Source organism: Schistocerca nitens, chromosome 8 (assembly GCF_023898315.1).
Source record: "Schistocerca nitens isolate TAMUIC-IGC-003100 chromosome 8, iqSchNite1.1, whole genome shotgun sequence".
NCBI lineage: Eukaryota > Metazoa > Arthropoda > Insecta > Orthoptera > Acrididae > Schistocerca > Schistocerca nitens.
In genome coordinates this window covers 580628391-580700479 of record NC_064621.1, presented here as the reverse complement: position 1 = coordinate 580700479, position 72089 = coordinate 580628391, and positions in this window count along the sequence as shown.

The window sequence follows — 72089 nt, the reverse complement described above, 5'->3', positions numbered from 1 at the left end:
CGCCATACTGGCGTATCACCCGGCGTGATGGAATGCGGTGCCATTGGTTACACGTCTTGGTCACCTCTTGTTCGCATTGACGGCACTTTGAACAGTGGACGTTACATTTCAGATGTGTTACGACCCGTTGCTCTACCCTTCATTCGGTCCCTGCGAAACCCTACATTTCAGCAGGATAGTGCACGACCGCATATTGCAGGTCCTGTACGGGCCTTTCTGGATACAGAAAATGTTCGAATGCTGCCCTGGCCAGCACATTCTCCAGATCTCTCACCAATTGAAAAGTCTGGTCAACGGTGGCCGAGCAACTGGCTCGTCACAATACGCCATTCACTACTCTTGATGAACTGTGGTATCATGGTGAAGCTGCATGATCAGCTGTACCTGTACACGCCATCCAAGCTCTGTTTGACTGAATGCCCAGGCGTATCAAGGCCGTTATTACGGCCAGAGGTGGTTGTTCTGGGTACTGATTTCTCAGGATCTATGCACCCAAATTGCGTGAAATTGTAATCACATGTCAGTTCTAGTATAATATATTTGTCCAATGAATACCCGTTGATCATCTTCGTTTCTTCTTGGTGTAACAATTTTAATGGCCAGTAGTGTATGTAGTATGACTGATACTCTCTTCCAGTCACTGAGGACAGCTCTCTGCTCAAGTATTTGTGTCGAATCGTGGTGACTGTCTGACGAGATAAGCTTGCTTACGAACTGATAGGAACGCCATTAAACCGTTCTGTGTTCTTGGTGGGCTTTAGCTGCTCGTCATTATGACGAATATCAACCATTTCAATGGTAAGGGCGCTGAATGACGGCAACAGTCCTTAGTTTTCCTTTGCAAAGGAGCCCTTGAAAAAAGAATATAGCATTTCACACTTAATTTTACTGCTGTCTATTTCGACCCTTGTCTTCTCAAAAACTGCCTGAAGCCACTATTTATACACATTTCTCCCACGAAATTTTATGGTTCAAATGGCTCTAAGCACTATGGGACTTAATTTCTGAGGTCATCAGTCCCCTAGACTTGGAACTACTTAAACCTAACTAACCTAAGGACATCACACACATCCATGCCCGAGGCAGGATTCGAACCTACGACCGTAGCAGCAGCGCGGTTCCAGGCTGAAGCGCCTAGAACCGCTCGGCCACAACGGTCGGCCGACATTTTAAAGTACAGTAAGTGCCTTCGTTACATTTTTACATTCTGTGTAGACATATAAATAGCCATCCCACCCTAATAACCTCACCAGACCAAAAATTAGTCATCCCCCAGAGAAATCATCACAAGCTTCATTTAGAGCTATATTACTGTATCGCTGGATTTCATAATTGCCTGTATTCGTTTACGATGTGTGTCCACAAAGTTGTACAAGTACGTCACATCCAGGTTAGCGCAATCGCTGAGGATATGTGCACGTAATTCCACCAGATTGCGGAGATGCTGGTCTCGGCCTTTCACCCGCTATTCCAAAATGTCCCACAGATTTTCTATGGGGTTCAAGTCAGGAAACTTTTCATGCCAGTCGAAATGTAATAGAATGTTGAGGTGTTCAGAAAATCAGTCACATCTTCTTCCAGCACGATGAACTTTGCCGTTGCCTTCTTTATGCGCACGTGTGAGCAATAGCCTCTTGCGGGGTGACTGATTCCAAATGTTCATTGCATGCCAACTCCAGCCGCAGTATCCTATCACTAACAGTGTAGGATGATGGACCTTCACTCACTGCCTGCAGAAATTCCTGTCGGGTTTGGAAACGGTTTTGATTCACAAACCGTGATACGTGACTCTGATCCCTCCCAGTCAGGGTCTTTTCCGACCACAATTCTGACGTCGTCTTTCGTGGTCACATGACTTACGTCACAACTTGTAGACACTCTGAACAGTCCGCCGTGAAACAATATCGAATCAAACAACTTCACACACCATATGGTCATGGGCACGACTAAAAACGATTGCACTTTTTTGTCATTTATCCATGTTTATGTACAATGTCCGTTTGAAACATAAATGTCTCACTGACTGCTGTTGTCTTACGTTCACGTAGAGGCTGTGCATGCATGACAGAGCGTTTGGCTCGATCGCTGTGCCATTTGTAAATGCTCAACAATTCAACTATGTGTGTGCACTGGGGTGCCTAATTATTTTTCCCGTGAGTTTTAGTCCATTCAGTCGTTTAATTGAATGAAAATCTGACTATATGGACTAGATTATGAATAATAAAATGGAACAGTGTTCTTACCATGATCGTATCATGTAAATATCAGTACACAATTCCCTGAATTTCACTATAGTTAGCTCAATTTACATTCTTTAACAAGACGGTGTCAGTAACCCATACAAATCGATCAATTCCGAAGTATTCACATCTCTTAATTAGAACAATGCAGCTATAACACAACGCAGATTAGTCTACGGCATGGAAGCTGAAATGAAAACGGTACATTCACTCACATATTCGACTTATTCATCAACATACGGTTAATACGGCAGACGTATAATTAGCGTGAGCAGCTCTTTCAATAAACACTAATGAAGTGGCCAATGACGTGAAGTACATTGTGACAAACAAAGGCTAACTCTTCTAAAGCTGCGTGAGTGTACATTAGTTTGACATTTGATATTTATATACACTGTTCTGTGCATTGCGATAATGCAAGCATTAACAAACGTTATTGTGTAAGACGCCAGTTGCTGAAGAATTGCAAAAATACCTGTTTAAGACGTCAGACGCTCAAGAACAGCTCCACCAACAGAGTTAACAAGACAGTGAATAGGCAAAACAAATTTCATACGTGACAGAAATAAAGTCCATCTGAATTCATTGTGTAGTTTTAAAATGATTAGATGAGTTAAGCGGGTAATCATAGGCTTAACAGAGCCAGACTAGTGGCAAGAAAACCATCATATCACATTCGCAATCAGCTGAGATGCTTCTAATATCTCGTCCGCATAAAAAGTGAACGTATGCAGTCATTCCACACTGCTCTGCAAAACTTAAGAAAGAGATAGATAAAGTAACCTAACGAATTAACTTGAAACGAATGAAGGTATGGGAGCATGTTGTCAGAGATCTTCCAGCATTCACAGAAAGCCGGACGTCACAGGCAAGAAGTCAGAGAGGCTACAGCGCCAAATGGGGCTGGTACCGCATCACGAAGCGGTTGAAGGAACGGGAAAAGACAGCGTATGAGTGTGCGAGCGTGTGTGAGTCAGCGAGCGCATTTGATTCATTGTGATGATTTTTTTCATTACAATATGGCCTGGAAACAAAATTTGACTGACTTCACAATGGAAAGAATCACAAGGAAGGTGGAAGAAGGACGAAGTGTGACGAGTAAGGTATTAGTCACAGCACTGTTTCACGTGCATAGGAAGGGATCCGAACTACAGGAATTACTGCCCGAAGGACAGGTGGTCGGTCACAGTCAATTACAGCAGCAGATGACCGGTACATTGTGTGAACGCGCAAGAGCGACTCTTGTCAAACAGCAGGTATAACTGCAACGACATTTAACAGGACTGCAAGGCACGCAATCTCGCTGTCGACGGTGGCACGGTGGCTGCGTGGGTGTAGTTTCTTTGCTCGACGAGCAGAACGTTGTGTTCCTTGGACACCCGCACATCAGCGGCACGGTTTGCGATGGTGCACAGAGCACAGGGAGTGGATCTTTGTGATGGCGCCAAGAGCACAACCAACCAGAAGTGGGGTCGCGTGCTCTTCTCGGATGAGAGTAGATTCAGTATGAGTCTGTGACCAAAATGGTACTGAAACAGAGGATGACAGACTAAAGGCCGAAACACTAAAGGTCTTTTTGCAAAGCTGTTTCACAGAGGAAGACTGCACTGTAATTCCTTCTCTAGATTGTCGCACAGATGACAAAATGGTAGATATCGAAATAGATGACAGAGGGATAGAGAAACAATTAAAATCACTCAAGGACGCTGAACCTTATGGGATACCAGTTCGATTTTACACAGAGTACGCGAAGGAACTAGCCACCCATCTTGCAGCGGTGTACGGTAGGTCTTGGAAGAAAGTAGCGTTCCAAAGGATTGGAAAAGGGCACAGGTCATGCCCGTTTTCAAGAAGGGACGTCGAACACATGTGCAGTACTACAGACCTTTCTAACGTCGATCAGTTGTAGAATTTTGGAACACGTATTATGATCGAGTATAATGACTTTTCTGGAGACTAGAAATGTACTCTGTAGGAATCAGCATGGGTTTCGAAAAAGACGATCGTGTGAAACTCAGCTTGCGCAATTAGTCCACGAGACTCAGAGGGCCATAGACACGGGTTCCCTGGTAGATGCCGTGTTTCTTGACTTCCGCAAGGCGTTCGATACAGTTCCCCACAGTCGTTTAATGAACAAAGTAAGAGCATATGGACTATCAGACCAATTGTGTGATTGGATTGAAGAGTTCCTAGATAACAGAACGCAGCATGTCATTCTCAATGGAGAGTAGTCTTCCGAAATAAGAGTGATTTCAGGTGTGCGGCAGGGGAATGTCGTAGGACCGTTGCTATTCACAGTATACATAAATGACCTTGTGGATAACGTCGGAAGTTAACTGAGGCTTTTTGCGGATGATGCTGTGGTATATCGAAAAGTTGTAACAATGGAAAATTGTACTGAAATGCCGGAGGATCTGCAACGAATTGACGCATGGTGCAGGAAATGGCAATAGAATCTCAATGTAGACAAGTGTAATGTGCTGCGAATGCATAGAAAGAAAGATCCTTTATCATTTAGCTACAATATAGCAGATCAGCAACTGGAAGCAGTTAATTCCGTGAAATATCTGGGAGTACGCATTAGGAGTGATTTAAAATGGAATGATCATATAAAGTTGATCGTAGGTAAAGCGGATGCCAGACTGAGATTCATTGGAAGAATCCTAAGGAAATGCAATCCGAAAACAAAGGAAATAGGTTACAGTACACTTGTTCGCCCACGACTTGAATATTGCTCATCAGTGTGGGATCCGTACCAGATAGGGTTGATAGAAGAGATAGAGAAGATCCAACGGAGGGCAGCTCGCTTCGTTACAGAATCATTTAGTAATCGCGAAAGCGTTACGGAGATGATAGATAAACTCCAGTGGAAGACTCGCAGGAGAGACGCTCAGTAGCTCGGTACGGGCTTTTGTTGAAGTTTCGAGAACATACCTTCACCGAGGAGTCAAGCGGTATATTGCTCCCTCCTACATATATCTCGCGAAGAGACCACGAGGATAAAATCAGAGAGATTCGAGCCCACACAGAGGCATACCGACAATCCTTCTTTCCACGAACAATACGAGACTGGAATAGAAGGGAGAACCGATAGAGGTATCCAAAGTTCCCTCCGCCACACATCGTCAGGTGGCTTGCGGAGTATGGATATAGATGCAGATATAGATGTAGATTACGGTCGTACCTCTCACGGCGAGGGACGGAAACACGGAATTCAGTCAGGAACATTATCGAACAGGGATCGCTTTGGTGGTCCAGGGGATGTGTGGAGGCATAGTGTTGCATGGGCGTAGTGACTTACAGATCGTTGAACTCGATACGTTCATCGGTTAACGTTATTGTAACACTGGACTCTTTCCCTGTTATGCCTTTCCAGCAGTAAATTCAACCTTTCTTCGTTTTTATGGGTAACAGCGCGCAACCACGCCGAACAGCGCAGGTGGTGCAGCTCTCTGAGCGAAAGGATTTTCGGCAAATTCCATCAAGAAAACGCGGGATACGTTGTGAGGACGTACTGTTGCACATCCACATGCGCCAACGATCATTCAGCAATTATCAACCGTGCTGGTGGAGGAATGGAACGCACCGCCACGAGAACTCCCTGTCAGCCTTGTGGGCAGCACTGGAACACATTACAGCGCATGTACTGTCTTCTGTAATGATCACGCAGCCTATTGAGAACTATGTACCGCCTTTTCCAATGTACAGGGGGCCACCATAAATCACAATTACTTTACTGTAATTACTGTCGTTGAAGAAAATTGTCATTCCTCTTCTTTTCATTGAGTAATTTTTTTTTTCACTCATCTTCTGCACTATACCGTAGCGCTTCTTCTTACACTACTGGCCATTAAAATTGCTACACCAAGAAGAAATGCAGATGATACACGGGTATTCATTGGACAAATATATTATACTACAACTTACATATGATTACAATTTCACGCAATTTGGGTGCATAGATCCTGAGAAATCAGTACCCAGAACAACCTCTGGCTGTAATAACGGCCTTGATACACCTGGGAATTCAGTCAAACAGAGCTTGGATGGTATATACAGGTACAGCTGCCCATGCAGCTTCAACATGATACCACAGTTCATCAAGAGTAGTGACTGACGTATTGTGACGAGCCAGTTGCTCGGCCACCATTGACCAGACGTTTTCAATTGGTGAGAGATCTGGAGAATGTGCTGGCCAGGGCAGCAGTCGAACATTTTCTGTATCCAGAAATGCCCGTACAGGACTTGCAACATGCGGTCATGCATTATCCTGCTGAAATGTAGGGTTTCGCAGGGATCGAAGGAAGGGTAGAGCCGGGGGTCGTAACACATCTGAAATGTAACGTCCACTGTTCAAAGTGCTGTCAATGGGAACAACAGGTGACCGAGACGCGTAAACAATGGCACCCCATACCATCGCGCCGGGTGATACGCCAGTATGGCGATGACAAATACACGCTTCCAGTGAGCGTTCACCTCAATGTCTCCAAACACGGATGCGACAATCATGATGCTGTAAACAGAACCTGGATTCATCCGAAAAAATGACGTTTTGCCATTCGTGCACCAGGGTTCGTCGTTGAGAACACCATCGCAGGCGCTCCTGTCTGTGATGCAGCGTCAAGGGTAATCGTATCCATGGTCTCCGAGCTGATAGTCCATGCTGCTGCAAACGTGTGAAAATGTTCGTGCAGATGGTTGTTGTCTTGCAAACGTCTCCATGTGTTGACTCAGGGATCGAGACGTGGCTGCACGATCCGTTACAGCCATGGGGATAAGATGCCTGTCATATCGACTGCTAGAGATACGAGGCCGTTGGTATCCAGCACGGCGTCCCGTATTACCCTCCTGAACCCGCCGATTCCATATTCTGCTAACAGTCATTGGATCTCGACCAACGCGAGCAGGAGTGTCGCGATACGATAAACCGCGATTGCGATAGGCTACAATCTGACCTTTATCAAAGTCGGAAACGTGATGGTACACATTCCTCCTCCTTACACGAGGCATCACAACAACCCTTCACCAGGCAACGCCGGTCAACTGCTGTTTGTGTTTGCGAAATTGGTTGTAAACTTTCCTCATGTCAGTATCTTGTAGGTGTCGCCACCGGCGCCAGCCTTGTGTGAATGCTCTGAAAAGCTAATCATTTGCATATCACTGCATCTTTCCTGTCGGTTAAATTTCGCGTCTGTAGCACGTCATCTTCGTGGTGTAGCAATTTTAATGGCAGTAGTGTATATATGGTAGAAGCGTTATAGATTTATATTACTAGGCAGTGTTGTGGTAGTCTTGAGCTCTGCACACCAATGTAGTTGGTGCAGGTGAAATTCTACCAGGTCACTTCAGTTTCAAAAATCCAGCAAGTGCGACCACTACACAAATCGCATCTTCAGATTTACGATCCTGGTCTCCGCTCACACCTGTTCTTCTTGACAGTTACTGTTGGCCTATCAAGCCAGTGGTGATCTTCTGACGTACATAGGTCGTAAACTTTGTTTCCGTCTGCTAACATCCCCTGTCTTGGCCTCTGACGCAAATCTTGCAGTACACTGCCTGGACGTAGGGCTGTGGTCTCGGGGCGCAGTGTGCTTGCAGGCTGCCGACGTCTGCCGTCTTGCAGTGAGGCTAAAAGTTTCCATAGGTCTTTACGTGATTAAATATTGTTTATTACAGACTGACGAAGTTTCAAGAAGGGGTCTGTCTGGACTGCATAATATTACAGTAATTCAATAAGAGACTCCAGCATAACAAGAATAATTCCTTTCTTTACAAAACTACGAATTTTTCAATCTCTCTTGTGATTTTGTTGATGCTAATAGTAACAGAAAATCATGACTAACTTACTAAATTTTAATTGTTAAGGCGCATGTACAGAAAATTGACAGTAGTTTGCAAAACTATTCCCGAAATCTATTACCGGCCACGTTGTACGCTTTTTTCGCTTGTCAAAGTTAACTCATTTAGTATGCATTATTGTAGATTATCCCCCTAAAGACAATTCCTATTGAGAGAAGTAAATAGTCACTTTTCAGTACGTTATCTCCCTGGGATTGGGTGGAAACTGGAAACTTTAATAAGGATACGCCCAGAGAAAGCGCAATGTCAGATATTTAACTACACACACCAAAAAAAGTTTTGCTTCAACCCAGTCCCCAGAACTCCTGAAGACACTTTGACTGTGGGTATTGTATCACAGACACAGTCCCGTTGACTCTTCAGCGATGTGACTAATCCCGCCCAAAACTATAAACAGCCATGCATGAGCAGCTCCTATTAGAAGGAACCCCTGAAGATAGACTTTGACTGTGGATATTGTAACACAGACAGCCACTCTGAGGGTCCAGAGATGTCATTAAACCTGCCCAAAGATGTAAACAGCCGACCAGTTCCAGTCATTCTACCAGGAAGGTGGTACACGGCTCATGATGTCTATAGTTCAACCATGACTAGATGGTCAATACCGCGGTTCGATCGCGTCCGCATTGTTACTTTGTGACAGGAAGTGCTCTCAACAAGGGAAGTGTCCAGGCGTCTCGGAGTGAACCAAAGCGATGTTGTTCTGACGTGGAGGAGATACAGAGAGACAGGAACTTTCGATGACATGCCTCGCTCAGGCCGCCCGATGGCTACTACTGCAGAGGGTAACCGCTACCTACGGATTATGGCTCGGAGGTACCCTGACAGCAACGTCACCATGTTCAGTAATGCTTTTCGTGCAGGCATACGACGTCGTGTTACGACTCAAACTGTTCGCAATAGGCTGCATAATGCGCAACTTTACTCCCGATGTTCTTTGCGTAGTCCATCTTAGCAAACACGCCACCATCGAGCACGGTACGGATGGGCCCAACAACATGCCGAATGGATCACTCAGGATTGGCATCACTTTCTGTTCACCGATGAGTGTCGCATATTTCTTCAACCACACAATAGTCGGAGACGGGTTTGGAGGCGACCCAGTCGGGCTGAAAGCCCTGCACATACTGTCCAGCGAGTGCAGCAATGTGGAGGTTCCCTGCTGTTTTGGGGTGGCATTAGGTGGGGCCGACGTACGCCGCTGGTGGTCATGGGAGGCGCCGTAACGGCTGTACGATACCTCAATCCCATACTCCGACCGATAGCGGAACCATATGGGCAGCATATTGGCGAGGCATTCGTCTTCGTGGACGACAAATCGCCCCCCTCCCCCACCCCCCCATCTTGTAAATGACTGCCTTCAGAATAACGACATCGCTCGACTAGAGTGGCCAGCATGTTCTCCAGAAATGAATCCTATCGAACATGGCTGGGATAGATTGAAAAGGGCTGTTTATGGACGGCGTTACCCACCAACCACTCTGAGGGACATACGCCGAATCGCCATTGAGGAGTGGGGCAATGTGGACCGACAGTGCCTTGATGAACTTGTGTATAGTATGCCACGACGAATACAGGCATGCATCAATGCAAGAGGACGTACTACTGGGTGTTAGGGGTACCGGTGTGTACGTTAATCTGGACTACCACCTCTGAAGGTCTCGCTTATCTGGTGGTACAATGTGCAAACTGTGATTTTCGTGAGCAATAAAAAGGGCGGAAATGATGTTTTTGTTGAATTCTATTCCAATTTTCTGTACAGGTTCCGGAACTCTCGGAACCGAGGTGATGCAAAACTTTTTGATGTGTGTATATAAAAAATTATGTACTTAAAGAGTACTTGCATAGTTGATTCGTTATTCTTGTCATCAGTAGCAGCATGTTTGTACAAGAGATGCCAACTTAGTTTGGTTTCAGAAGCGTCTATGTGGTTCGATACAAAATAACACTAGTTTGTACTATGGTGCGTGCTTACCTTTATTCTTGGGGAAGGGGGGGGGGACAGAGATGGTTCTACAACATATAAAAGATCTCTTCATTATAACACAAACGAGACGAAGGATTTAACTATATTATAATCCATATCCATAGGAATGTCATGAGTATTTATTGATCTCTCTGAATATTAACGTATCCCTTGATACAGAACAAGATACTAGTCTCTTCTCAAAGAGTACAATTGACGATAAACATTTATGCAGTCTTGTATCTAATACAATTGTCGTACTGCTGGCTCGGCAGAGAGGCGAAGCTGTGTTCAAAATGGTTCAAATGGCTCTGAGCACTATGGGACTTAACTGCTGAGGTCATCAGTCCCCTAAAACTTAGAACTACTTAAACCTAACTAACCTAAGGACATCACACACATCCACACCCGAGGCAGGATTCGGACCTGCGACCGCAACAGCAGCAGCGCGGTTCCGGACTGTAGTGCCTAGAACCGCTCGGCCACCCGACCGGCGAAGCTGTGTCTTCGGCGACGACACCCGACTGGGCTGAGCGGCACTCCGGTCTGCTGTAAGGAAGCGTGCAGAGTCGGTGGCGTGTGGAAACACCTCTGGGCGTGTCCATGTCTCTGGCTCTCATTCGTCATTGCTTCTGGCAGCGCCTGTGTTTACCTGTGGTTCCGACACGAGGTACCAAACTTTCCACGGTATCTCGTCCTTTGGAAGACACAACAAAGACATTTCATTTTAATAATCACACATTAGGGAGACTGTTGCAAGCTGATGAAATTGGGGACTAAGCATATTTAACAAATACATTTTTGAAGATGCTTTGTTTTTCTTTCCATGTACTAATAAATAGCCTTTTACAGTCTCAATTGTTTTGTTGTAAAAACTATATTTACCCAGTACTGGGGCAAGATAACCGAGTAAGGCGTAAGATGACAATACAGTTAGAAGCTGAATACTTTTTTATTCTTAGTGAGTATAAAACAGTATATCAAATAATTAAAAATTTCTGTGAGTTTCTTATTGAATAGTATTTAATGAAAGGATTATTGTGTTGAAAATTAATATAACTCTAGATCATCGTTTCATTAAAAAACACACAGATCTTTCCCTCCTTCAAGGGTTCAGCAGCTCTCAAGTCACCATTAGCAATATTTTCAATAGTCTTCCAGTCTTCTGGTAGAGGGCCAACGTAGATTTCCTTACAAGCAGGACACTGAACTATATTTTCTTCGGAAGTTTTCTTTGTTGTTTCCAGAGTTCTCTTTCCACATTATGTACTATTATAGATGAGGTTTTGAAACGCTTGCACATTGCGCAGTGTTACTCTCCGTTTTTTTTCCACATTTCCTTTAGGCAATTGTTTAAATTCGAAAACACTCCGCCACCATTTTGGCATGATGGTAGCAACAGGTTTCGAAGGTCTTCATTCTTAATTTTGCTCATCGGGAGACTAATTAGGAGTCTCCGTGGGTTAACCCTTACGCGCTGCAGCCTGAACCGGCGTATTTTCAGTTTCGCCATGCCCCATAGCAAGATCACGATTTGTGGTTTTCGCCGCAGCAAAATGATGTTTATTGAACACAAGGCGATGGTGAGGTTTCATTTCACATTCTTTGAACTTACGAACAGCGTTACCGACGATACGGTAGTTGCTTTGAAATAAACGGTGTTCAGTAGACGATGCGGTGGTCAACTTTCCCCTGCGGCTGTGTTAAAAATCTTTGATCTTGTACTAGAATTAACAGAGAATGACATGAATAAATAGTGGCTCTGAAACATACATTGTGTAAGGCAGTGTGGAATAATCAAATACCTTACCACTTCCACAAGAGCTTATGTTTGTTGAAAACCACTACATGGCAAGGAATGTGCTCTACAACTATCTAATAAACTCCAAACGGGTGGCGGAGCCTTCATCTTGATAGTTTTTAGTGTCTCCTCCTACCAGGCGTTGGCAGAATCCATGTGGTAATACTACCAAGAAGAACAGACTTAAATTGTGTGGTTCGTCACTTTCCCTGCTCGTTAACTTGCTCTGACCAATGTAGTTTCGAATTTATCCATTTATGGTACATCTCTTGCTGTTGTTTTACACTACAACGAACGCGTAAATAAAGCAAAACTGAAAATAAAGCAATCTAAGCTTGCTACGTAGCCTATCAATATACAGAACACACTTTATTTCGAAATGATAGAACAGGAGTATCAAGATTGCTTTCCACTGTTTTTGAAACAGTATTGGTTTGCCTGAAATATTCGATGTAATAGATTCATATGGGAACCAAATCCGAACGTAGTTTCCTTCGACCCCCATCTTGTACTTGTGCAAGAAACGAAATACGAGTATCTTTGTCCAGCTCGCTGAGATAGCTGCACCTCGACTTCTAGGAGAGGCAGAGATGACTGTTACAACTTCTTCTTAGGCTGCCAGTGTATGCTTCAATAAACAACGCCAAGGTAAAAGGTTTGACCAATTTCATTATGTGAAGCAAATAACTGATGTGTACCGAGAACAATTCTCTACGCCGATCAGCAGTTATCGACTTTTTCGACAAATATCGGCCCGTGCTTAGAACTTCAGCACCGCAGGATGTAAGGATATGACCAACTTATAATAGCAAATAAATAGACGAAATTCGTGAAAACAAGGACACGAAACCAATATTTCTTGTAACATCGTTACATTAAGATGCAAATTTACTTGCTTTATGAATCATGTACAGCAATAATAATGCGCCACGATAGTTATAGAACAGCGCATCGTACAAAGCGCTCTCCATAGTTTCTGTTAACATCTGCGTAACAGCAAGTTTGTGTATTGAAACTTCCTCGCAGATTAAAACTGTGCCGGACCGGGAATGGAAATTCAGACGTTTTTCCGTCGCGGGCAAGTGCTCTACCATCTGATCTATCCAAGCACGACCCACAGTCCGTCCTCACAGCTTTACTTCCGCCAGTACCTCAACTCCTACATTCCACACTTCAAATAAGTCCTTCCGCGGAGACAAGGCGTAAATACGGCTTGGAGGATTGTTTCTAGAATTAATTTTCATTCTTCAACGGAGTGTGCACTGAATTGAAACTTCCTGGCACATTATAACTGTGTTTCGGACCCCGACTCGGACGTGGAACCTACCTTTGGAAGGTAGGAAATGAATTACGGGCAGAAGTAAAGCTGTGAGGCCGGGTCGTGAGACGTACTTGGATAACTCAGTAGGAAGAGCGCTTGGAAAGTAGAGGTCCCAATTGCGAGTTCCGGTCGGGTCCACAGTTTTAATCTGCCAGTAAGTTTCAAATTAGCGCATACTCTGCTGCAGGCCGAAAATTAGTCCTGGAGGTTTATGTACTGCGTTCTACCTTTGACCTGATTCTTCAAAAGCTTCCGAATATCAATTGTAGTTAATAAGAAGCCCCAGCCGCATTTAATTACAGTGGTAAGTATACGTTTTCTAGAGCAGCATTTACTATTCTCTTTAAACTGAACCACAGACCTCCGAGTCTACACTGTCTTTATTGAACTATTCTAACTTCCGACAGAAATGTGGCAAACGCTTCTTCATCCCGTTTTACAAAATATCAAGATCTCCGTTTATTTTTGCAGCCCTTTGTTGTTACTGTAGCGTCATCAGATCTCTAAAGCCAACTTCAAAGGAAATTGTTTAACTTTTGACACTTCTGACATTTTAATTTTTCCCATTTTATTTTCGGGTGGTTACAGTCTTCTACTACTATGATTTCAGAGACATATGTGTCCTCGAAAATACTTTCGTCAGCCTAAAAGTGAAAGGAGAGAAGGAAGATTAGGGTTTAACGTCCTGTCGACTTTGGCACCGGAAACGGAATATCAGCTCGGACAATGCAATGACGGGGAAGGAAAGCGGCTGCGTCTATTTCAAAGAAACACTTCCGTATTCTCCTTGATGGATGTAGGGGAAACCACAGAAACCTAAGTTTGGATGACTGGAAGAGGATTTACATTACGTTCTTCCAGAATGCGAGTCGACTTATTCAACCGTCGCCATCTCGATCGGTGTCGAAACATCTAGTGGAAGGATATACAGAACAACATGTATAAGGATACTCATTTTCTTCTTGGCCAAACTGTATGGCCCGTCTACGATATTATGCTTATACTGAAGTTTTTGCTGATAAGGGGCATTGATTACCATATTTGTGTCGTTATGAAACGTACTGTGACGAAAGCCGTGAAACTTTTGACATTAATGTTGTTGGACGTGGTGATGCTTAACGTGATATCATCTGTCTCAGAGGTCAGAAATTCATGTTGCACATAGTAATAACAATTAGCTGAGCCGCAAGGCTACACAATGACTGCACTTGTACGCAGAGAAGCGTCTAGGTGGCAAGAAAATCATTCCCTCTGATTCTACCGCGTGAGGTGGCGCAGTGGTTAGCACACTGGACTCGCATTCGGAAGAACGACGGTTCAATCCCGCGTCCGGCTTTCCTGATTTAGGTTTTTCGTGATTTCCCTAAATCGCTTCAGGCAAATTCCGGGATAGTTCCTTCGAAAGGGCACGACCGACTTCCTTCCCCATCCTTCCCTAAACTGATGAGACCTTGCAGTCTGGTCTCCTCCCCAAATTAACCCCTCAACCCTCTGATTCCAGCCGGCCGGTGTGGCCGTGCGGTTCTAGGCGCTTCAGTCTGGAACCGCGTGACCGCTACGGTCGCAGGTTCGAATCCTGCCTCGGGCATGTATGTGTGTGATGTCCTTAGGTTAGTTAGGTTTAAGTAGTTCTAAGTTCTAGGGGACTGATAACCACAGATGTTAAGTCCCATAGTGCTCAGAACCATATGAACCCAGTCTATCCTCTGATTCCAGATCAGCGCTTGAATTACTTAGATACCTCTTCTGTGAGCGAAACAATAATAAAGTAGCATGTGACACCACTAAGCTGATAGTAAAGCTCACTACTAGGGGTAAAGCTGTCATTATATGTAGGGTAAAAGCTTGCTGCAACATTTGTATAAATGAAACAGAAGTCAAACTGGCCCAGGTAGCTGCTTACGGTGAAGGTAGGGAACACGCATGAATACAATTTTTTAAACGTTCAACGAAATGAATCCCAACCACATCATCTTTGGCAGTTTCAAAAGGTTCAGTACAAGAGGTCAACTACTAAAACATTTGCTCAACATGGTTTAGCCTCTGCCGACTTCTTTCAGAGTATACCGCTGATCTTCATTTCTAATGCATGTTGATTCAAGTATATTACGGCTGGTACGAGTCGCTAATCGCATGCAAATGAGAAGAAATTTTTTTACAGACTTTAAAATGGCCACGCAAATATGTTAATGAACTATGACAAACTGCCTATTGGCTTCTGTCTCGGGTTCTTCGGCCGACGTTCATCTAATGATTTTTCTGACGTTTCGCCAGCACGAGTGGCTGGCATTGTCAAAGCTTCACCCTCCATTGCCGGTGGTGAACGTCGGCCGAAGAACCCGAGACAGAAGCCAATAGGCAGTTTGTCAACAAGTGGCCACGAAAGCCTCAACAATTTTGTATTAATGAACTATGTCAATAAATAATCAATAATCTATATGCAGTACCCGAGATAAATCCAGGTGTGAGCGCGGGCGCGCGTGTCTGTGTGTTTGTGTGTGTGTGTGTGTGTGTGTGTGTGAGCGAGAGAGAGAGAGAGAGAGAGAGAGAGAGAGAGGAAGGAGAGATTTCTGTATTTTGGTGCTAGTTGTAACAGCAACTGGAACTGAAAGACGTATTTGTTTAATCTGGCAGTGGATGAGAGAAGTAGGAGATAGTGTGTTCCCTGTAGCGGAACTGAGTGTCGAAGAAAAATACAGGTGCAAACACGCGTAAAAAGAACGACAAATTCGAAAAAGTTAATTACGGACGACGTAGTTTTGGCTATGAGGACGAAGCGATCTGGGTTTCAGTTACTGTTAAACTATTGCAGGGGCGAGGTATTGCAATTGAAAACATGTGTAAAATAAATATGCAGGTAAACATTAAATTACAGTTTCTGCCCATGCACTAAAAACATTAATACATCATTCTATTTATTCTATAAAAAAAATCTGCTCACATCCGAAACTGTAATTTTATTACAATATTCTAAACTTTTCAGAACAGTGAAATTAAATGTTTGAGGTAGGTTTGTATGCAGTAAATAAAGCGAGTAGCATGTATTTTTCACATGCTATATTATGGTCCTGAATAACACTGTTGAAAGGGTATTGATGGTCAAAGATAATTTTAAACACATGAAATTACAGCAAGGATGGTGTGCATCACAGAATGACAGGTCACTGACCTTTTCTTCTAAGTAAAACTTTCATGCCAAAGGAATAACGAAGACAATTAGGAGATGTATAAGTGCCAAACTGAGTTGATATTAGTAGTATGTCAAAGATTATTCTAGTGCATTTTGTTTGTGTGGGTTGCCTGCATCAGGGGCGAACTTGATTTGTGATCACCTCCCCCTCAACTTAACCTATTGTTGTGCTAATTGATTTATGAACCCCTGGGGATAATCTGTCATTCTGAGTAACCCCCCCACTCCTCCCCCTTCCCTCTTCCCCTCTGTGGAATCACCAACCATCCCTCCATCACCCTTTCCCACACAAGCACACTTCTGATATCGAATTAATTGACTAATTAATTGAATTTCTCCATTATTTACCCCCTCCCCATCCTGAGAAATGCCCCAGCCCTCTCCTTCCCTACATTACCTGAAAATTGATGAGAAAAGACTTGATCTGTGCTGGGCTGGGAGGATCCCATGACAGAAATTTCAGCTACATTGTAGAGTGCATAATAATATGTGTTTTGTTTATAAATTTCAATTTGCAGGAGCTAGATCTCTCTTTTTTTATCTTGCAGGAACAGCTCATCAGTGTCTGCTGTTTTGGAAGATATGTCCTGAAAAATATGTCAAAAAGAAGTAATTAAATAGATCGCTTTTTTGTGATTGTGTAAGGGATACCATTATGAAATCGACACCAACATAAATCACCACACGTAATTACACTGTTAAAAATCTTCTGATCACGTCTTCATACTGAACACAGGACAGATATGCTACAATGGCTGCCTCACGTGGTCCAGTGTGCACAGGTCAGGTGAGAGCACCAGCTTATGTGGGGTGTAGGGTGCTGACCAGAAGTCGTGCTAATCCTCAAAGAAGACGTCAGGTGATGGCAACCCTTTGCATGGTTGTGCTGACATATAAGAGGTGGTAGGAAGCACTGTTTTTCCACTGCCAAGAACATCAGATGCGATGTCCTGCTCTGATTACAGTGCTACAGATTGGTGGTTGGAATAACATATCATAAAAAACATCGATATTGGAAACCTAGGCATTCCACAAAAATCGCAAAGAGCCGCACCTAACACATCTACTCCAAATAGACTTAAAAACTGCACCCACGAATAACTCCGAGCAAATGGACATTACCAGAAAAATAACTGTCTTACTGCACTTCGCTGGGACCATCACAACAACATGTCTGCTCCCCATGGTATGTGGAAGTCTTGTGCCCAGGCCCACAAATAACAAGTGAGAGCCACAGCACTCCAAGGGAAATCACTGGGAACTACTGATTGGTAATCATATCTGTAGTGTCGGAAGACTTGCCAACACTACGTACACTAATTGACAGAGGCGGCCAAGATGCACGCGCTAACTCACGAAGGATGGAGTGAGGTCTGAAACAGGAGACTTAATGAATGCTATAAAGAAAATACGTAACTTCTTTGGTACTTATCTTTTAATCCATCCTTTGTATACGTCGTTCTTGATGAGACATCTGGAGATTGTGGCGATACAAGTGAGACTCTTTAGATACAAGCAATCTAAGGCTAATGGCGCCTTGCTAGGTCGTAGACATGAACTTAGCTGAAGGCTATTCTGTCTCTCGGCAAATGAGAGCAAAGGCTTCGTCCGTATAGTCGCTAGCAACGTCGTCGTACAACTGGGCGAGTTCTCGTACGTCTCTCGAGACCTGCCGTGTGTTGGCGCTCGGTCTGCGATCACACAGTGGCGACACTTGGGTCCGACATGTACTAATGGACCGCGGCCGATTTAAGCTACCACCTAGCAAGTGTGGTGTCTGGCAGTGACACCACATTCCTCCCCCGCAAATCGGCGAACGGTCGTGTTATAAGGCTTCCGCCCGCCGTGGGGAGGACCCCATGTTGACGTATGCGATGAGGTGGGGAGCCTAACAACAGGCGAGGCTGTGCCATCCGCACCCGGCCATTCGGTCCGAGGGGAGCTAGGAAACGCCTGAAAACCTAGTCCAGGGTGCACGTCAACATGCGGTGTATGCGCCCGTAGAGAGACAGGAGGGGCCGAAGGGTCGACCTCCATTGCGTCGGGGTATCCGACGCGCGAAGACGACATCTGGTCCGGAGCGGGCAAGAGTTCCATTGCGGAGGACATCTGGTCACGGGAAGCGATCGGCGGCGCGTGACCCAGGGAGGGGCCATGCGGTTGCAGCGAAGCGTCCACTGCGGGCGGCGCCGGCGGGAGAACAGGCGGCGGCGGCGGCGCGTCGCCATGAGGCAAAATGGAAGGCAGCGTCGGTAACACCTGGGGCTGAGGCGAGCCAGTAGATGGGTCCCCAGGGCGCTGACTGGACGGCACCGTCGCTGAAAGCAGACGGGGAGCGGGCGACGACAGAGGCGCAGCTGATTGAGATGCCGACGCACCTCACCAGAGGCCCCCGAAACCAAATACATCGCGCGGCCGAGGCAGCGAAGAATGCGCCCTGCGAGCCAACGCCGTGAACCGCGATAGGTGCGATAGAATACAACGTCGCCAGGAGCAAAAGCAGTAGTCTGCCGCTGCACTGGAACCTGATGCGGCGGATGCAGCAAAGACATCAAGGTTCGATGAGGACGACCATGGAGCAACTCAGCCAGCGAGCGACCATCGCGGGGCTGAGAGCGATACGAAGACAAAAAGAGCAACAATGCGTCCTCCCTAGAATGCGACTCTTTCAACTTCAACCTCTGTGACTTGAAAGTCCGGACCAACCGTTCAGCGGCACCATTTGACTGAGGCGAAAACGGCGCGGATGTCAGATGTTAAATACCATTGGCCGTGCAGAATGACTGAAATTCTGCGGACATGAATTGTGGGCCATTGTCGGAAACAATAGTCTGCGGAAGACCTTCAATGCAAAAAATAGCGGACAACGCTTGGATGGTGGCAGATGACGTCGTGGAAGACATCCGGACAACAAAAGGAAAATTACTGAAGGAATCCACCACAACCAACCATCGAGCATTCCAGAATGGACCAGCAAAATCGATGTGCAAGCGTTGCCAAGGGGAAGTGGCGTTCGGCCATGCAACAAATTTCCGCGGCGGGGCGGATTGTTGTTCGGCACACGCCACGCAAGAAGAGCACATATTCGTAATCGCAGCTTCGATTCCGAACCAAGTACAGTGCTGACGAGCAAGTTGTTTCGTTCGCACTATACCCCAATGTCCTTGGTGAAGAAGCCGTAAGACAGAGGACTGTAACGAACGTGGGACCACGACTCTGGATTGATCATTATCCGAACGCAACAACAAAACACCACATCGTAGAAAAAGTCTCTCCTTGTGAGCAAAAAATCGGCGAACCAACGGATCCTCGATCCGAGACTTTGACAAGGGCCATTGCGTAGCAACAAAACGCAAAACAGTAGCAAGGACAGGGTCAGCAGCTGTGGCTGTAGCGACACGACGAAAATCAATCGGAAACGATTCGACCACCTCATCGGTTTCCGAATCAATGAACATGCAAGCTTGTGATTCGAAATCGTTTAATGTTCTGGCGACCTCATCACGCAATGCGTGGGGAACATTGCGCTCTGAAAAATTTCGGTTGCACGTCCACTTTGAGTTCCAAATGTGCTTCATAGTTCTTAGCGCAACCAAGGCCCGGTGCAAAAATGTCTGCAAATTCTTCACAAAGACGAGAAACACTGGCGGAAGGCACAGTCTGGTTCACAGATAGGACCTGAGTCACGATAGACAAGTTAAACAACTGAAATAAATCTAAATCAAACAAGTTCACTGCCGTAGAAGAACGAAGAACGTAAAATGACACAAGTTTCGTTTGTCCCTTGTATGTGGCAAGAAGGCTGCACTGTCCTAACTCAGGTATCTGCTGTCCTAAATAACTATTGAGCTGAACATTTGCGGCACGCAACGGAGGTTTGCCCAGTTGTTTGTATGTGGCATGATTGAGCAATGAAACTGCAGCTCCGGTATCGAGCTGGAATGGTATCACTTGGCCTCCAAAGTCTAAGTCTACAAAAAGTTTATTGTCCTGCTGACGACAAGAGCGACTTTCACGTGCAACTTGAACTGATACAGGTACAGAAGCACTTGCGACTTTACGGGATTTCCGGCGACGTCGACGCACACTTTTTGTGGGATGAACACAGTCACTGTTAGATAAAGTGGCACTGGACGGGGTGGAATTAACGACATGAATGTCCATGGGCGAAGGTCCACGAGCCTGATTGTCCCTGGTTCGATTCCGGCGCGAAGCAAAGGGCCTGGAATCGTTGTGATTGTCTGATCTTAGCTTTTTCTGGCAAACACGTTGAACATGTCCTTTCTTATGACAGTAAAAGCAAATAGCTTGGCGTGACGGGCAATTGTCACGCGAATGTCTAGTTGCACACCGCGGGCATGATTTGAGAACAGCATTGGCATGCGGACGCGGCACACGTGTTTGCGAGCTAGGCTGCAGCTGCTCGGACAGGCGCGAGGGCCGTTTAGCGTCCCGTGCTGCGCGCCCGGCGGGCCGGTCAATGCGACACACTGCTGGCGAAGTTTCAAATGATTCCTGAGCAAAGTCAAGTGTGTCTTACCTATCCAATATGTCAATCACTTGTTGAAGGGAGGGATTAACTAGTTTCAAAATCTGTTCCCGTATGCGAACATCAGAAACGTTCTGTGCTATTGCATCACGCACCATAGTATCTGAATACGGAAGTCCACATTCACATGCAAAATCACAATCCCTAGTAAGTCCTTGCAATGTTGCAACCCACTCCCTATTAGTCTGACTGGCCGTACGTTTTGGTACGAAAAAACGTATACCTTTTTGCCACTACATTAACTGTTTCCTTGAAATAGGCATCTAAAGCAGACAAAATTTCTTCGTAGGACAGTGTTGCTATGTCGCGTCGGGGAAACAATTTCACTATCACACGGTAGGTGGACACACCGACACAAGAAAGCAAAAACGGCTGCCGCTCATTACCTTGAATTCTGTAGGCGGCTAGATGGAAGCCAAATTGTCTGGACCATTCAGTCCAAGACTCGTGGGCTGCGTCAAAGCTATGAAACGGAGGTGCAACCGCGTGTGGTGGCTGCGGTAGCGATGAAGTGGCGGCGGCCGCATCGGGGTGCAGCGCACGTTGACCCTGGACGAGCTGTCCAAGGGCATCCAATAACGCCTGCGTCTGCTGATTCTGCAAGCGATAAAATTCGGACAGTACATCTGGCGAAGCCATGACACAAGTAAGTTAAGCAAAGCAAGAAGAAGATCCTGATTGATCCACATCGCCAAAATTGTAGTGTCGGCAGACTTGCCAACACTACGTACACTAATTGAAAGAGGCGGCCAAGATGCACGCGCTAACTGACGAAGGATGGAGTGAGGTCTGAAACAGGAGACTTAATGAATGCTATAAAGAAAATAAGTAACTTCTTTGGTACTTATCTTTTAATCCATCCTTTGTATACATCGTTCTTGATGAGACATCTGGAGATTGTGGCGATACAAGTGAGACTCTTTAGATACAAGCAATCTAAGGCTAATGGCGCCTTGCTAGGTCGTAGACATGAACTTAGCTGAAGGCTATTCTGTCTCTCGGCAAATGAGAGCAAAGGCTTCGTCCGTATAGTCGCTAGCAACGTCGTCGTACAACTGGGCGAGTTCTCGTACGTCTCTCGAGACCTGCCGTGTGTTGGCGCTCGGTCTGCGATCACACAGTGGCGACACGCGGGTCCGACATGTACTAATGGACCGCGGCCGATTTAAGCTACCACCTAGCAAGTGTGGTGTCTGGCAGTGACACCACAATATCAAAAGAGTATGTAGTCCATCTCCACTGTGCATAAACAGATGAAAGCAAGCCAAGTAATTACACTTCCAGAGCACTCACCATATTTGTAGTCTTTTATGCACAGACGCTTGAGAACACAGGCACCTGCGTCCACAAGTTGCACATAACACATGCATTCACAAAGGCAGCCAAATGCATTCTAAGCAGAAATTAACTATTCACCCACCCAGGGAGCGGCTTGAGTGTGGCTGATATTTGATAACTGGGAAACCACCTCCACTGTCTCTCAAGTGACTACTTCCTGCTTTTGCATGATCTAATGTGTCCAAACGAACATATGGAGTAACCAAATGCCTAGTCACTTACGAAGTCTCTCAAAATAGCTGCACAGAGGTAAATATCAAGTTCATACAGCATATCACTTTACAAATTACGTAATATAGCTGATTTTATTATGATAACCACCTCTCCTTGTGTAGGCAGGAGACTGAACTTTTGTTAAAAGGTGTCACTGCAACGTAAAAACGTCTGATTACTGCTCCAACTCTTGAATCGTATCCAGCTACCTTTGTCCTCACTTTCACGCACCTGGTGGCACGTCACTGATATCAGATTGATTGACTAGTTAATGAAATCGCTCATGAGTGTCCCTTTGTATGGTGAGTAATTTTTTTTCCTGCAGTTGGATTACATTCACTACATAACCATTGCAGACTCTTGTGTGACATCACTGCAGGCTTCCTACAGGCTAGGTAGCTACTCCCTCTGCTACCAAAATGAGTGGTAATCATCTTCAGATAGACGAAGGTTTCCAACACTAACTGCATTCTGTCTCCTGGTTGCCTTTTCATCATGGTGGAAATAAGTCACTTTTGAATTCTGATATCCTGCTCCAAAACTAATCCTGCTAAGACTTTTCAGTCTATGGGGACAGTAGGATGCTTCACTCTCACCTCTTCTCCTACAACGCTTCCACCACCAGATCGCTTATGAATAGCTGCCCCCACCGCCACTGGGTCATGAACATCCACCCAGGTGTCTGGGCTGTACCACTCCTGGCTGCCAACGTACTGCTCACAGTGCTGGACAGCTGTTAATGATTCCAGGCTCGCAAAAGTGGCCCTATCCTTCTCAGGAGAACTGAACACTCAAATGACTCTGGGGTCAATACCAGAATGTAGAACAAAAATCTTCCAGTCACCAGAAATGTTCGGAGATGAGTTTTTGAAATATCCTGGAAAAACTGACCCAGTGAGTAATAGCAAATTACCTGTCTATGACCAACCCAAGCCAAAAAGTGCATGAGTCTGGAGACCTAGGTATCCCTCAGAATATAGCTTTATAGAAGCGTTCCTATTCACTCCCACCGAATTAGTGGGTGAATGCTTCAAGAACTCTAATGGGAACCCCTGATGGGGAAGAAAGTGTTCCTTTCGAGGAGCACTATGGAGAACTGATATTTGAGGCTGACCGCAGAAAGATACTATCGCTGCCAACATACTTCTTGCATATGGGCCACACAGATAAAAAAAAATTGGGGCTCATAACGAGGCACGTAGTCTTTTTCCCTCACTGTATTCGGAGTGGAATAGGGAAGGGAATGACTAGTTATGGTAAGGAGTACCCTCAACCACACACCGTACGACGGTTTGTGAAGCAAGCATATAAAAGTAAATATAAATCTAGTCTACCAATTAAGAAGCCCCTCCATACTTTTATAGGCAAACTAACCTAACAGATGAATGTTGTCTTTTACTTATCGAGAAAACGAAAGACAGAACTTGTGCTGCCGATTGTCTCTCATTAAAACTCTTCATATTAGCTCTTAATTTGCTCATGATAGTCACTCTGTGAGATGTGTGTGAAAGGTTGTAATATATTTGCACACAATACTTAGAAGAAGCAGTGTAGATCTCACCTCTCAACTCCTCTTTCATCCGAGTATCGTGTACTCCCTGTATTCTCATGAATTTTCCAGTCGTCGATGTTAACCATTTGAATCCACATGATTTCCACGAGTAAGAGATGTCCTCCGTCAAGTTATACACCCCTGCTAATTTTCTCGAAATCCCATCACTTTCTGACAGCGCTGTTTCATTAATTACAAGGCTGTCTAGTCCTCCAACTGTCTCTGACTAGGTAGAGATCTATCACAATTTTAAAAATTGCACACTAACATACCAGAGGAAATTTACAATCATGCAGAGTATACACGGAATGCACAAAGAAATTCAGAAGCATAATACCTACAACTCACAATTCATTGATATCGAATGATGGTACATGAATATCTCCCTGTACACATGCTGATCTCGTTTATCATATTCCTATAATTATTACGTTAGGAATACGACATTGTACTGCTGTCAGAGTCTCCGTTGACTGTGCAGTATCTCTCTCTTCCTCTCCTCATTATTTCTGCAACATCCAACAGAATAAAACTACAAACTACAAAAACGCCACTAATGTCACCTGGCAGAGAACTCAATAAGATTTTATTGTGTCTCTCTCTGCCAATGTATCGGAAACAAGTACTATCTGTGTGTAGACGTCGGCCATGTGTGCCAGTAACATCAAATATACATGTATTGGTCCACTGGAGCAAGCGGCCAATGATCGAAGTCACTTTGATGGACCTGTGTAAAGTTTTGTCGCATGTAATGGAGGAAAACCATATCCATCAGACCGTCAAATACAAGGGGAGGGTTATTGTGTTGTTTCATAAGCAGTTTGATACAACGTTTTTTTGCTGTAACACATCGAAGCAGTGTATGACTACAGCTGTGTACATATCCATGCGGTTTGTTTTTCTATCATGACTTGGAGGTCTGTGTCAGGTACTAAACTGACATTAACATGTTTCGATCCATCGACTTCACAGAAAGCTGAACATCATATGGTGTAAACTAAGCTGCTCTGTTTAAATAAAAGACACAGGTGGTGTTTCTTGTTGACAAAAATGTGGAAGACACCTTAGTACATGGAAACTGGAAGAGTTTGTTGTATTGTGGAACTTTTCCAAGTATCTATCTGGAGGGGATGACATTTACATTTAAACTCATCTTCCACAGTGATGGAGTAGCAGATGTCTCAGTGTTCTGTTTTTGAAGAGACCCAGAGCGCTGGTTTCTTATATTGATGGTACATATTTCACCCAGGATATTGTCAGTCTTTCGATGTCCTAGGCAGTAGTCACTCTTACCCCCAAATCTTTGGACACTGCATCATTTATTTTTATGACTTACAATTCATAACGACCTGTGAAGGACTTAAAGCCATAGAGCATGGATGGTATGCACCATCAGTTGTCAATCCCACGAGTGGTAGAATGGAATGACTTTCATACACGCAGATGGGCATGTAATTATTGACATTCCTCCTCATTTTTTGTCGTATTTTCATCAATTTTATGTATTTACTATCAATTTTCATACTTTTATCAGGTTTACCGTAATTTAAACGCATTTTACTCAATTACTCGAGGTGCAAATCACCACTCTCGACGAGCTGTCACGTTAACAAAACGTCTCATCGCGCCGATCTCGTGATGCTATCATCCAATGATTTTCCAGCATGGTTCTCAGTTTCTGTATCAGTGTTAAACCACCCTGTCCATTACTTTATGTGGGTCATATACATGTGGACATATTGCAAACCGTGTTACACTACCTACATTACAGTTTCTTAGTGTAGGAAACAGCCATCAGCAAAGAGGAGGTGCAAAGCCTATGTTCCTTACCCAAAACACTTTACAATTTCAGTAAGATTTTATTACAATTTGCCTCTCCCCCTGTGTGGATGGGAATCGCACATTTGTAGGATAAAGTCAGAGATTCAAATATCTAGCACTTGGCTCTCTGTTTTGAAGTGAGCTAATCCTTCATTGAACCTACCAGTTAAGGACGTTGAGCAAAAGTCTAGACGGCCTCTCTTCGTGTATCTCGTAATTATTCCTCTATCTTTAACCAACCCTTCCTGCAACATAGTCTCTAATTTAATTTGGAACTGACCAGAAGTAGTAGTTTACTATACCTGCTACATCTGACAACTCATGAAGGAATAGAATTAGCTGAGTTCCACCTAATCAAAACACATCGATACTCCCTTTCACAAATAGTATAACACGTGTTCCAAACCTTTAATAACCGAGGGTAGTGTTATAGACCTGTATTCTCATTCCATTCTATGAAGACAGTTCTGCACCAATATTACTCAAATCACCATCCAATTACACACGATCTCTCTAGATGTGTGCATGGTGAGGAGTTTAGCACTCCTTATTTGTGCATAGTAGATATGAGCCTGAGTATTGTGGTTGTACAACAGACGATTAAGAAGAAGAAGAAGAGGAAGCGTATGAGCATTGCATAATGGAGCTTCAGGCAGGGGGAGTTTGCAACATTTTATGCTATCAATTCTATAGAATGGTTGTAGCTTTTGTATTCCCTGCCAAGCAGGTACTGGGAAGAGAGAAATGATTATAGAACATAAACACGCACTCCTAAAGCTGCATGGCTCCGCACTTAAGCATGATATAATATTAAATCAATGTGGTTCCTTATTTATTAGTCATGTGAACTGAAATGCTTTTAATACTCCAATGCAGGAAATATATTTCCAACAACAGAATAGGAAACTACTGCGAAAGCAAAGAGAGCTTCACTCCAAGTTTAAACGCAGCCAAAACCTCTCAGACAAACAGAAGCTAAACGATGTCAAAGTTAGCGTAAGGAGGGCTATGCGTGAAGCGTTCAGTGAATTCGAAAGTAAAATTCTATGTACTGACTTGACCGAAAATCCTAGGAAGTTCTGGTCTTACGTTAAATCAGTAAGTGTCTCGAAACAGCATATCCAGACACTCCCGGATGATGATGGCATTGAAACAGAGGATGACACGCGTAAAGCTGAAATACTAAACACCTTTTTCCAAAGCTGTTTCACAGAGGAAGACCGCACTGCAGTTCCTTCTCTAAATCCTCGCACAAACGAAAAAATGGCTGACATCGAAATAAGTGTCCAAGGAATAGAAAAGCAACTGGAATCACTCAACAGAGGAAAATCCACTGGACCTGACGGGATACCAATTCGATTCTACACAGAGTACGCGAAAGAACTTGCCCCCCTTCTAACAGCCGTCTACCGCTAGTCTCTAGAGGAACGGACGGTTCCAAATGATTGGAAAAGAGCACAGGTGGTCCCAGTCTTCAAGAAGGGTCGTCGAGCAGATGCGCAAAACTATAGACCTATATCTCTGACGTCGATCTGTTGTAGAATTTTAGAACATGTTTTTTGCTCGAGTATCATGTCGTTTTTGGAAACCCAGAATCTACTATGTAGGAATCAACATGGATTCCGGAAACAGCGATCGTGTGAGACCCAATTCGCTTTATTTGTTCATGAGACCCAGAAAATATTAGATTCAGGCTCTTGAATTCCGGAAGGCGTTCGATACAGTTCCGCACTGTCGCCTGATAAACAAAGTAAGAGCCTACGGAATATCAGACCAGCTGTGTGGCTGGATTGAAGAGTTTTTAGCAAACAGAACACAGCATGTTGTTTTCAATGGAGAGACGTCTACAGACGTTAAAGTAACCTCTGGCGTGTAACAGGGGAGTGTTATGGGACCATTGCTTTTCACAATATACGAGGGTCAGTCAAAAAGTAATGCCTCCTATTTTTTTTTCTACGTTTAATTGTCAGGAAATTTAAATGCAATTACATAGGTTGAAAACCACAACATTGAGGATCATTTTGTCATTTTTCAATGTAATCTCCGCCCATCTCTACAGTTTTGGTCCATCTTTGAACAAGGGCATGTATCCCAGCACGGTAAAAATCACAGCTCTGCTTCCTAAGCCATTGACGCACGGATGTTTTGACGGCCTCCTCATCTTCAAAATGAATCCCACGATGAGCTTCTTTTAGTGGCCCGAACAGATGGAAGTCTGATGGTGCCAGGTCAGGGCTGTATGGGGGATGAGGCAAAACTTCCCATCCAATTTTGACAATCTCGTCAGAGGTGTGACGACTGGTGTGTGGTCTTGCATTGTCATGCAAAAGAAGAACATCTGCCATTGATTTTGTTGGGCGAACTCGCTGAAGACGTGCTTTAAGTTTTTTGAGGGTTGTGACGTATTGAACAGAATTTATTGTGCATCCCTGCTCCAAAAAATCAACCAGAATCACACCCTCTGTATCCCAGAAAACTGTTGCCATAACTTTCCCTGCCGATCGCACAGTTTTGAATTTTTTCTTCCTCGGCGAGCTTGTGTGACGCCACTCCATTGACTGCCTCTTTGATTCGGGTTCAAAAAAATGCACCCATGTTTCGTCCCCGGTCACAATTTTTTTCAGAAACTCATCTCCCTCCAAACGGAAGCGCTGCAAGTGTTGGGAGGCTATTGTTTTCCTTGCCTCTTTATTCTGATCGGTTAACATTCTTGGAACCAACCGTGCACAAACTTTTGAGTACCCCAATTGTTTAATAATCGTGATCACACTGCCTTTACTAAGAGAAATAATGCGACACACTTCATCTGCAGTCACCCGACGGTCACCACGAATGATGTCATCAACTTGCTGAATGTTGTGTGGAGTCACTGCACTCACCGGCATGCCGCTCCGCTTTTCGTCAGTCAACGGTGTTTGCCCTTCAGCTTCCTTACAACGACGAACCCATCGTCTAACAGTGCTGACATCCACTGTCACAACACCATACACCTTCTTCAGTCTTTCATGAATGCGTATGGGCGTTTCACCTTCTGCATTCAAGAATTCAATCACACAACGCTGTCTCAAACGAACATCGATGTCGGCCATCTTACAAACTTCTGCTGTTCTGCCACCTGTTGACACAGAAAGTTACTACTGCAGTGGATTGCAGAAGAAGGTTTGAGGAATGGCGCCAAATTCAAATTTTTCACTTAACTTAATTTCTTTAAGTAGAAAAAAAATGGGAGGCATTACTTTTTGACCGACCCTCGTATATAAATGACCTAGTAGATAGTGTCGGAAGTTCCATGCGGCTTTTCGCGGATGATGCTGTAGTATACAGAGAAGTTGCAGCATTAGAAAATTGTAGCGAAATGCAGGAAGATCAGCAGCGGATAGGCACTTGGTGCAGGGAGTGGCAACTGTCCCTTAACATAGACAAATGTAATGTATTGCGAATACATAGAAAGAAGGATCCTTTATTGTATGATTATATGATAGCGGAACAAACACTGGTAGCAGTTACTTCTGTAAAATATCTGGGAGTATGCGTGCGGAACGATTTGAAGTGGAATGATCATATAAAATTAATTGTTGGTAAGGCGGGTACCAGGTTGAGATTCATTGGGAGAGTGCTTAGAAAATGTAGTCCATCAACAAAGGAGGTGGCTTACAAAACACTCGTTCGACCTATACTTGAGTATTGCTCATCAGTGTGGGATCCGTACCAGATCGGGTTGACGGAGGAGATAGAGAAGATCCAGAGAAGAGCGGCGCGTTTCGTCACAGGGTTATTTGGTAACCGTGATAGCATTACGGAGATGTTTCATAAACTCAAGTGGCAGACTCTGCAAGAGAGGCGCTCTGCATCGCGGTGTAGCTTGCTCGCCAGGTTTCGAGAGGGTGCGTTTCTGGATGAGGTATCGAATATATTGCTTCCCCCTACTTATACCTCCCGAGGAGATCACGAATGTAAAATTAGAGAGATTAGAGCGCGCACGGAGGCTTTCAGACAGTCGTTCTTCCCGCGAACCATACGCGACTGGAACAGGAAAGGGAGGTAATGACAGTGGCACGTAAAGTGCCCTCCGCCACACACCGTTGGGTGGTATGCGGAGTATAAATGTAGATGTAGATGTAGATGCACCCTGGAAGTTTTCTCTCCACTCACTATGGTGAGAAACTTTGAGATGATAAAGCTACTACCTTCTACACCAAAGGAAAAACAACATATATTCTTTGTGGTCCATACACTATACAGCTTTCCAGAAGTATATAGCAACCACCGTTCACATCCTATTGGAAATTATGGTATGCTCGCATCAGACCTATAAAATGTTCATCAGCAACGAGAAATGCATAGCAGCAGTGCTTGACATGTGAAATTACAGTGCTCTAACACTGAACGGAATGCAGTCTCTTCCACACACAACATCTGTCAAGAGAACATATACACAGGTATTGTAGTACCTCAAAAACCCCCGTCAATAACTTAGAATCAATGCAGTTATGAAACTGAAAACTATATTTGTCCAAGGTGCGGCAGGGGTCACATAAATCTTCGTTTGTCTACAGGAGGGTGCTGAAATAGTTTTTTCAGCGGTTTGGTGGACAAGACTCACTGAAAATACGTTGGAAGTCCTCTGCTGACTGTTCTATGGAGAAGTTTGCTGTTAACGATCACAGGTAGATAGCGCTCTAAGCCACACACAGAATACACAGTTGTATATGGGTCATACGTAGGTTATACCATACAACTAATACATCCTGAGAGAACAGTGGAAAAAATGATTAAATGTATGATAAATGAACTGTCACAACATATACCTCTTTCGAGGCTGCATCATCCCCATCATTATCATCAGTCTACCATTAAATCATACTTCATTACATCCCCTTTCAACTGATTCCTCCATTTAATTTCAATCATCCTTTAACAGAGATCCATGTCAATTGAAGGACAGATGGTTCTGTTTTCCAGGAAAGCATCGAATACAGCAGTCATCTTGTATGTGTCACTCTTACCTAAATAGACATACAGCAGAATGTTGTTAAGAGCCATGCATCAACTGTTCTGTAAGGTATTTGTTAGCTGACAGTGCATGGTTGTGATTGGTAGAGAGTACAGAGATGCACATTATAAATATTGTTTTTTAGAGGCAAACTTTCAATCCATCCTGTAGTTGTATCTTGCAGTCTCCAGGCTGGTAATACAATGTTCTTAGGCTAAGGGCACTTCATAAAAATCTATAAGGTGGTTGCCAATAACTTCAGGGCCACACCTGAGCTTATGATCCGACATTTATAAATTTATCACTCTATATTTGGTGGTCATCGATGTTAAACAATCTATTCCAGCCATCTTATCGCCACCCACGAAAAATGACTGCTTCCCTGGTTCCTAGTACTTCGATGTCAACTTTTCTCATACTCCTCTCATATTCCTTGTTCTCATCTACAAGAATTTTCCTGCACCAAGAAGATATGTAAATACTCCCTCATTCTCCCTGCACTTTGGTGTATTTTCCCTTAGTTTATAAGTATTTTCAGTCAATTTGTGTAATTTTACCAATTTTATGTAACTTCTATTCATGTACTCATAACATCACTTCTCGCCATGTATTCTAAAATAGTTGTAAATGTAGTACAGCGCAACTGCATTATTTTTCTATATGTCTATATTGGTTTCATGTGAGGGGCCCCCAGACCATTCTCCAAACTTACCACTAGTGAATCTACCTTCAGATATGCGGCTGGATTACATGACTCTTGTGATGTGATCTTCAGTCAGTAGTTCCCACCAATATCGCTTGGGGAACTGATATCCCCCACCAGTTGTCGGTGGGCCTTGGCTACCAGACACCATGGAAAGAAGACATGTTGTTGTGATACTCCTAGTGAACTGCAGTTATTTTTCTAGCACAATACATTTACTCGCAGCTGTTAGCTGGTGCATGTTTTATAGAGTCTATTTGTGGTCTATGTGTTAGGTGGGGTTTTCTGTGAGTGGTACGGAATGTTATGATCTTTAATAATGATGTTTTTTGTGACATGTTATTCCCATTGCTAACCTGTAGCACTGTAATCAGAGCAGGACATGACATCTGATGTTTGTGGTAGTAGAAAGCTAGTGCATCCTACCACCTCCTACATGACAGTACAACCGCTCAAAAGGTTGCTGTCACCTGATGCCTTGTTTTGAGATTAATGCGACTTGTGGTCTGCATGCCATGCTTGCCTGCCCTGTGTGCAGTTGTTTCTCATGAGCTTCGTGTGCAGTAATATGAAAGGCAGGCTGCTTGACATGTCTGTCCTCTGGTCTTTGTGAAGACATATTTCTTGTACGATTGGAAGGAAAGCAATCTATTTAATTACCTTCCTCCGATGTTCTTTGCAAGACCTGCATCTTCCAAAACAGCAGAGAATAGTGAGCTTTTCCTGCCAAATAAGAGAGACGCCCAACCATTGCAAATTGAAGTTTATGAATAAACAATGTATTACTATACACTCTGAAATGTAGTTCAATTTCCTGTAGTGGAAACCTTCCAGTCCAGCACAGATCGAGTCTTTTTCTCGCCAAATTCCAGGTGCAGGAAGAGAAAGGGAATGGGGGTGGAGTGGGCTGGGGGATTTCCAAGAAGGGGGAGGTGTAATTAATTGATAAATTTAATTAATTAGACAATTAATTTGAAATAAAAATGTGCTTGTACAGGCAAGGTGGAGGGGGGTGATTGGGGATCCCACAGGGAGATGGAGGAAGAAGAGGAGTAGGAGGGAAAGGTGGGGGGCTTATCAGAAGGACACATTTTCCCCAGGGGGTTGCAAATCAACCCCCCATAGGGTCATAAATTAATTGGCATAACAGGAGAGGGGGGTTGCCATAAATAAATAAAGTTCCCCCTGATATAGGCAATCTGTACAAAGAAATTGCTTCGCAATCCGCTTTGATCTACTACTGCTGCTAACGAACTGAAGTGGCACTGAACATTTGGATAAGTAGTAACATAAGTCATGGGTATCATGTACCTAAGAATAAAAAAATGTGTTGCTGAGTTCCATTTTTTCTGTGCTGTTCCCAAGCATATGAAAGGGATAATTGCAGTTGTTATATCTTTACAGTATTAAAGTAATTATTGTAGTTCCTAGAGCGCATAATTTTTATTTGATAACATAGTTCAACGACAGGGAAACAAACAATATTTATAACAATACCTTCTTTTAATTTACTAAGCACATTTGAGAAATGAATTAAATGTGTTCATTTGCAATTAACTGTGTAAATATGGACTTCCTTACAGTAGCTCAGCAAATATTAAAATGTTTATAGCATGCAATGCCAATAAATATTTGTAACTGCTTTTACTATGTCTGGAACTTGTGAGACTATACTTACGTACCTACTATTTGCTATTTTTAGGTCGCCGCATGCTTTGGATATTTATTTTATAGTGACATTGTGTTTGAGATAAGTATATTCCAATTTACTTAACTAGGTAGAAGTAAGATTCTGTCCTGGGATACATTGTATGAGTTTGGTTTTTGGAGGCTGTTTGTAGTACTTTGCAAAATAGTATCAGCAAGCAGACTCTAGTCATTTGTGAGCTGCCATTCTCAAATTAGTCTGGACATGGATGAAATATTTGTGAACTCTAGTTGAAATGAGGTTATGCAGTAGATGAACAGAAGAAAATACGAGTACATTTTAAACTTGGGAGCATGCAACGATAAATCAAAAAGTCAAAGTCTTCATATACTGACTTTAACCTGAGACGACAGAAGAAAGACTATATAATATTTTCAGTATTATACAGCTCATCTTGGCCAGGACAGTTAAATGGCTGCATCAATAAATAACAAAACTTTCACAGATGCAGACATTATATAGGTCCGCATTAACACTAAACAATTTAAAATCGAAATCACAGACAAAAAGTTACATGAGGCGCAAGCGGATGCAATTATAGCTCTCAATTTTAACGGGGAGCATATATGACTCACTTCTTTGCTGTACATCTTATTAAAGACTACGAGGGCAGTTCAATAAGTAATGCAACACTTTTTTTTCTGAAACAGGGGTTGTTTTATTCAGCATTGAAATACGCCAGGTTATTCCCCAATCTTTTAGCTACACAACACTATTTTTAAACGTAATCTCCATTCAATGCTACGGCCTTACGCCACCTTGAAATGAGGGCCTGTATGCCTGCACGGTACCATTCCACTGGTCGATGTCGGAGCCAACGTCGTACTGCATCAATAACTTCTTCATCATCCGCGTAGTGCCTCCCACGGATTGCGTCCTTCATTGGGCCAAACATATAGAAATCCGACGGTGCGAGATCGGGGCTGTAGGGTGCATGAGGAAGAACAGTCCACTGAAGTTTTGTGAGCTCGTATCGGGTGCGAAGACTTGTGTGAGTTCTTGCGTTGTCATGAAGAAGGAGAAGTTCGTTCAGATTTTTGTGCCTACGAACACGCTGAAGTCGTTTCTTCAATTTCTGAAGAGTAGCACAATACACTTCAGAGTTGATCGTTTGACCATGGGGAAGGAAATCGAATAGAATAACCCCTTCAGCGTCCCAGAAGACTGTAACCATGACTTTACCGGCTGAGGGTATGGCTTTAAACTTTTTCTTGGTAGGGGAGTGGGTGTGGCGCCACTCCATTGATTGCCGTTTTGTTTCAGGTTCGACGTGATGAACCCATGTTTCATCGCCTGTAACAATCTTTGACAAGAAATTGTCACCCTCAGCCACATGACGAGCAAGCAATTCCGCACAGATGGTTCTCCTTTGCTCTTTATGGTGTTCGGTTAGACAACGAGGGACCCAGCGGGAACAAACCTTTGAATATCCCAACTGGTGAACAATTGTGACAGCACTACCAACAGAGATGTCAAGTTGAGCACTGAGTTGTTTGATGGTGATCTGTCGATCATCTCGAACGAGTGTGTTCGCACGCTCCGCCATTGCCGGAGTCACAGCTGTGCACGGCCGGCCCGCACGCGGGAGATCAGACAGTCTTGCTTGACCTTGCGGCGATGATGACACACGCTTTGCCCAACGACTCACCATGCTTTTGTCCACTGCCAGATCACCGTAGACATTCTGCAAGCGCCTATGAATATCTGAGATGCCCTGGTTTTCCGCCAAAAGAAACTCGATCACTGCCCGTTGTTTGCAACGCACATCCGTTACAGACGCCATTTTAACAGCTCCGTACAGCGCTGCCACCTGTCGGAAGTCAATGAAACTATACGAGACGAAGCGGGAATGTTTGAAAATATTCCACAAGAAATTTCCGGTTTTTTTAACCAAAATTGGCCGAGAAAAAAAAATGTGTTGCATTACTTATTGAACTGCCCTCGTATATTAGACAGTATTTTAGGTAGCGAAGTTTAGTAGCTGTGTTCTGTACAGAGATAGATGCAACTGTTAATGCCGGCTTGATGTGGCTCTATTTGTGCAGAGGCAGCAATTTTCGAAGTGAAAGCAGAGACAGGGTTGTCTTTGGGAGCAGTGTGAGTGCTTCCAGTCCACTGATGACATTGCATTTTTTGACTATGAAATTATCAGCCACTATTCATTCAGTGCAAACTTGGCACCTTCTGCTCCGACATAGGAACAGCTTTTGCAGTCTAGTTGGAAGTTATCCGTTATGCATGAGTCGACATTTTAAGATTTATCCATAAAGACGGAGTTCGTTCATATTTAGCTTTGACATGGGTGGTAGAGAACCATCTGGCTCAAACGATGAACCTTATTTTAGCGTACTCAAATAGCACACAAATACGAGGGTTGGGACTTAAATAGTGGCAACTATTTATTGACAACCGATACAAAAGAGTTACATGTTTGCACCTGTTACTGTTCTTCAAAGTAGTCACCAGCGTTGTGTAGAACGCATTGCCAGCGATGTGGAAGGCGTAGTATACCGTTAGCAGTGCCTGTTCTGTTGATTGTGCGAATGGAGTGGTGCGAATGGAGCGTTCTACTGCCTGTCGAATCTCTGGAACAGTTCTGAAGCGAATGCCACGAAGTGGTTCCTTTATCTTCGGAATCAAATCAAAGTCACAAGGACTTAAGTCCGGGATGTATGGTGGATGGTACAGTACTTACCAGTCTCATCGACCAAAAAGAGCAGCCACAGCTTGCGCTGTCTGCGCCCACGCATTGTCGTGCAAAATGATGGGTGGGTTGCGCAGAAACTGTCGCCACTTCTTTCGCAAAGCTGGTCACATGTGATGCTCCAAAAACGAACAGTAATACTGTGCATTGACGGTCTGCTGTGGAGGAACACAACCCACCCATCATTTCGCACGACAAAGCGCAGGCGCATACACCGCAAGCTGTGGCTGCTCTGTTCGGTCGATGGGACTGGGAAGTACTGTACCATCCACTATACTCCCCGGACTTAAGCCCTTGTGACTGTGATTTGATTCCGAAGGGGAAGGAACCACTTTGTGGCTTTCTCTTCAGAACTGTTCCAGAGATTCGACAGGCAGTAGACCGCTCCATTCGCACCATCAACAGAACAGGCTTTGCTAACGGTATACTACGCCTTCCACATCGCTGGCAACAGGTTCTACACATCTCCGGTGACTACTTTGAAGGACAGTAACAGGTGAGAACATGTAACTCTATTTCATCAGTTGTGAATAAATAGTTGCCACTATTTAAGTTCCAAACCTCGTATGTAAAGAGTGCCTTCTTATTAGCACAATATCGGATTTTTTTTGCTATAACTTTCTTATTCTATCAAACTTGAACGTCTGTGGACTATGTTTCTGTATCTCATTATCATTTTTCTATGAGTAAACAATGTTATAGAGAGTGATCGTAAAATTGGGGCACAGTGGGGTTCAAAATATTCTGTCCGAAACGTTTTCTGTGGAATGCGGTGCATCTTCCTCACAAGGGAACCTCCCCATCGCACCCCTCTCAGATTTAGTTATACGTTGGCACAATGGATAGGCCTTGAAAAACTGAACACAGATCAATCGAGTAAACAGGAAGAAGTTGTGTGGAACTATGAAAAAATAAGCAAAATATACAAACTGAGTAGTCCATGTGCAAGATACGCAACATCAAGGAAAATATGAGGTCTGGAGTGCCATGGTCCCGTGGTTAGCGTGAGCAGCTGCGGAACCAGAGGTCGTTGGTTCAAGTCTTCCCTCGAGTGAAAAGTTTATTTTCGCAAAGTTATGATTTGTCTGTTCGTTCATTGACGTCTCTGTTCACTGCAATAAGTTTAGTGTCTGTGTTTTGCGACCGCACCGCAAAACCGTGCGATTAGTAGACAAAAGGACGTGCCTATCCAATGGGAACCGAAAACATTTTATCGCAAGGTCATAGGTCAACAGATTCCTCCACAGGAAAACACGTCTGATTTATTCTATACGACACTGGTGACGGCATGAGGGTCACAAGACAGGAATATGTTGTCGACCCACCTAACTTGCACACTTGGCGAATGGGTAAAAAGATTCTTCTACCTTGCCCGATTTAGGTTTTCTTGTGGATGTGATAATCACTCCCAAAAAAGTGATGAAAACATAAGAGTTTGTCACATAAATTGAAAATAAAAAAATTAAACTTCTGACTCGTGGGAAGTCTTGAACCAAGAACCTCTCGTTCCGCGGCTGTTCACGCTAACCACGGGACCACGGCGCTCTTGATCTCACACTACCCTTGATGTTGCCTATCTTTCGCATGGGCTATTCAGTTTGTATATTTTGCTATTTTTTCATAGTTCCACGCGAAAGAACTTGCCCCCCTTCTAACAGCCGTGTACCGCAAGTGTCTAGAGGAACGGAGGGTTCCAAATGATTGGAAAAGAGCACAGGTAGTCCCAGTCTTCAAGAAGGGTCGTCGAGCAGATGCGCAAAACTATAGACCTATATCTCTGACGTCGATCTGTTGTAGAATTTTAGAACATGTTTTTTGCTCGAGTATCATGTCGTTTTTGGAAACCCAGAATCTACTATGTAGGAATCAACATGGATTCCGGAAACAGCGATCGTGTGAGACCCAACTCGTTTTATTTGTTCATGAGACCCAGAAAATTTTAGATACAGGTCCCAGGTAGATGCTATTTTTCTTGACTTCCAGAAGGCGTTCGATACAGTTCCGCACTGTCGCCTGATAAACAAAGTAAGAGCCTACGGAATATCAGACCAACTGTGTGGCTGGATTGAAGAAGTTTTAGCAAACAGAACACAGCATGTTGTTATCAATGGAGAGATGTCTACAGACGTTAAAGTAACCTCTGGCGTGCCACAGGGGAGTGTTATGGGACCATTGCTTTTCACAATATATATAAATGACCTAGTAGATAGTGTCGGAAGTTCCATGCGGCTTTTCGCGGATGATGCTGTAGTATACAGAGAAGTTGCAGCGTTAGAAAATTGTAACGAAATGCAGGAAGATCTGCAGCGGATAGGCACTTGGTGCAGGGAGTGGCAACTGTACCTTAACATAGACAAATGTAATGTATTGCGAATACATAGAAAGAAGGATCCTTTATTGTATGATTATATGATAGCGGAACAAACACTGGTAGCAGTTACTACTGTAAAATATCTGGGAGTATGCGTGCGGAACGATTTGAAGTGGAATGATCATATAAAATTAATTGTTGGTAAGGCGGGTACCAGGTTGAGATTCACTGGGAGAGTGCTTAGAAAATGTAGTCCATCAACAAAGGAGGTGGCTTACAAAACACTCGTTTGACCTATACTTGAGTATTGCTCATCAGTGTGGGATCCGTACCAGATCGGGTTGACGGAGGAGGTAGAGAAGATCCAAAGAAGAGCGGCGCGTTTCGTCACAGGGTTATTTGGTAACCGTGATAGCGTTACGGAGATGTTTAATAAACTCAAGTGGCAGACTCTGCAAGAGAGGCGCTCTGCATCGCGGTGTAGCTTGCTCGCCAGGTTTCGAAAGGGTGCGTTTCTGGATGAGGTATCGAATATATTGCTTCCCCCTACTTATACCTCCCGAGGAGATCACGAATGTAAAATTAGAGAGATTAGAGCGCGCACGGAGGCTTTCAGACAGTCGTTCTTCCCGCGAACCATACGCGACTGGAACAGGAAAGGGAGGTAATGACAGTCGCACGTAAGGTGCCCTCCGCCACACACCGTTGGGTGGCTTGCGGAGTATAAATGTAGATGTAGATGTAGATGTAGAACTTCTTCCTGTTTTCTCGATTGATCTGTGTTCAGTTTTTCAAGGCCTATCCACTGTGCCAACTTATAACTAAATCTGAGGGGGTTGCGATGGGGAGGTTCCCTTGTCTTTCAGCTGAAGGTAACACCATCAACAACAAAAGCTGACGTGTGTCTGCTTCCAGCATTGCCGTAAGGGATTTGCTTGTACATCAGCGTGTAAGAGAGAAACCCGTCATTAACGTGGTTTACTCGTTTCCCTAATTGTCTGTAAGTGTAATATTCAGGAAAGGACATGCACATTCAGTTATTTTGTATTCAGGACATGCCATATTTGAAATGTGCACCCGATGTTCGCTGAAGATTCATATTTTTTAATATTTTAAGAAGTTTTATATTTTTAACTATCTGAAAAGGGGTGACCTTACTATTTAGCCCTCAACATTGATAATGGTTTTGCAGTAAATAATTATTGAATGTTAGCACGATTTCTCTCTGGAAATTAATGACACCTTTCACATATTTATTCTTGTGCTGAGAAGTTTCGATCGAGAAATTTTCCAGTTTTTAGCCTCATTATATGAAAATGATGCGGATTATTATACAATGAGGTGACAAAAGTCATGGGATATCTGCAAATGTTCCGGAACTCCTTTTGCCCGGCGTTCTGCAACAACTTGGTGTATCATGGATTCAATTACTCGTTGGAAGTCCCCTGCAGAAATATTGAGCCATGCTACCTCTATAGCCGTCCATAATTGAAAAATTGTTTCCGGTGCAGAATTTTGTGCACGCTCGATTACGTTCCATAAATGTTCGAAGGGTAGCCAACTCACTCGCGCGAATAGTCCAGAACGTTCTTCAAACTAGTCGTGAAGAATTGTCACTCAGTGACATGGCGCACTTCCATCCATAAAAATTCCAGTCGTTGCCTTCTGCCACCGAGCAGTGTGTCAGCAGTGCGCAAGTAGCAGTAAGTGGCTTATTTAGCTTTCATATAAGTGTAGTAGTCAAGTTGAAAATTTGTTTGACGGTTCTTAGCGCATGTAATTTGTTAAATCCGTCAAATCATTGTGTACTTTCGTAATTAGCAGGGACAGATTTGCATTTTAATATCTGTGACGTGTAAAGTCGCCTAGTCATCCGTCATATGTTTCTTTCTTTGAAATAGTCTTTGTACGTTACTGACAGTACAGTTAGCCTTCTGCCGCTGAGCAGTGTGTCAGCAGGGCGCAGGTAGCAGCATTACTGCATTCACTAGGCAGTCTTGTATTTTTAATAACCGTTTAAACTTTGCGTCGAATTGTTTGTTCTCTCTGTAGATTAGTTCAGACGTTCTAACCACAACAGTATTTAGCATGGATAGGGACTGCAACTGCTGTGTTCTGATGCGGGCGGAGCTGGCATCCCTTCGCTCCCAGCTTCAGGCAGTGTTGGCTTTGGTCACACAGCTTGAGGCTGTTGCCAATGGACATCACTGTGGGGGTCCGGACAGGGGTTTGTCGGGGAGCGCCAGCCCGTCCCACGTTGACAGAGGAGGTAGAGAAGGTCCAAAGAAGAGCGGCGCGTTTCGTCACAGGGTTGTATGGTAAGCGTTATAGGGTTACGGAGATGTTTAGCAAACGCAAGTGGCGGACTCTGCAAGAGAGGCGCTCTGCATCGCGGTGTAGCTTGCTGTCCAGGTTTCGAGAGGGTGTGTTTCTTGATGAGGTATCGAATATATTACTTCCCCCTACTTATACCTCCCGAGGAGATCACGAATGTAAAATAGAGAGATTCGAGCGCGGGCACGGAGGCTTTCAGACAGTCGTTCTTTCCGTGAACCATACGTGACTGGAACAGGAAAGGGAGGTAATGACAGTGGCACATAAAGTGCGCTCCGCCACACACCCTTGGGTGGCTTGTGGAGTGTAAATATAGGTGTATATCTAGATGTAGATGTAGATGTTTGGGAACGTGAAGTACGTGAATGGCTGAAAATGGTGTCCAAATAGCTGAAGATAACCATTTCCAATAATGATCGCTTCAGCTGGACCACAGGACCCAGTCCATTCACGTAAACGAGATGGTACCATTGTGAAGCCACAACCAGCTTTCCAGTCACGTATTGACAACTTGGGCCCATGGCTTAGTCGGGTCTACGCCACAATGGAACGCTACCATCAGCTCTTACCAATTAAAACTGGGACTCATCTGAGCAGGCCACGGGTTTTCCATTCGGCTTGAGTCCAACCGATATGGTCAAGAGTCTAGGAGAGGAGCTGTTGGCGATGTCATGCTGGTAGCAAAGGCTCTCGCATCGGTTGTCTGTTGCCATAGACCATTAGCGCCAAATTCTGCCGTGCTGTCCAAACTAATACGTTCGCCGTAAATCCCACATTGATTTCTGCGGTCATTTCATTGTATTGTTTGTCTGTTAGCAGACATCGCAGCCCTCGGTTGTTAAGTGAATGCCGTTGGCCACTGCGTTGTCTGCGGTGAGAGGTAATGCCTGAAGTTTGGTATTCTCGGCACACTTTTGACACTGCGAATCTCGGAATATCGAATTCCCAAACGATTTTCGAGCTGGAATGTCAGATGCGTCTAGCTCCAACTACCTTTCCACGTACAAAGTCTCTTAATTTCCCCTCTGCGGCAATAATCACGTCGGAAACCTTTTCACATGTATCACTTGAGTACATCTGAAAGTTCCGTCAATGCACTGAGGTACTACCGGCATCAGTATTTGTGCGCATGGCTGTCAAAATGTTCAAATGTGTGTGAATTCCTAAGGGACCAAACTGCTGAGGTTACCGGTCCCTAGATTTATACACTACTTAAACTAACTTACGCTAAGAACAACACACACATCCATGCCCGAGGGAGGACTCATACCTCCGGCGGGAGAGGCCGCGCAACCCGGCACATGGCGCCTCTAACCGGGCGCCCTTATGATTACCCAATGACTTTTATCACTTCAGTGTACAGGAGCTCTAGCCCAGCTAGCTACGTGAGTGAGAATCACTGCCAAACCGAAGGAGCCGCCTAGGATCTCTGAACAAATTTCCTTATTCAAATCGAACCACACGAGTTCGAAAACGATACACTGAAAACAGCCAGAATTAAATCTACAAACCAGGAGAGGAAATACAGCAACACGTTCTAAATTAAATAAGCCATTTTAGGTAACAGAAGACATGCGCCGCTTGTGTTTAATATTCCTTGGAACGACTCTAGCCATTGACAAAACAGTTCTCTTCCTGCATGTTTTGCTGCATTCGCATAACACTCCGATGTATCCTAGGCAATTACGATTCATACAGTGCTGGGCACTAATCCGGATTCCGGTACAAATGCAACCCAACAACGTGCTGAAGTAAATGTCGTCATGAGTCAGGCAACCACCACAGCGCACTTCCAGTAGCACGGCCGGCTACCTGTGGCCTGCAGCTTACAATTATAAGTACAGCCAGTATCTTCCTTGTCCTACTCTCAGAGGGACCGATGACCGTAGCAGTGTGGTCCCTTCAATCCCACAAACCAACCAACCACTCTCAGAACCGCCGCTCCGGGCATACTACCCAGCAACTGCTCACAGGTCGCGCCATCACACGGTTCCGAAGATCCTTATGACAAGTAGAATACATCACCAAGCGGCACAACTGTCATGTAGACCCTACCTGCAATGCGACACCCATTAATCTCTGTGAAGCTTCGTTCTAAAGATCTCCTTCCCGCTAGTCGGATCCTCATCTACATGTCACTGACACAACTCACACACAATGTCTTCCCTAGTATTTATCTTGACTGATTTCGTAATGTAACAAATTTATTTTATTTTAACTTCGCGTTCGGGTGTCATTTCAGTCGCCACAGTCTTCGATTAACATACAGAAGGGAAAAGTTTGAGCTCCATGTGTCTGTGGATCGTGAAAACTTTGTTCTGTGTGTTGCTGTATTTGAGCTTATTAAGTAATGTATTTTCTGAGTTGGAGCGCAGGGAACATCCCAGTATTTGCCCGAACAAGTGCGGAAAACCGCCTAAAAATCGCACTTAGACGACCTGAGTGTAAGGCCAACGGTCTTTAATCTGCAGTGTTGATTCGATCAGGGTCTGGCTCACTTACCTGAATCGCAAGTTACACGAACAGGTCACGCAATTCACACGCAGTACTTGAGGAAGTGCCCCGCAGCAGTGCTTGAAGTATTGAATACAGGGAGCTTAAGTTTACTGAAAATAACAGTGGGATAAAGTAGCGATTCCAGCTGATTGTTTCCAAAAGATGCTTGTGATACGTGTACCGTCAACCCTATGACGAGATGAAATATAAATCGTGTGTTGCCAGTGGTAGCAAAGAAATCAGTGTTCTGGACGACTTGGGCCTTGTATAAAAAAGCCTCGTAACAACTCCACAGAAGTGAAGGCCCACCAACCTATTCGCTTCTGCTTAATCAAAGGTCACCAAGGTGGCGGTAAGGTCCTTGCGAGTTGCCAAACTGAAGTACGCATCATGTTTATAAGCCCGTGCTATTCAACACGACTTAGAGTACTTCTCATGAAAACTGTCAATAAAGATGGCTGGACAAGAGAGTCATTCTATTGAACTAGCTATTTATACATTTACTGAACACAAAAAACCTTTAAATGATAAAGTATAGCCATCGGGATCTTTTGTGACTCACCGAAGGCATTTGATTTTGTCACTCCTGATGCCGTATTATATAAGTTATGTTTTTGTGGAATACGTAGTTCAGCGATTTCAGCACGTGTGTGGTTCAGTTCTTATTGAAGGAACAGAATGCACGTAGTTACCCTAGGCTGTTCGAATAAGACAAAGAGAATTGCCACATCTTCTGAAAACGGAAAAATCTCAAAGGACGTCCCACAAGGCTCGGTCATTAGTCCACTACTGTTCTCACTTTATGTTAATGATCTGCCATTTTATTTGAATCAGAAGGCAGAATTAGCCTTGTTTGGAAACGATACAACCACTGATGTGAATCTGAGAAAAGAAGCATCAACTGAGGAAAGAGGAAATGATGATTTTGTGAAAGTTACTGAATGGTTTTGTTCGAATGGGCCAACCTCTAATTTGAAAAAAAATGCGGTTTTGTACTGTTAAAAATAATCCAACTCCTATTACTACGGTACACCAACACGAAATAATAAAGAGGTTGGAAAACTGTGTTGTTAGGTGTGCATTCGTATTGATGAAAACTTGAACTCGAAACCATATAGTAGACATCCTAAAACGTTTAGCTTCAGCTGATTTTGCCATAAGAATAACTGTCAACTGTGGATATACGTAAGTCACTAAGTTAAAATATTTGCATATTTTCATTCATAGACATCTTATGGGATAAAATTCTGGAGTTAGCTTCACGCTTAGGTAAAAAGAATTCATTGCACAAACGAAAATAATAAGAATTATTTGTGGAGTTCTCACACATACATCTTGCAGGTACCTCTTTAAGCAGCCGGTAATATTATCCACAATCTGACAGTACATTCAATCAGTTACGAAATTTGTTAACAATCCATCTGAGCATGAGGGAAACAGAGATATTCACAACTAAAACACTACAACAAAAATGATCTGCCTTACCCTTCAATGAAACTAACTTTGGCATAGAAAGGAGTGAAATATGCAGCTATAGAACACTTTGCTTCCCCCATGGACCATGGACATTGCCGTTGGTGGGGAGGCTTGCGTGCCTCAGCGATACAGATAGCCGTACCGTAGGTGCAACCACAACGGAGGGGAATCTATTGAGAGGCCAGACAAACGTGTGGTGCCTGAAGAGGGGAAGCAGCCTTTTCAGTAGTTGCAGGGCCAACAGTCTGGATGATTGACTGATCTGGCCTTGTAACACTAACCAAAACGGTTTTGCTGAGCTGGTACTGCGAAAAGATGAAAGCTAAGGGACACTGCAGCCAAAGTTTTTCCAGAGGGCATGAAGCTTTACTGTGTGGTTAAATGATGATGGCTTCTTCTTGGGTAAAATATTCCGGAGGTAAAATAGTCCCCCATTCCGATCTCCGGGCGGGGACTGCTCAGGAGGACGTTGTTATCAGGAGAAAGAAAACTGGCGTTCTACGGGTCGGAGCGTGGAATGTCAGGTCCCTTAATCGGGTAGGTAGGTTAGAAAATTTAAAAAGGGAAATGGATAGGTTAAAGTCAGATATAATGGGAATTAGTGAAGTTGTGTGGCAGGAGGAACAAGACGTTTGCTCAGGTGAATATAGGGTTTTAAATACAAAAACAAATAGGGGTAATGCAGGAGTAAGTTTAATAATGAAAAAAACTACAGCAATGCGGGTAAGCTACTACAAACAGCATAGTGAACGCAGTATTGTGGTCAAGATAGATACGAAACCACGCCTACCACAGTAGTACAAGTTTATATACCAACTAGCTCCGCAGATGACGAAGAGATTGATGAAATGCATGATGAGATAAAACAAATTATTCAGATAGTGAAGGGAGACGAAAATTTGATAGACTGGAATTTGATAGTAGGAAAAGGAAGAGAAGGAAACGTAGTAGGTAAATATGGAATGGGGGTAAGGAATTAAAGAGGAAGCCGCTTGGTAGAAGTTTGCACAGAGCATAATATAATCATAGCTAACACTTGGTTCAAGAACCATAAAAGAAGTTTGTATACATGGAAGAAGCCTGGAGATACTGGAAGGTTTCAGATAGATTACATAATTGACAGACAGAGATTTAGGAACCACGTTTCAAATTGTAAGACATTTCCAGGGGCAGATGTGGACTCTGACCACAATCTATTGGATATGAACTGTAGATCAAAATTGAACAAACTGCAAAAAGGTGGGAATTTAAGGGGATGGGGCCTGGATAATGTGATAGAACCAGAGGTTGTACAGAGTTTCCGGGAGAGCATTAGGGAACGACTGACAAGAATGGGGGAAAGAAATACAGTAGAAGAAGAATGGGTAGCTTTGAGAGATGAAATAGTGAAGGCAGCAGAGGATCAAGTAGGTAAAAAGACAAGGGCTAATAGAAATCCTTGGGTAATAGAAGAGATATTGAATATAACTGATGAAAGGAGAAAATACAAAAATGCAGTAAATGAAGCAGGCAAAAAGGAATATAAATGTCTCAAAAATGAGATCGACAGGAAGTGCAAAATGGCTAAGCAGGGATGGCTAGAGGACAAATGTAAGATGTAGAGGCGTATATCACTAGTGGTAAGATAGATACAGCCCCCAGGAAAATTAAAGAGACCTTTGGAGAAAAGAGAACCACTTCCATGAATATCAAGAGCTCAGATGGAAACCGACTTCTAAGCGAAGAAGGGAAAGCAGAAAGATAGAAGGAATATATGGAGGGTCTATACAAGGGCGATGTTCTTGAGGATAATATTTTGGAAATGGAAGAGGATGTAGATGTAGATGTAGATGAAGATGAAATGGGAGATACGATACTGCGTGAAGAGCACTGAAAGACCTAAGAGCACTGAAAGACCTAAGTCGAGACAAGGCCCCGGGAGTAGACAACATTCCATTAGAACTACTGATAGACTTGGGAGAGCCAGCCCTGACAAAACTCTACCATCTGGTGAGCAAGATGTATGAGACAGACGAAATACCCTCAGACTTCAAGAAGAATATAATAATTCCAATCCCAAAGAAAGCAGGTGTTGACAAATGTGAAAATTATGGAACTATCAGCTTAATAAGCCACGGCTGCAAAATACTAACACGAATTCTTTACAGACGAATGGAAAAACAGGTTGAAGCCGACCTCGGGGAAGATCAGTTTGGATTCCGTAGAAATGTTGGAACACGGGAGGCAATACTGACCCTACGAAAATAGATTAAGGAAAGGCAAACCTACGTTTCTAGCATTTGTAGACTTAGAGAAAGGCATTTGACAATGTTGACTGGAATACTCTCTTTCAAATTCTGAAGGTGGCATGGGTAAAATACAGGGAGCGAAAGGTTACTTACAATTTGTACCGAAACCAGATGGCGGTTATTAGAGTCGAGAGGCATGAAAGGGAAGCAGTGGTTGGGAAGGGAGTGAGGCAGGGTTGTAGCCTATCCACGATGTTATTCAATCTGTATATTGAGCAAGCAGTAAAGGAAACAAAAGAAAAATTCGGAGTAGGTATTAAAATCCATGGAGAAGAAATAATAACTTTTAGGTTCGCCGATGACATTGTAATTCTGTCAGAGACAGCAAAGGACTTGGAAGAACAGTTGAACGGAATGGACAGTGTCTTGAAAGGAGGATATAAGATGAACATCAACAAAAGCAAAACGATGATGATGGAATGTAGTCGAAATAAATCTGGTAATGCTGAGGGAATTAGATTTGGAAATGAGACACTTAAAGTTGTAATTGAGTTTTACTATTTGGGGAGTAAAATAACTGATGACGGTCGATTTAGAGAGGATATAAAACGTAGACTGGCAATTGCAAGGAAAGCGTTTGTGAAGAAGAGAAATTTGTTAACATCGAGTACAGATTTAAGTGTCAGGATGTCGTTTCTGAAAGTATTTGTATGGAGTGTAGCCATTTATGGAAGTGAAACTTGGGCGATAATTACAGACAACAAGAAGAGAACAGAAGTTTTTGTAATGTTGTACTACAGAAGAATGCTGAAGATTAGATGGGTAGATCACATAAGTATTGAATAGATTTGGGGAGAAGAGAAATTTGTGACACAACTTGACTAGAAGGGGTCGGTTGGTAGGACATATTCTGAGGCATCAAGGGTCACCAATTTAGTATTGGAGGGCAGCGTGGAGGGTAATAATCGTAGAGGGAGACCAAGAGACGAATACACTAAACAGATTCAGAAGGATGTAGGTTGCAGTAGGTACTGGGAGATGAAGAAGCTTGCACAGGATAGAGTAGCATGGAGAGGTGCATCAAACCAGTCTCTGGACTGAATACCACAACAACAACAACAACAGAACTCTTTGACAATCTACTCATGGAAATCAAGTATCTGACAAATGGCACAACTATTTACAAATGTAGATTGAAGCTAATTATGCTTGACAACTCCGTCGACACTATAGAGCAGCAGGTTCCAACCTTTTACGACTCGTGAACACATTCTACAACGATCTCCGTGGGTGAGCCACCGACTTATAAATATAGACACAGTAGACAAGCGTAAAATTTAATTCCAAGCACAGGGTTTTTTTAGTTGTCCTTGACAGATTTTTCTTATTGTTAGTCTTTGGTTTTTAGTTGTCCTTGACAGTGTTTTCTTATCTTTTAGTTTCTGGTTCATATAACATTTATATCTTTTTAGTTTTATAGTTATTGTTTTTGTTCGCGCCATATTGCGGACGCATAGCTCTGGGTGTCTCGCTGGGCATTGTCTTGCTACGTTCACTTGTGTTAACGTGCCACAGCAATGACTCGTCCGCAATATTGGTCGCGCCAGACCGCTCGTGAGATTTTTTTTTTAATTTGACTTAAAAGTAGTTACCATGTTTCCTATCTTTAGGTTAAAAGAGTATAGCCTCAATAGAATAAAAACCTCAAAGTCCTTCTCAGACACACAGTTGATATCCGTTTGACCTATGGCAGCGCCACCTAGCGGGCCAACCATAGCGCCATCTGGTTTCCCCCTTCAAGCTAGATGAGTTTCGTTCTTTGTAGTTGTTTCGTTTGATGCTTATTTCGTGAGATATTTGGCCCGGTCACTATCAGTGGACCAACCTGTATATGTGGCTTGATGCTGGTGACCAATCACTGAAATCATTCATTTCAAACGGAACTGATTCTTAACCTTTTGTTAACAGAACGTAGCGATGAAATCCATATTCGTGGGCAAAATCAGTTAGTTTCACAAAGATGTGGTTGTAGAGGCAGATCTTGCAGCGCAGTACGATGGCTAGCTTGGATTTTGGGGACTATGTGACTCTTATCGGTTGACCCGCGAAGCAAACAACCACTTTCCTCATTTTTGGATTTTCTAGGACTGCGTTTCACGCTTGTTTCATACCTGCACGCTATATAAAAAAAAACCGGTCTAGTGTCATCACCTGTCCATAAACGTGAACATGTGATGAGGTCGTCGGCGGTTTCTACGTACTGACGTTTTGCTGCCCTTGCATGAGCGTCAAGGCAACATGCACTATGTGCATATCTGCCATTTCGGCGTGAGTGTCTCTCTCAGAGTTGCGACCAAACGGTGCAGCGCTGCCACCCTGCTACAGACACTAGCGGTGCTAACACACAGATGCATAATGCAGGGCCACTCTGTCACACAAACACACACACACACACACGGGAGGGGTAATAACTCGCGCGCGTAACTATCTCTCCACGAAGTGCGGCATGTACGTATTTCTCAGTGTAAGGCTGCAATAGTCCAACGGTTCACACGCCCGAGGCCACGGTTACTTCAAATATGAATTACGTAATTTCTCTTTCCTTCAGGTATGTGTCATCGATTGTGAAAGGCGACTATGACACATAAAAGTTACAGTTCTACACGGTTCCACACAGTGTTCATAGACTTGACCGAAGCCTTTGACCTACTGGAAAGAGATGTCACAGTCCGAAAACTGGAAAACACAATGGGAGAAGATAAGGTATGGGCAAGAATAATCAAGTCAGTCCTCGAATACAACTTAATCACAGTATTAGACAACATCTCTTTTTCGAACCCCGTTCTGCAATCGAACGGAGTCTTACAGGGTGACCCAATGAGCCCTTTGCTGTACATTCTTGCCACTGAAGAAGTACTCCGAATTGGACAAACTGAAGAAGATGTATATGTATATGCGTACGTTGACGAAATAGCCGTAAGTTGAACAGATATACAGAAGTTGCAGAGAATCATTGAGAAAATCGACAAATGGTGCAGTGAACAGAAACTACACATAAGCGTAACGAAGACAGAAATGGTAATGTTCAGAAAAGGAGGCAAAACACCCAAGAATGCGAAATCAGCATCAGAGGACAAAAAATAAGAATCTCACCAGACTTTAAATACCTAGGAGTGACATTGCATCCAACAGCCCACTGCTTCACAAAACATGCAACAGAACGTGCAGCCCAAGCAATAATAGCAATACAGGACATCAAAAACATCCGCCTACTCAGTCTAGAAACAGCCATGAAATTATTCAACACAAAAATCTTGCCGATCCTGGCCTATCGGATGGAGGTCTTATGGGACAACCTGACAGAAAAAAATCTAGAAACACTAGAAAAGGTAAACTCGACTTATCTAAATAGAGCACTAGGTCTCTCAAAGACAACAGGATCTAGACTTGTGTACCTGCTATCGACAGAGACATTCCTAATTGAAGACATCAGACTTCGATATATGATGCCACACACCAGGGCTTCCAGAAAGCAACTGAAAATAATGGAGGACAAACAAAAAATATGGCCAGAGTTCTGTGGCATCGAAGCAATGACGAACAGCTCATGGACAGGACCAAACTTCGAACAGCGACATGTCGTAACTAGACTTCCTATTCACGGCTTTCACCATCTAATCTGCAAAACAAAACTTATCACGACCCAACCACAACACGTGTATGTGAACTGTGTATCGAAGCCTGTGAACGATATCACATAGAACTGTGCAGTAAAAGAGTGAAATCGATAAATGAATATGCTAAAATGTAAAATGTAAATGTAAAATGTTAAGCAAACTAACTGTATATGGCTATTTGGCTGCAATTTTATTAAATAAAAAATAAAAGTTACAGATCGACATTGTTCATACATAATTCTTATTCCAATTTACAAAGAAAACTACCTAATGTAAGTTACTTCTATGGGATCAATGCCACACTGGCATGTTAACAGAGGCTAAGAAACGAAATTTATACCTCTCTTGAACCGCTCGTCCCTTCAAGAGGCATTCACTTCACTGATTTCATGTGTTCGACGTTGACTGACCCCTTTCTGCTTTTCCATGTAGGTGAACGTTTCAGTCGTTGCTTCATCACAGTCACTTAAGGCCGTCGAAGAACTTGTCATCGATTAGGAATTAAACCTTAATCTCTCATCACATTTCATGTCGAAACCATGGTTCAAAGTGACTTTATGAGGCCATTTAAAATAATGAGCACAGAAAGAGAACGATGAAGAGAGCCACCTGGTTATCATTTCGATGTTTTGAATAAAAATAATAATCAATGGCCGACGATTTCCGGTGCAGAGGGTCACTCTTATCGTGCTAAAGGAATTGTCAAAGAGGGACGAGGAGCTTACCTAGGTGTGGGCCACCATCTTTAATTTGGGGTGGCAACCTGCTGCTAAAGGCAGAACAATCAGCAACGGTCATCGGATAAGAACACAAAGCGCAATGGAAACGAATGCATTAGTGGCATGCGATATGTATCCACCACAAATGAGGCCCGTGAGTGGAAAAGTGTCGTAACAACCTCCTTATTAGCGAAAAATTCTGGACTAGTCCCCATTTGGAGCCGGCGGAAAGGTTTCGAAAAAGGATGCGGCCGTGAGAAAATCTTTTGGTAACTGACGAAAGGGTATCATTCTTCTAGTCGAAGAATGGAGTATCAGAATTGTGAATATAGTAGCAAAGCTAGACAATCTGGAAAAGCAAATGCGTAGGTACAATATATATTTCGTGGGGGTGGGTGAAGCTAAATGGAAAGAAGATGAGGGTTTCTGATTAGGTGAATGAAAGGTTTCATCAACAGCAGCAAGTTATGACATAATGGAAATATGACTTTTTTATGAACTGGAAGGTAGGCCAGAGTGAACAGTTCAGCAAAAGGATTATTCTCATCAGATATGACGCCAAACCAACGCCGACAACAACAGTTCAAATATATACGCTGACCCCACAACCAGAAGATAAAGAGGTAGAGAGTCTATGAAAGAACTGAATGCATAACTCATTATGTACAGGGAAATGAAAATTTAATAACCATGGGGAGCTGGAATGCTGAATACCTAGCGGAGAAAGGAATTGAAGAGAGTTGAGGGAGAATATGGGCTTGGTAGTAGGAATGGGACATGAGTATGTCTCGTTGAATTGTGCAACAAGATTTAGCTAGTAATAGCAGGCACATTGCTCAAGAATCACAATGTTAATCTACAGTTGTAGGAAGATTTACAAAAGTAGAAAAACGATGACATTAGTAACGACATAATTCCGGGAAGGTTGAATAACAGAGTGTAGTGACAAGCAGATGAACCTAACATGGAATGAGGAGGGCCATTAGCAGTTTTCTGAATATATAAAATGGTGTGAGTAGTTTGAGACTTTGCATATAAATTTCGTCAGTAACACCCGGTTGCGGTAAGCCTTCGCTGTCTGTATATAACGAATGTAGCTTTAATTTTTTGTTAAATTTGTCACATTTTATGTATTGTTCTTTTGCGTTGGGCATCACACTGTAAAGTGGTATGCAAAGCAAACAATCAACTACATGTGCAGCCAACTTCTCTTTAGAATTAAAATAGCAAAAACAGGGCTCATGTATTTCAAGTGATTGTTGATGAGCTGTAATGCTACTACTTTTTAGCCAAAAAAGTTTTTTAATTGTCAGAAATGATAAATTTTTATGTTTTCGACTTTAAACATTACCAGGTTTAGATGTTTTCCATGAATATGGTATCCTCAGACACATACAGAAATCATCAAAATCTCTTTTTCTTCATATTCTTTTTCCTTTCCCATCATAATCCACTTGTGCTCAGAATACTGAATACCGCAAACATCAACAGATACGATAACGTTCTTTTTCTCAGATAATTCCACATGCTGCAGATTGCTAGGAAATTAAATGTGTTCAAAGTCTAATGCAACTCAGTGTGGGAGACAATTAGAGGCACTTCACATTGTCACTACCTGGGTACAAACTAGTTATAATAGACCATTTCAAACAGCCATTATTATTCTTTGAATTAACAGTTATCAATGCATATTTGTTTGCAGTCACGTTTGGTAATTTTCTGTGCATTCTTGTGCGAAATCGTTTATTTATGTTCATGTTAACACAAAGTTACAAAGTTTCTTTTAACGCACAGGTGAAATCATGAACTTGGAGAGTTCCTTTAATATTATTATTATCATTATGTCTGTCTGTAGCGTTTCTTGAGTGCCATTCCTTGATGTCTCCAGGCAGCGATAGAGACGCATCCTTGTATTCATATACTTTCCCCTGTTCTCACCCGACTTTACCAGTAGCTATTTACAGACAAGTGAAACATTTATCTTAAGAGGCCGATTGCCCTTGCGTACTCTGTTAAAGAAAACCTGAAGACAAGCTCAAGAAAACATTTGGGATTCTTAAACTTATTATGATTAGCTATTATACCAGAGCATATTCCAGTCCTTCCACTCGGAATCGGTGCAACCACACTGGGAAGTATTGTCACTCATTTTAACACAATCTGTAGATGACTCACCCGTTATTCATAATAATGTACCATTACTTACACTACTGAACTATCTCTAGCAGCTCCTCTTATTTATCAAGAGTTTGCAAATCGAGATGTCACAGTTTACCGGGATCTTGTGCTTATGTTTTGTACCTGTAACATGCAAAAGAAAATTCTTTTAAGATACACGAACATTTTAGTACATAAAGCGTAAGGTGTGAGACTACTGGTAGTAACTTGCGTTACTTATATTTTGAATGACATCTACTGATAATGATGACACATGCACACAGGGGAGGTAACTGTACCAGCAACAGCATCGATGATTTATTACTGGTGGCTACCCTGCTTCTCATATTCTTCCTGCTTATTGAGTAAAGTCTAACATAAGTCTAGTCGACTCTACAAAATACGATACACTTGGAGACAGCACCGATAATTTCCTCAATGTATATTTGCGAATAGGATGCACTATTGAGTGAACGAATATGCAACTCTGTTGGATTATGTGCAGGCAAGATTGCACACTAAATAGCAAAAACTGACACACATGAAAGTATAGAATAACAAAAGGAAAAAAAATCTCTCAGAAAACATGTGGTCTTAAGCGAAAATTTTATGTTTCATACAAATTTACGTTATTTATGACAATTTTACATACTGATGTCAGTGGTATCTCGTAACCACAGATATGCAGTTAGTATTGTAAACGCCTAATTTACGGATCCAAGTTTAACGGAATGTTTTTGCTTCTACTACCGTATCATTTCATCTGTGCCAGTTATCACCATCTACTATGACCAGGGGACCTGTGCGAAACTTTCGCACTTGTACGGTTTTAAATAATGACGGTATTTGGAATAAGTGTAGTGGTTGGGATAAAGGTAGTTATGGGCATGAAGATAAAACATCTTCAAAATTAACGGAACGACGTGAAAAAATAATCATGAATTTATGATACATCCTTGTATACATGCACATAACGTGGAAGAAAATTCTTTACTGAGCACAAACGGTATGCGACGTAAGAATGTAATCTTAAAGTACTTTTTGTTACTCTTTTTCTTTAAAGAATACAAAAATGTTAGTTGATTTAGTTACCCTTGAAAAAGCTACATACAATTGTCCACGAATAAAGAGGAGATTTGGTAAATACAATCCTGCCCTTGAAATGTTCATTCCTGGGACTTGTTTGTAATAATCGCAAATGCAGTTTTAATAGGCAACTGTCTTCTTGTCAACTGAAAAGGCGTGTTTGGGCCACGTGGTGGTAAGGCTATCCGTGACATTACAACATCTTTCCCCGTGTCAGTCAGCTGCGCACTGACTGTAAACAGTTGATCCATGCGACGAAACTCTCGCACTTTTATAATTGTAACTAATGACAGTTTGTGGAACAGGTGTAGTCGTTGGATTAAGGTAGGTTACGGGAATGAAGACAAAACATCCTTAAAAATGAACCGAACGTCGTGAAACAATAGTCATGAATTTATGACACGTCCTTATGTATTCATTTCGATACACATTATTCTGAACAAAAGTTAGTTACAGTAAACACGTTAGACCGTAATAGCAGTAGCTAAATCACAGTTCAAGGCAACAATAGTACGTTTGTCGTCTCGTGAAGTATATTCGTTTAGAAAAATCTGCTTGGGTGGCTGTCAGAGATAATGAACTACTGCACTGCTCACGGTTATTATCGATGGCAATTTAGTATACAAGTAATCTAGGTAATTAGTACTTTAAAACAAACAAATTGGTATTTCTCATAAAATAATATGAAAAGTGAGTCTGTTATTAGTGATTAATAATTTACCTTCGTAAAGTATAGGTATGAAGCTGGGCATCCATGATGTGCTTGTAGCTACGATAGTTAAAATTTTCCACACACAGTAGGTTTTAGCGCAAAATCGGTATGCAGTGTCAAAAGCTGGTTAAAAAACTTCTTTAACGATACCTCATTCGTCCCTATACTGTTAGTGTGTGTTGAGAAAAATGGGTGTTGACTTGAGAAACAATATATATGATACACGCCGTATGTTTTACGGATTCCGTCTTCAATAAAACAGTCGAAATTTAGTTCTTACTCAGTTGAATACGGACGAAATTAAGTGCTTTCCTTCAAAAAGATCAACTTATGGAAGTCCGTATTTTACGTTTGAATGTGTTAACCGCCACGATTTTTTTAGTATCAGGGAACTATACTACGTAAATTACTGAAAATAGCATTATTATAACACACTGATGCTTGGGTATTTCTGTTAAACTTTATGGTGAAACCGTTTTATTGAGACTTTCACGGCCATTTCTTCAATTTTACCGCTCTTTGGCTACCGGAATCCGTATAAAAGCGTAAAGTTCGCAGTTGTGTCGGGGAATGTGGGGCAGTGGAGCAGTAAAGATTAACGAGCGGCGGGAGGCGCGATAACGACTTCGGCCGCTTCCCGGGATCGGCAATTCTTCTCTCGCTGCTGGCAGCGGGTTTCACGGCAGCGCGAAGCGGCCAGCGGGGGCCCCGTGTTAATTGCGTGTCCGGCCTGCGCTTTCCGTAGGCCTGTCAGCTGAGCGTTTCCAGGGCGCTGCAATCCATTTAAGGAGTGTCGACATGAAAGGAAAGCAGCGCAGGCTGCTCACTTCTGACCGCGGAAAGAGAGAAAATCGCGAAAGGCATAAAGACATACAGTTGCTCAACACAGTATCTCGGCCTCTCCGGAAGTAGCAACACACGTTAAAACCACCCCCTACACCTCCGGTTAATTAGAACTTAAATGAACCGTGTACCTAAAGTTTCCTGTTGTGCGGGAGAGGCATCTATTTCCAGGAATGATTGAAATCCGTGCAGATAGAACCGAATCGCCAATGCTCAGCACTTGCAGAAGTGATGACAAGAAAGGAAGTCTCGGTTAAAGTAAGTGAATATAAAATTAGGTTGGATGGAATTACAATGTTTGTTGTTGTTGTGGTCTTCAGTCCTGAGACTGGTATGATGCAGCTCTCCACGCTACTCTATCCTGTGCAAGCTTCTTCATCTCCCAGTACCTACTGCAACCTACATCCTTCTGAATCTGCTTAGTGTATTGATCTCTTGGTCTCCCTCTACGATTTTTACCCTCCACGCTGCCCTCCAATGCTAAATTTGTGATCCCTTGATGCCTCAAAACATGTCCTACCAACCGATACCTTCTTCTAGTCAAGTTAGGCCACAAACTTCTCTTCTCCCCAATCCTATTCAATACCTCCTCATTAGTTATGTGATCTACCCACCTTATCTTCAGCATTCTTCTGTAGCACCACATTTCAAAAGCTTCTATTCTCTTCTTGTCCAAACTATTTACCGTCCATGTTTCACTTCCATACATGGCTACACTCCATACAAATACTTTCAGAAACGACTTTCTGACACTTATATCTATACTCGATGTTAACAAATTTCTCTTCTTCAGAAACGATTTCCTTGCCATTGCCAGTCTACATTTTATATCCTCTCTACTTCGACCATCCTCTGTTATTTTGCTCCCTAAATAGCAAAACTCCTTTACTACTTTAAGTGTCTCATTTCCTAATCTAATCCCCTCAGCATCACCCGATTTAATTTGACTACATTATCCTCGTTTTGCTTTTGTTGATGTTCATCTTATATCCTCCTTTCAAGACACTGTCCATTCCGTTCAACTGCTCTTCCAAGTCTTTTGCTGTCTCTGACAGAATTACAATGTCATCGGCGAACCTCAAAGTTTTTACTTCTTCTCCATGAATTTTAATACCTACTCCGAATTTTTCTTTTGTTTCCTTTACTGCTTGCTCAATATACAGATTGAGTAACATCGGGGAGAGGCTACAACCCTGTCTCACTCCTTTCCCAACCACTGCTTCCCTTTCATGCCCCTCGACTCTTATAACTGCCATCTGGTTTCTGTACAAATTGTAAATAGCCTTTCGCTCCCTGTATTTTACCCCTGCCACCTTCAGAAGTTGAAAGAGAGTATTCCAGTTAACGTTGTCAAAAGCTTTCTCTAAGTCTACAAATGCTAGAAACGTAGGTTTGCCTTTTCTTAATCTTCCTTCTAAGATAAGTCGTAACGTTAGTATTGCCTCACGTGTTCCAACATTTCTACGGAATCCAAACTGATCTTCCCCGAGGTCCGCTTCTACCAGTTTTTCCATTCGTCTGTAAAGAATTGGCGTTAGTATTTTGCAGCTGTGACTTATTAAACTGATAGTTCGGTAATTTTCACATCTGTCAACACCTGCTTTCTTTGGGATTGGAATTATTATATTCTTCTTGAAGTCTGTGGGTATTTCGCCTGTCTCATACATCTTGCTCACCAGATGGTAGAGTTTTGTCATGACTGGCTCTCCCAAGGCCATCAGTAGTTCTAATGGAATGATGTCTACTCCCGGGGCCTTGTTTCGACTCAGGTCTTTCAGTGCTCTGTCAAACTCTTCACGCAGTATCTTATCTCCCATTTCATCTTCATCCTCTTCCATTTCCATAATATTGTCCTCAAGTACATCGCCCTTGTATAAACCCTCTATATACTCCTTCCACCTTTCTGCCTTCCTTTCTTTGCTTAGAACTGGGATGCCTTCTGAGCTCTTGATATTCATACAAGTGGTTCTCTTCTCTCCAAAGGTCTCTTTCATTTTCCTGTAGGCAGTATCTATCTTACCCCTAGTGAGACAAGCCTCTACATCCTTACATTTGTCCTCTAGCCATCCCTGCTTAGCCATTTTGCACTTCCTGTCGATCTCATTTTTGAGACGTTTGTATTCCTTTTGGCCTGCTTCATTTACTGCATTTTTATATTTTCTCCTTTCATCAATTAAATTCAATATTTCTTCTGTTACCCAAGGATTTCTATTAGCTCTCGTCTTTTTACCTACTTGATCCTCTGCTGCCTTCACTACTTCATCCCTCAGAGCTACCCATTCTGCTTCTACTGTATTTCTTTCCCCCATTCCTGTCAATTGTTCCCTTATGCTCTCCCTGAAACTCTCTACAACCTCTGGTTCTTTCAGTTTATCCAGGTCCCATCTCCTTAAATTCCCTACTTTTTGCAGTTTCTTCAGTTTCAATCTGCAGTTCATAACCAATAGATTGTGGTCAGAATCCACATCTGCCCTTGGAAATGTCTTACAATTTAAAACCTGGTTCCTAAATCTCTGTCTTACCATTATATAATCTATCTGATACCTTTTAGTATCTCCAGGATTCTTCCAGGTATACAACCTTCTTTTATGATTCTTGAACCAAGTGTTAGCTATGATTAAGTTATGCTCTGTGCAAAATTCTACAAGGCGGCATCCTCTTTCATTTCTTCCCCCCAATCCATATTCACCTACTATGTTTCCTTCTCTCCCTTTTCCTACTGACGAATTCCAGTCACCCATGACTATTAAATTTTCGTCTCCCTTCACTACCTGAATAATTTCTTTTATCTCGTCATACATTTCATCAATTTCTTCATCATCTGCAGAGCTAGTTGGCATATAAACTTGTACTACTATAGTAGGCATGGGCTTTGTGTCTATCTTGGCCACAATAATGCGTTCACTATGCTGTTTGTAGTAGCTAACCCGCACTCCTACTTTTTTATTCATTATTAAACCTACTCCTGCATTAGCCCTATTTGATTTTGTATTTATAACCCTGTAATCACCTGAGCAATAGTCTTGTTCCTCCTGCCACCGAACTTCACTAATTCCCACTATATCTAACTTTAACCTATCCATTTCCCTTTTTAAATTTTCTAACCTACCTGCCCGATTAAGGGATCTGACATTCCACGCTCCGATCCGTGGAACGCCAGTTTTCTTTCTCCTGATAACGACGTCCTCTTGAGTAGTCCCCGCCCGGAGATCCGAATGGGGGACTATTTTACCTCCGGAATATTTTACCCAAGAGGACGCCATCATCATTTAATCATACAGTAAAGCTGCATGTCCTCGGGAAAAATTACGGCTGCAGTTTCCCCTTGCTTTCAGCCGTTCGCAGTACCAGCACAGCAAGGCCGTTTTGGTTAATGTTACAAGGCCAGATCAGTCAATAATCCAGACTGTTGCCCCTGCAACTACTGAAAAGGCTGCTGCCCCTCTTCAGGAACCACATGTTTGTCTGGCCTCTCAACAGATACCCCTCCGTTGTGGTTGCACCTACGGTACGGCCATGTGTATCGCTGAGGCACGCAAGCCTCCCCACCAACGGCAAGGTCCATGGTTTATGGGGGGGGGGGGGGGGAAACTACAATGATTTGTCAAATTGTAAAATGTTGGCCGGCCGTGGTGGCCGTGCGGTTCTAGGCGCTGCAGTCCGGAACTGCAGGACTGCTACGGTCGCAGGTTCGAATCCTGCCTCGGGCATGGATGTGTGTGATGTCCTTAGGTTAGTTAGGTTTAAGTAGTTCTAAGTTCTAGGGGACTGATGACCTAAGATTTTAATTCCCATAGTGCTCATAGCCATTTGATCCATTTTTTTTTTTGTAAAATGTTATAAAGTGTAAAGTGGCCATAATTTTGCACCTTACAAGCACTCATCTACATACGTTTCCGTGATTTCCAACCGGAATTAGGTATCATTTGGTAGGTTGTACATCGTATACATGAATATTTAAAGAAGACCGACATTGTCACGTACACCTTGTAACTAATTGTTAGCTCTTGTTGCATGAAAGGTGACGGAATGTATTTATCATCAAAACGGCGTAATGAATGATTGCCTATACTAGTAGAGGTTGGAACGCCAGTGGAAATGAAACGGCAGGTGTAACTCAATCCCTGGTTGGAGAAGCCCGTACAGGTGTGTTGGTCCTGCTTCACACAGGAAATGCCAAGACGGAAGGTCTGGGCACCTGAGCGCTGAAACACAACACAGCGGCGGCCAGTCGGTATTGTAGCGGGGCCGGAAGGATAACCGGATAATACTTCGGAAACCCTGAAAATCTTGGACGCAGCAGAGAGGAACGAGGAAACGTTACCTCGGAAATCGCAGGATGGGTTATTTCCGAGGATTTTTACTCTGTGAAGCGTACCATTGTATGAGTATAGGTATTTCCTCGATAACGTTCCGCGCTGGACGAAAAAAGACTAAAATATGGTTGGTCGGCGTTCGGAAGAATTTGTAGAGAGGGAGAATATTCCGTGGTTGAGAGAATATGATTACGAGGGAGGGGAGCCGAGCTTTACTGGGAAGCTAGCGGTGGAGGAGAAGAGGTCTTCCGTTTTGAGCGCCCAGGTGTGACAGTCGCCCAGTATCAGCTTTTGTTGGTACAGACGGACTTACTGTCTTTGCTCTCAGGAGATTTTATGGTTAGAATGGTTGGGCACTGTACTGTTGCATACTTACATGATTCTGGACTACGCCTCCGGGTAGAGAGTCGTCGTTGAGTACGCAGCGTTCAGTGATTGAGAGCATTTATTCTGTCTATACTCACGTAGAGACGTTAACTGAGTCCCGTCCTTGTGGCTGGGAGTTCCCGTTTCTTGTCTGTAGAACACACAGAGGAGAAGACAGTATTACATTATAATAGTCAGAGGACCGCCTTCTGCCGTCCTCGTGTTTGAAAGAATATTATTTTGTGGCTGGCGTCCTACCATTGTCACAGACGACTACGAGAACATCACCCCGACTCACGGCATGCGTTACATACGATGATATTGCTAATTGATTCGTCTTATTAGGGCTATAAAGCGAAACAGCTGTGATCACATAAATTTTATTTCCACTAAGGTTGCACACCACTGTAGATGATCTCTGAAAGTAGTGACTTCTGGTGTTTGGTATGTAGATGATGACAGTCGTCTCGCGTTATTTATATTAAATCGCGTACCCATAAAAAGGGGCAGAGTTGGGAAATTGATCAATCGTATTAGTTAGGATATTTATTTGTATATTTTTATGTCCATTGGACATTGATATATAAACATTTGTAATATAAAGGGGTTTTCATCTACAATAAATGTATAAGCCGAAACAGCATTTATCATTTGGTTGTTACTTGTTCCCTTAATCATTCACTTATGTTTATGTTGTAATTTATATGTTAAAGAGTAAGAAGGAGATAGTCACCATTTGCAGATCCTAAGATCTGTTTCGGAGTCTAGTCAAACAGGGCCAAATCTTCATTTTCGCCTTCAGTATTTCCGTTGCGCACATTTATTTTACACCCGCCTGGAGCAGCATCTTGAAAAGGTTAATTAATGAATTGATGAAAATTAACTGTCGACATCTCACTATGTGAGAAAAATTACTATCTCTGTAATTACTGTCTGTTAATACTGAGAAACTTACGTAAGAATGCTTGGTTTTGTTACGAGGCGAAAACAGCACAAAATTGATAAGTATTGTCCCGGCATAATTTCAGATGCATATGTCACAGAGAAAAAATACCTTTCAGTTAAATAGCAACTCATGGAACTCAGTTAGTAATAATCAGAGAACAACAAAACTTCATCAGTGGTAAACAACTTCACTCACAGTCTTAATCATATAGCGTCAGTCAGTCATCATTTACCCGCGAGTAACAGTAATTTGCAAAGTCAAAATGTCGATTTTAAAAGAATTGGAAAGTCCGTGATATGATCTATTGATTTATGTTATCATGCAACTTAAACTTTTACTACTATTCGTTAACAATTACTGCTAATCACTTTGTACAATTACAACTATTATTTACTCAAATCGTTACCGAAAATTTCTGATTGATGACAGTTGTTTAAAACTGAAAATTTATTTATCCATGAAAAAAACACAAAAAAGTGTTTTACTGAATCTCGCTCAGTTACTATTGTCTTTCAAATTATTGTTTACTGGGCTTTTCTGTTAGTCTTGGAAATTATTGAAATTTTAGTTACTGTTATTTCTTTCATAAAACACTGCAACAGTTTCTCAATTGTAAGAACTCTCTCGGATCATCAATAACAGACAGGATGGTTCCTATTATGTATTTTGTCTTCGGTAAAATTGGAGATTCAAACACAAAATGAACTAGGATACCGGCTAGCAGTATACATGTCCGACCAAGTAATTAGTTGTATCTTACTTGAGGTTGAGGTACTGTCGGTGCAATGTAATGCATCGTTCGTTGAGAGTATGAGGGACAGGCTCATTTTCTTGTAGCTTCGTAAGAAACGAAATAGAACTCACAGTACTCTTCACGTTGCTTTACATCCTCTTGCGGTAATTATACTGTGCCAATTTAATGGCGTATAATTCACCGGTCCACACCAAATAATTCGCTGAGCCATTAAATACTTTAGTACCACTGCGCCACGACCTTTTATCAGCCAAAGAGCCGCTGTCGACTCTACTGAGCTGAGTCCCTCAGCGCTCTCCTACGTTCTCCTCTGCACTGTAATGGATTGCTGGCGCGTTTGAGCGCCCAGCGATAATGCACTGACAGTTCACTAAAATACTCTGTGACAATATCGTATCGCCATGACTAAGCCAGCGTATGTACTTGCACTAGCTTGCAACTAACACTTCCAATGAGGAAATATTACATTTCATCTCACAGACATTAGTACACTTACATACAAACATTGATCCAAAGAAAAAAATACATCGAGAAGTAAAGCTGGTTTCCCACAGAGTTGTTGTTACAATCTCGGTTTCGATTTATTTCGTGAGTGAAATTTAATTGTTTGATCACATTACCGTAGATGGTAATCAGCTACTGGCAAATTACATACGCAAATCGACTTACACTCACATAATATTAGTACATAGTGTACACTATCTGATCAAAAAACTACTCGGACACCGATTAGTGGACATTAATATGAGGTGAGTCCCCCATTCGCCTTGATGCCGAAACCAGAGAAGCTAGTGATGTCAGAGGCTAGGGTCTCGAGCGAAGTCACCTTGCTAACTCATACCAAGAGTGTTCCATTGCTTTCATGTCGGAACTCTGGGCAGGCCAGTCCATTTCACAGACCTTTGCCTCACAAATACTGCTTCATGTCAAAGTGGATTGTCTCGCTGAAACAAAGATTCATCGTCTCCGGGGTACACAGTGTTATAAATTGCGTTCATATCCTTCCGCATTTAACATTTTCTTGAGTGCAAAAAGGGGAACACACTCTAACCACGAAAAACACCCACATACCGTAACACCATTTCGGCCATACTTCACTTTTGACACTCGACATGATGGCCGGTCACATTTTACAGGCATTCGCCAAATTCAGGCCCTTCCATCGGATCGCCAGCGGGTGTACCGTGATTCGTCACTACACGTGACACCAGTGATCTACTGTCCAATGCCGTCTCTCTTTGCATCAGCTCAAGCGTTGCTTAGCACTGACCTCAGAAATCTGTTCCGATGTACGATGCAATATTTCTTCGTAAATGCATGTACGTCCGAAGGAACAGACACTGCTGCGCCTAAAGCCGTCATGAAATACATGAAATGTATTCACAGTTTCGAATATGGGCAACCATCAGCTGTATAATGTAATGATAATGAAAATTTGTACCTGACCAGTACTCGAACCTGGATTTCCCACTTATAACGAACGGTCACCTTCTCAGTAGGCAATCCGAGAAACTACTTACAGCTCGACACAAACTTCCGTGTCTTCAACCATGTGTCTACGACCCATACTCGTACAGCCATTAAGTATAATCCCGTACAAGGAAGACATTTTGCTTGAAAGCTGACTGCGCGGTATCAGCAGATAAATACGGTGTTGCAGCGCGTGTGTTGCTCTGAAGTAGTGTGCAGTATTATTTCGGACGTCTTCGACGGTTCCAGTCGATCAGTACATGAGGTCTACTTGGTCTTTGTTTAGTTGTGGTTGTTCTTTCGCCTTTTCACTGCACGATCAGATCTTCAACAGTCGACTTGGGCAGCTTTAGAAGGAGTGGAGCGTGTAACTCAGGTGACATCCAATGACTAGTTCATGCTCAAAGTCACTCGGCTAGCCTGACCATTCCGCCGTTACTGCTTCTCTACTGACAACACAGCATGATCCCCGTTTTTTACTCTGGCAGGCACGCCCCCGACGCATGTAATGGTCAATTCAACGTTACAGAGGGGTGTGCAGATACTTTTAATGAAATACCGTGTAGCTGCTTAACACAATTTGTCGGCAGCATAGTCGTAGCAATATACCTGTCATTTCATTTCGTGATTAATATTTTACACTACTGGCCATTAAAACTGCTACACCAGGAAGAAATGCAGATGACAAACGGGTATTCATTGGACAAATATATTATACTAGAACTGACATGTGATTACATTTTCACGAAATTTGGGTGCATAGATCCAGAGAAATCAGTACCCAGAACAACCACCTCTGGCCGTAATAACGGCCATGATACGCCTGGGGATTGAGTCAAGCAGAGCTTTGATGGCGTGTACAGGTACAGCTGCCCATGCAGCTTCAACACGATACCACAGTTGATCAAGAGTAGTGACTGGCGTATTGTGACGAGCCAGTTGCTCGGCCACCATTGACCAGACGTTTTCAGTTGGTGAGAGATCTGGAGACTGTGCTGGCCAGGGCAGCAGTCGAACATTTTCTGTATCCAGAAAGGCCCGTACAGGACTTGCAACAGGCGGTCGTGCATTATCCTGTTGAAGTGTAGCGTTTCGCAGCGATCGAATGAAGGGTAGAGCCACGGGTCGTAACACATCGGAAATGTAACGTGCACTGTTCAAAGTGCCGTCAATGCGAACAAGAGGTGACAGAGAAGTGTAACCAATGGTACATCATACCATCACGCCGGGTGATAAACCAGTATGGCGATGGCGAATACACGCTTCCAATGTGCGTTGACCGCGATGTCGCCAAATATGGATGCGACCATCATTATGTTGTAAACAGAACGTGGATTCATCCGAAAAAATGACGTTTTGCCATTCGTGCATCCAGGTTTGTCGTTGAGTACACCATCGCAGGCGGTCCTGTCTGTGATACAGCGTCAAGGATAACCGCAGCTGTTGTCTCCGATCTGATAGTCCATGCTGCTGCAAACGTCGTCGAAGTGTTCGTGCAGATGGTAGTTGCCTTGCAGACGTCCCCATCTGTTGACTCAGCGATCGAGACGTGGCTGCACGATCCGTTACAGCCATGCGGATAAGATGCCTGTCGACTGCTAATGATACGAGGCCGTTGGGATCCAGCACGGCGTTCCGTATTACCCTCCTGAATCCACCGATTCCATATTCTGCTAAGAGTCATTGGATGTTGACCTACGCGAGCAGCAATGTGGCGATCCGATAAACCGCAATCGCGATAGGGTACATTCCGACCTTTATCAAAGTCGGAAACGTGATGGTACGATTTCTCCTCCTTAGACGGGGCATCACAACAACGTTTCACCAGGCATCGCTGGTCAACTGTTATTTGTGTATGAGAAATCGGTTGGAAACTTTCCTCATGTCAGCACGTTGTAGGTATCGTCACCGGCGCCAACCTTGTGTGAATGCTCTGAAAAGCTAATCATTTGCATATCACAGCATCTTCTTCCTGTCGGTTAAATTTCGCGTCTGTAGCACGTAATCTTCGTGGTGTAGCAATTTTAATGGCCAGTAGTGTAAATTCGAATCAGTCTGGGGGAAGGTATGCGTCGAAAGTGGGTACAACATTTTAGTCATATGCTTTATATACTACCTGCCTTAGGACCTATAGTGACGGCACGTTCTAGAGAATACTTACATCAAATCACGCGTAAAGTATTGTTCGACACTTTAGCGAAAAAGACAAATTTCCATTTTCCAGGCATAGACTGGGAGAATTACGTGATTAAATTAGGTATCAGGAATAAAAATTCGTGTGAGACTGTACTAAAGACCTTACCTGAAAAATACCTTACGGACTGAATGGTCGGTAGAAGAAATGTTTGTTGGTAGCCTTCCGTGGGAGCTCCAGTCCCTACAAATTTAACTTCATGGTCTTTCCGCGAGATACACAATGGATGAAGCAGTATTTTGGTTGACTCACCTAGGAACGTACTCTAGGAGAATTTGAACAGTAAACCATACCTCTCCTGTAGTGTCTGCCACTGGAGCTGTTTGAGCATCTCTATGACGCTTTCGTGTTTACTAAATTAACCTGTAACGGAACGCACTTTTCTTCTCTATCAATCCTACCTGGTAAGGACTCTAGACTGACGAGAAATATCCCTCTATTGATCGATCGAGGGATTTGTGAGCTACGTCCTTCGTGAGTCGATTACACTTCCTAGGGATTCTTCCAAAGAATGTCTGTCTGGCACCTTCCTTACCTGCTATTACTTTTATGAGGTCGTTCAGCTTTAAATTGCTCCATATGCACGATCCATACAATGCAGTGCAATGTGAAGACCTACCGTACAGGTGTTGGACAAAAATATGGACACACCAAGCACACACTACCATGCCTACTATGGTGAAGGAAAACCGTTGCATTCAATACAGCTCCCAGTCGTCTCAGAAAGGCTGAATACAGTTCCCGTACGGTTTTGAAGGGAATGCTACACCATTCTTCCAGCAAAATAGCGGCAAGTTTCAGGTAACGATGGATAGCGATCACGCACGCTTCTCTCCAAAGTAGACTACAAAGGCTCAATAACACTGACAAGGGAAGGCCACGACGTTTGGAACGCGGATTTACTGTAAACTTCGTACACTCGTAGTACTCCATGAGGGCAACAAAATGTGTAAGCAGTAGCGCGTGCTTTTCAAGCGTTACTGAGAAAATCGCAAGATAATTTCGGTCGACGAATTTACAGGGTGAGTCACCTAACGTTACCGCTGGATATATTTCGTAAACCACATCAAATACTGACGAACCTATTCCACAGACCGAACGTGAGGAGAGGGGCTAGTGTAATTGTTTAATACAAACCATACAAAAATGCACGGAAGTATGTTTTTTAACACAAACCTACGTTTTTTTAAATGGAACCGCGTTAGTTTTGTTAGCACATCTGAACATATAAACAAATACGTAATCAGTGCCGTTTGTTGCATTGTAAAATGTTAATTACATCCGGAGATATTGTAACCTAAAGTTGACGCTTGAGTACCACTCCTCCGCTGTTCGATCGTGTGTATCGGAGAGCACTGCAACATACATCGCGTTGCTCGAAAATGTCCCTCTGGAAACGCGTCGACGTATGTGGTATCAGCATGATGGTGCACCTGCACATTCCGCAATTAACACTAGGCTGACCCTTGACAGGACGTTCGACGGGCGTTTCATACGACGTGGAGGACGCATAAATTGGCCAGTCCGTTCTCCTGATCTTACACCTCTGGACTTATTTCTGTGGGGTACGTTAAAGGAGAATGTGTACCGTGATGTGCCTACAACCCCAGAGGATATGAAACAACGTATTGTGGTAGCCTGCGGCGACATTACATCAGATGTACTGCGGCGTGTACGACATTCATTACGCCAGAGATTGCAATTATGAGCAGCAAATGATGGCCACCACATTGAACATCTATTGGCCTGACATGTCGTGACACACTCTATTCCACTCCGTAATTGAAAACGGAAACCTCGTGTGTACGTGTACCTCACCCCTCGTGGTAATGTACATGTGCGTCAGTGAAAAAGACCAATAAAAAGGTGTTAGCATGTGGACGTAATGTGCTGTTCCAGTCTCTTCTGCACCTAAGGTCCATCACCGTTCCCTTTGGGTCCCTACGTAATTCGGTGCTCTCCGATACACACGATCGAACAGTGGAGGAGTGGTACTCAAGCGTCAACTTTAGGTTACAATATCTCCGGATGTAATTAACATTTTACAATGCAACAAACGGCACTGATTACGTATTTGTTTATATCTTTAGATGTACTAACAAAACTAACGGGGTTCCATTTAAGAAAAAAAAGGTTTGTATTAAAAAACATACTTCCGTGCATTTTTGTATGGTTTGTATTAAACAATTACACTAGCCCCTCTCCTCACGTTCGGTCTGTGGAAACGGTTCGTCAGTATTTGATGTGGTTTACGAAATATATCCAGCGGTAACGTTAGGTGACTCACCCTGTATATATCTGTGAGTGGCGATTTTAACCATGTAGCGATAGATCTGTACCTACAGATTGGAAAATTGCGCAGGTTGCACCAGTGTTTAATAAGGGTAGTATGCGTAATCCATCGAACTACAGACCTATATCATTGACGTCGGTTTGCAGTAGGATTTTGGAGCATATACTTTATTCAAACAATATGAATCACCTCGAAGGCAACGATCTATTGATACGTAATCAGCATGGTTTTAGAAAACATCGTTCTTGTGCAACGCAGCTAGCTCTTTATTCGCAAGAAGTAATGGCCGCTATCAACAGGGGATCTCAAGTTGATTCCGTATTTCTAGATTTCCGGAAAGCTTTTGACACCGTTCCTCACAAGCGACTTCTAATCAAGCTGCGGGACTATGGGGTATCGTATCAGTTGTGTCACTGGATTCGTGATTTCCTGTCAGGAAATAGTAATAGACGGCAAATCATCGAGTAAAACCGAAGTGATATGAGGTGTTCCCCAGGGAAGCGTCCTGGGACCTCTGCTGTTCCTGATCTATATAAATGACCTGGGTGACAATCTGAGCAGTTCTCTTAGGTTGTTCGCAGATGATGCTGTAATTTACCGTCTAGTAAGGTCATCGAGAGACCAGTATCAGTCGCAAAGCGATTTAGGAAAGACTGCTGTATGGTGTGGCAGGTGGCAGTTGACGCTAATAACGAAAAGTGTGAGGTGATCCACATGAGTTCCAAAAGAAATCCGTTGGAATTCGATTACTCGGTAAATAGTACAATTCTCAAGGCTGTCAAGTACCTGCGTGTTAAAATTACGAACAACTTCAGTTGGAAAGACCTCATAGATAATATTGTGAGGAAGGCGAGCCAAAGGTTGTGTTTCATTGGCAGGACACTTAGAAGATGCAACAAGTCCACTAAAGAGACAGCTTACACTACACTCGTTCGTCCTCTGTTAGAATATTGCTGTGCGGTGTGGGATCCTTACCAGATGGGACTGACGGAGGACATCGAAAGGGTGCAAAAAAGGGCAGCTCGTTTTGTATTATCATGTAATAGGGGAGAGAGTGTGGCAAATATGATACGCGAGTTGGGATGGAAGTCATTAAAGCAAAGACGTTTTTCGTCGCGGCGAGATCTATTTACGAAATTTCAGTCACCAACCTTCTCTTCCGAATGCGGAAATATTTTGTTGAGCCCAACCTACATAGGTAGGAATGATCATCAAAATAAAATAAGAGAAATCAGAGCTCGAACATAAAGATTTAGGTGTTCGTTTTTCCCGCGCGCTGTTCGAGAGTGGAATGGTAGAGAGATAGTATGATTGTGGTTCTAAGAACCCTCTGACAAGCACTTAAATGTGAATTGCAGAGTAATCATGTAGATGTAGATGTAGATGTAGAAGCGACTGCAGCCGAGTGGTGACGGGACGGTAGCTGAGCGTGTTCGGTCAGAGCGTTAGCTACCCTCTGTAATAAAATAAAAAAAAAAAAACTGAGTTCACCGATCAACAACGAACCAAAACGGGTGTCTTATGACGTCCGCCGCGAGCAGACACAACGAACGTAAGGAAAAAAAAGCGTGTTCGGTCAGAGCGTTTAGCTTCCCTTTCTAATAAAAAAACTGAGCGAACAGATGACCGAACAAACTGAACGGGTGTCATCGGACGTCCGCCCTGAACAAATTCAGCGAACAATATAGAACAAAATGTTTTTTTAAGACGCTATTAAAATACACTTTCTACTGCATAACCAATTATCAGCGCCGATTTTTAAGGAAATACTGGGTTACGCATGGTTTGCTTCCAAACCGTCGTCTGAAAGAGAGGTTTTTGAAAATGTTAACAAGGTTTGTTTTTCCACAGAAAACGTCAAAAGACCCTGCGTATGCGGAAACATAGCATTTATTCAATGAAGCTGGTGCCGTTTAACTTTATGTTTTCCATGTTTTTACGAAAAATACCATTCTGCAATCTGTACTCGTAATGTCGAAAGCGACGATTAATTGTACATCATACGAAAGCCGTCTGTGCCGGTCAAAACGTGGAGGTAACAAGTCGTTTCGGGCTCCTTCCAGGTATAAGGAATTTCTCAAATCACGGACAAGCATACATTTTCAGTATGACTCTATGCATTTGGTCGTTTGCTAGTCGATAGTTATGAATATTACATTATTTGTGATAATAAAAATTAGTAGACTGCCAAATAACATTGTAAATTTAATAAAATTTCATCCGATTACACGTACTTTCCCTATTATATCAGTTGTAATTTAAATAATAAAGAAAATGACTGTGTTGAAAATAAAAAAAATAAAAACTGACGAACGCAACTCGATCCAGCGGCTTGAACGCTAAAACACAAAAAAATAATAATAAAAAAACATTTTTTTTCTATATTGTTCGTTGAATTTGTTCAGGACGGACGTCCAATGACACCCATTCAGTTTGTCGATGATCCGTTAGCTCAGTTTTTTATTGTAAATGGTAATTAACGCTCTGACCGAACACGCTGAGCCACCCTGCTCCGGCACCACTCGGCTGCAGCCACTACATGGTTAAAATGGCCACTCATATATATATATATATATATATTCGATGACCGACGACCGACGCTGCCAAAGGCACGAAGTAGCACTATGTGTCGGCCGTGACGTCACGGCCGAGGGTCGGCGGGTGGCTGGGGGTCGTTGGCAAGTAATCAGTTACGTAAAAATGTGTTCATTTGTATTACTAATGTTCTTTTGTGTGCAGATGTGAATCGGATATATAAGGAGTCGCTTTATCTGTATATGATTAGTTTCATTTTGTTAACAATGGGTTATGGAGTCTCGTCGTGGCAAGAGTAGTGGAAAGTTTAAAACGTATACCGTTCGTGGTGAAAAGAAACAATTACCTTGGTCAGCAATACGTGGAATTAATCGTAAACGTGCAGAGAAACGTAAAAGAGGCAGTTTAGACGAATCGTTGGACTTGACGTCTGTTGATAATGATTTTTTCGATGCTTTGGAAGAACTACATTTAACTGAATTGTTTCGTGAAACTCCGTCTGAACCAAAACGTCCCAGACAAGAAAGCGAGCCTACAGCAGGACCTTCTTCGAGACCTGACATTCAACCAAACTTGATAGACAACGAATTAGAAGAACGAGGATTACAAATTCCAAGTACTTCTGTATCCACAACGATGGAAATCGACGAAGCACCACAGTCTACTCAACAGATACGTCAAGGTAGTAACAACAGTAATAATATTTCAACTAATGGAACCAGTTCTACACAATCAACTCCATTTCAATTGTGGAAGTCAGTAGAACAAATTAAACAAAATAGTGTTATAATTGTTAATACTCACATATTTTTTGTATGGGGTTATGCATATAAATGGTTTGATGTTGTTGCTCCTGAGAATAATAACAAAGTTGTACCAAAGAGGTTAGTTACATCTGGAGCACAATTTATGACGAATGAATTAAGTCAATTTTTAAGTAAAGCTCGATTTGATTCATTGCCACATAATTCATTTGTAAAGAAATTATGGATATCTTTAAATCCTATTGGTTCAGAAGCGAGTTTTCAAACTGGAGGTACATTAAGTGCAAGTGGTAGTATTACACATGTTCCATTGTTGATTTATAATAAAGGTGCAAATCTTGCTATTGCTCATGAACCAGTTAAAGTAGCTACTGAACAAAATAATCCCATGTGTACCAGTAGTATTGCTGCTAAAGGTCATGTAAAAAATATTTTGTGGGGATCTGATGCAATG